The 72,089-nt window shown below is 41.8% G+C and overlaps 1 pseudogene; it reads left to right on the forward strand.

The window, feature by feature from the left end:
* Nucleotides 1-33,652: 33,652 nt before the first annotated feature.
* Nucleotides 33,653-36,736, forward strand: LOC140267556 (uncharacterized; annotated as a pseudogene).
* The last annotated feature ends 35,353 nt before the right edge of the window (nucleotides 36,737-72,089 follow it).

The raw sequence follows: 72,089 nt of genomic DNA on the forward strand, positions 1-72,089 counted from the left end.
AACAAAGCCCTGGGAGGTAACAGAATTCCTGCAGACAGCGTAGAACAAAGCCCCAGCTCTAGACAGTATAGGACAAAGCCCTGAAAGGTAACAGAACAGACATGGCTTCGATATGCTTGTTATTGCCATGATGCATTTTGTGACTGACAGTGGTGTAGGAGAATGAGCTACGTATTTCTATTTGTTCTTCTGTTATCATTATCTTCAACAACTACCCCGTCTGTATTTATTCATTATCAGGTCATCTTTATTCGTTCTTTAGTAATTACTAACATATTTCTTGTTCAAGTGTGACTCTCTCATGAGCTCTCACCTTATCGTGGTGGGGGAGTTTGCGTGCCCCAATGAGTCTGGGAGCTATGTTGCCCGGGGCTTTTAGCCCCTGGTAGGGTCACCCAAGGCAAACAGATCCTAGATGAGGGACCAGACAAAGAACAGCTCAAAAGACTCCTTATGATGAAAAATACATTTGGACCTCGTCATCCCTTGCCTGGATGTGGGACACCGGGGCCGCCCTCCGGAGCCAGGGTGGGGCCCGGCAGCGAGCACCTGGTAGCTGGGCCTGTGCCCATGGGGCTCGGTCGGGCACAGCCCGAAAACATGACGTGGGTCCACCTTCCAATGGACTCACCACCCGTGGGAGGGGCCAAGGGGGTCGGGTGCCTTGTGAGATGGGTAGCAGCCGAAGGCAGGGGCCTTGGAGGTCTGATCCTCGGCTACTGAAGCTAGCTCTTGGGACGTGGAATGTCACCTTTCTGTTGGGGAAGGAGCCGGAGCTGGTGTGCGAGGCTGAGCGATTCCGGCTAGATATAGTCGGACTCACCTTGACGCACGGCTTGGGCTCTGGAACCAGTCCTTTTGAGAGGGGTTGGACTCTCTTCCACTCTGGAGTTGCCTGTGGTGAGTTGCGCAGAGCAGGTGTGGGCATACTTATTGTCCCCCGGCTGTGTGCCAGTACATTGGGGTTTACCCCGGTGAACGAGAGGGTAGCCTCCCTCCGCCTTCGGGTGGGGGGACGGGTCCGGACTGTTGTTTGTGCCTATGCGCCGAACAACAGTTCAGAGTACCCACCCTTTTTGGAGTCCCTGGGGGAGGCACTGGAGAATGCTCCTACCGGAGACTCCCTCGTTCTGCTGGGGGACTTCAATGCTCACATGGGCAATGACAGTGAGACCTGGAGGGGTGTGATTGGGAGGAACGGCCCCCCCGATCTGAATCAGAGTGGTGTTATGTTGTTGGACTTCTGTGCCAGTCATGGACCGTCCATAACGAACACTATGTTCAGGCATAAGGGTGTCCATATGTGCACTTGGCACCAGGACACCCTTGGCCGCAGTTCGATGATAGACTTTGTGGTTGTATCATTGGACTTGCGGCCGTATGTCCTGGACACTCAGGTGAAGAGAGGGGCGGAGCTGTCAACTGATCACCACCTGGTGGTGAGTTGGCTCCGCTGGTGGGGGAGGATGCCGATCAGACCTGGCAGGCCCAAACGTATTGTGAGGGTCTGCTGGGAGCGTTTGTTGGAGTCCCCCGTCAGGAGGAGCTTTAACTCTCACCTCCAGCAGAGCTTCAACCATATCCCGGGGGAGGTGGGGGACATTGAGTCCGAATGGGCCATGTTCCGTGACTCCATTGTCGAGGCGGCTGATCAAAGCTGCGGCCGTAAGGTGGTCGGTGCCTGTCGTGGCGGCAACCCCCGAACCCGCCAAGCTGAAGAAGGAGTCCTATCGGGCCTTTTTGGCCAGTGGGACCCTGGAATCAGCTGATAGGTACCGGCAGGCCAAGCGGGCTGCGGCTTCGGCGGTTGCTGAGGCAAAAACTCGGGCCTGGGAGGAGTTCGGTGAGACCATGGAGAACGACTTCCGGACGGCCTCGAAGAGATTCTGGTCCACCATCCAGCGTCTCAGTGGGGGGAAGCGGCTCACAGTCAACACTGTGTATGGTGGGGACGGGGCTTTGCTGACCTCAACTAGGGACGTTGTGAGTCGGTGGGGGGAATACTTCGAGGAACTCCTCAATCCTACCTACACGTGCTTGGAGGAGGCAGAGTCGGTGAGCTCGGAGACGGGGCCTCCCATTTCTGGGGCTGAGGTTGCCGAGGTGGTCAAGAAGCTCTTCGGTGGCAAGGCCCCGGGGATGGATGAGGTCCGTCCTGAGTTTCTCAGGGCTCTGGATGTTGTAGGGCTGTCGTGGCTGACACGCCTCTGCAGCATCGCGTGGACATCGGGGACAGTGCCTCTGGACTGGCAGATCGGGGTGGTGGTCCCCCTCTTTAAAAAGGGGGACCGGAGGGTGTGTTCCAACTATAGGGGTATCACACTCCTCAGCCTCCCTGGTAAGGTCTATTCGGGGGTACTGGAGAGGAGGATCCGTTGGATAGTCGAGCCTCGGATTCAGGAGGTGCAGTGTGGCTTTCGTCCTGGCCGTGGAACAGTGGACCAGCTCTATACCCTCGGCAGGATCCTGGAGGGTGCATGGGACTTCGCCAAACCAGTCTGCATGTGTTTTGTGGACTTGGAGAGAGCGTTCGACTGTGTCCCTCGTGGAGTCCTGTGGGGGGTGCTCCGGGAATATGGAGTGATAGGGGCCGTTCGGTCTCTGTATGACCGGTGCCAGAGTTTGGTCCGCATTGCCGGCAGTAAGTCGGATACGTTTCCGGTGAGAGTTGGACTCCGTCAGGGCTGCCCTTTGTCACGATTCTGTTCCTAACTTTTATGGACAGAATTTCTAGGCTAAGCCAGGGCGTTGAGGGTGTCCCATTTGGCGACCTCAGAATTCTGTCTCTGCTTTTTGCGGATGATGTGGTTCTGTTAGCGTCGTCAGGCCGTGACCTTCAGCTCTCACTGGAGCGAATTGCAGCCGAGTGTGAAGCGGCTGGGATGGGAATCAGCGCCTCCAAATCTATGGAACTATGGTTCTCAGCCGGAAGAGGGTGGAATGCTCTCTCCGGGTCGGGAATGAGATCCTTCCCCAAGTGGAGGAGTTCAAGTATCTCGGGGTCTTGTTCACGAGTGAGGGACGAATGGAGCGTGAGATTGACGGGCGGATCGGTGCAGCGTCTGCAGTGTTGCGGGCTCTGCACCGACCCGTCGTTGTGAAGAAGGAGCTGAGCCAGAAGGCGAAGCTCTCTATTTATTGGTCAATCTACGTTCCCATCCTCACCTATGGTCACGAGTTGTGGGTAGTGACCGAAAGAACGAGATCGCGAATACAAGCGGCCGAAATGGGTTTCCTCCGCAGGGTGTCTGGGCTCTCGCTTAGAGATAGGGTGAGAAGCTCAGTCATCCGGGAGGGGCTCGGAGTAGAACCGCTGCTCCTCCGCATTGAGAGGAGTCAGATGAGGTGGCATCTGGTTAGGATGACCCCTGGATGCCTCCCTGGTGAGGTGTTCCGGGCATGTCCCACTGGGAGGAGACCCCGGGGAAGACCCAGGACACGTTGGAGAGACTATGTCTCTCGGCTGGCCTGGGAACGCCTCGGGGTCCCCCCAGAAGAGCTGGAGGAAGTGGCCGGGGACAGGGACGTCTGGGTTTCTCTGTTAAAGCTGCTGCCCCCGCGACCCGACCCCCGGATAAGCGGTAGATGATGGATGGATGGATGGTGTTCCCTTCAAATCTGCTTACCTTACTTCAGACAAGTATGTTGATATTTTCACACCCGACGGCTTAAGTGAGCATATTTCCCAGCTAATAGCTGATAACAGAGTTGTGTATAAGCCAATATTGATTTGTGTCAAACACTTTTGGGGCTTTTTACGCAGCAATGTGGGAATGTAGTCATTCACTGTAACAGCACAGAGAAGTTGTCTGTAACACTGGTGGGTTCTGCTGTTAGATTTCAGAGTGCATATATTCAAACATCTCTGTAGCTATTTCTGTGATAGTGTAGTTGTTCTGAGAAAGAGATCTTTCCAACTTAAAAGTTCCTTCTACATTACAAACAGCAGCAACTAGAAACAGCAGCAGAGGTATAAAAAAGATTAATTATAGTCCAAGCACATGCGCAGTGTAATCATGTTGGTGAATTTTAGTGAGGAAAATTTGTATGCCATGAAAAAGTTGAGAGGTGAGGTCATTAAATGAAGTCTGAGACACTGGTTGGGACTGAGGCTATTTATTTAGTTTTGTATTTATCATGTTTCTGCGTCGTAAAGGCCTCGCTAAATTCTTTGGGGTTTCCAGGCAGTGCAGTCAGCATGAAGCAGAAACAAAGAAATTATCCCTTTTATAGCTAAGTGTTTTTGGCTGTTGAATGTGTCCCTTGCCACGAAACACACAGACACACACACATTCATGTTTCCTTCACTTCAGAGGACATTCCACTGACTTACACAGTGTAGCACTGAGGGAAGCTGTTACCTTTAGCACAAATTAGATTATGTTTTCATAGCTGTTTGTTTCTCTAATTATTAATCATGTGTCTTATGTTCTCGGGGAGCAGATCGTTTGTTGCTATGTTGCTTACAGAAGCCTAAAAAAGCAAAGGCTCAGAGGAAAGATTTCCACGTTTTCTTGCTTTCCTGGAGGCCACTTTAGGTTTAATTTGCTTGGAAGGGGAGGTTTGAGAGAGTCAGCTGCAATCAGCAACCTCAGTGCTAGATACAACTAAACCCTTCACAGTGGTTCTTTAGGAAGTGCTGTTTTACCACATTTGAAACCAAACCTTTGAAAAGTTCCATAGATTCTAACAGATGAAGTGGAAAAAAAACTGCTGTCATATTGTAGAAAGGTGGGAGATGGAGGAGATGTGAGTCTTTAAAACAGTGAAAGTTGTTCCCTTTTATTTGTATAGGTATTCATTCTAATAATTTACAATATTCTTTTGTCAAATCTACATTCAAGATGGTAAGACGGAATCTGATTACTTTTAATCAATCTTATAATTTGCTTAGAGTTTAATGTTACTCTGATGACTGACTAACGTCCTCCAGTCTCACTGAAAAAACTTGATGTATGTCGTTTTTAATTTAATTCTGAAAATTTGTATTTATTTTTTAAACTGAAAAGATAACTCCACACAAAGTGTTACTATATTTAGTTCAATGCTCACTATTGCATTACATTTAAAAGGCCCACAGCTTTTAAACAGAAGAGTGTAACTCCCATCCCTATCACTGTTGTTTTGAATTCACTTTTCTCTAAAATGTTATCATAGATTTATGCATAAAAAACTTCCTGTTAAGGTAAGAAAAATGTTGTGGCTTTTGTTTCAACAGACACTGAAATAACATATTGCAATGAAACGTCCCTTTTCCTATTTTATGTCCATTTAAACTAATTTTTGCCTGAGTTTATATGTGGTTTGCACACACAGATTATAAGCATAGTATGAATTGGGATAACATTTTTTATCATAAGATAACTGACTGATCCAGACCAGATACTCTTAAAACTGACGTTGTACCAAGATTGTTTCTGCGGCTGAAAAGCTTTATAGCTCCTAGAACAAAATGGGATCAGCTCCTTCCCTCTCCTGTATGGTGAAAGTGTTGTGAAGCTGACACAGGAGAGAAGACAGCTCACTCCAAACCTCACCCCAGGATTAAATTTTTTGATGATTATAGTTTTCCCTGGAGTTACAGCTAGGATTCAACTTGGCCAGGTCACCCCACTGTGGCTGTACGGACATTGTTTAAAGTCAAGAATTATCCTCAGACTATCTTTCGTTACCTTAGACTGAGGAGAGTCAAAAGCATGTGTGTAGACACATTAACACCAAAAAGAAATATAACTTGTCTTTGTTTTTGGTAGAAGTCCTTCAACTTTCGCGTCTCTAAAACTTGGCTGAATTTGGAGCTGCCTCAATATTTCCTGGCTTACAGTACTTTATTAAAAGGGCACTTTTGAAAAAGGACAGAAAAAAAAGATACTTCATTCTTGTTTTGCCCTTTTTATTCCAGTGAAAAAAAAACATCAGACCACATCAGACAAGAGAACAATGCCCACAGCTTCTAATTATGTTTGAAATGTGGTAACAAGAATATTGAGATTTCCAATTATTTTCAAAGAAGACAAGAAAGAAAAGCCTTCAGGAAATATAAGTCTTTGCTTCACATGGTTCCACTTTACAGGCTTAAAGAGAAACAAACAAATTGCACCTAATTTCGTTGGGCTGAGTATTTTTAACTGCTTTTGGCTGGCAAAGCCGCAGCACAATCAATTGCATGTTCGAGAACAGCACTGACTCGGCAGAAAACGCTATGCCATATGTACAACAGACATGCCTGCCACACACCCACACACCCACACACGCACACACACACACACATCCACCCACACACGCACACACACACATCTTCAGCAGTATCCAGTGGTTTTACATGAGAAAGCTGAAGCTCTTTCTGTTCATGGCCTTGTTTGACTTTCTCTAACAAGACTGAGTCAGTGAGTTGTTGTAGCAGTAAACCGATTGGCTGGATGAGTGCTGTTTACTGCTGGTTTATTTTATATGTAAGCGGATGAGAGGGCTGTTTGTATAAATGCATGGAGTGAGGTCCACAAAAGCTTTTTGTCCTCTGCAGTAAACCCTGAGACCTCCACCATTTTGGTACTAAGAGCAGCTAAAACATCTACTCTGTGCCTTGAAACATCTGAAATCTCTCCACCTTTTGATTCCTCTTCTGAGAGTGTGTAGGCTCCCAGGGAGGAGCTCTCTCTGTCTTTGAAGGTACAGAATAGACAGTCGTTTGTTCTTGCTTGTCCTTTTCTGCTCCAGTCTACTCTTCTGTGTATGATGCCTGTGTGCATGTGGTATTTCTGAGCAACCACGTGTTACTCTTGTTTAACAGGATAGCTGATGTCATTAAAGCTCCCTTGGACACAACATTTTTGAAGCAAAGTTTGATAGTATTATTAACATATGTCACTAAACACTCACTTTTAATTACAAGTTTGAATATTAAAAGTACTAAATAACATTTTGTATTTGGTACTACATGATAAGTCACTACTTAATATTCACGATTCATTTTATATACTTGTTTAATTCATAGTCGCGGGTGGCTGGAGCCTATTCCAGCTGTCATTGGGTAAGAGGAGGGGCACTACTTGGATGGGTTGCCATCCAAGTAGTCCATCACTGGGCCACACAGAGACAAACAACCATGCACTCTCTGCTAGGGTTAATGAAGAATCACAAGTAAACCTAACATACATGTTTTTGGACAGGAGGACTCAGGCATGCATGAAAATACTAAAAACTGGAGCAACTATGTAGTGTAGACGTGACACAGGGACAAGCTGATCAGAAGTCAGCCACAGCAACCTGTTCTACCTCCCAACTCATGACATGATCAGGAGGAAAAAGGAAGTGAAAAACAGCAGTCTCTAGGTTGGAATTGAAAACAAGTGTTATACTCGGGACTCAGATGTCTGTCCCTTTTAAAGTCCACATGTGGCCCGTCTCTTTTAATTGTTGATAAGCCATTTACTATTGGTGCAGCCAGCGCACCATTTACTGTTGTAAAAGTAAAACATGCAATTTGCATCGATAAAGCTGTTCCCTCAGAAACTTCTTTACATGTAGCCTCACTTCTCAGAAAGTGAGGCTACATGTAAACCCTTTGTTTATGGCTGCTATGGTCTGCTATTAATGATCCTGAAGCTGTGGGCTCACTACTGGCAAAGGAAGTTTAAAAAAAGATTTATGATTAGCCACCTTTTAACAATTATACTTCCCAAATATCAGATCAAGTCTGTTAGCAAACAGGAACTATTAAGAAGAGGGACACACACCATTGCCTATCAGGAATCAAGAATCTTTATTTGTCACATGCAACTGTATACGTACACCGGCAGTAAAATGTAAAATAAGAATAAGAATAAAACAGAGTAAAATAAATTTAGGACCAATGAAAATATACAAGTAAAGAACTAAGGTGCAGGAGGAGGGTGGGGCTATACACAGAATTATCAACAGATAGATCTCTGATCAACTGAGTTCAAAGTCCTGATGGCCAGAGGGAAAAAGCTCTTACTCAGTCTCTCAGTTCTGGCATTGCAGCAACGGAGGCGCTTGCCAGAAGGCAACCACTGGAAAACTTTATCATTCGGGTGATGAATGTCGTTCAGGATCTTCCTGACCATGTCACAGAAGATTAGTCCTTTGTTGTAGGCCATGGTTCATGCCTTCAGAGCGTTGAGGAAATTTCCATCGACCCATGGTTTCTGATTAGGGAAGACCTTCACAGTCACCATGGAAACAATATCAACTATAAGCTTAGCAATGAAGTCCGTCACCACTTCCATAAACAAACTGACATCATCATTCGAGCCCTCCTGAAACATGTTCTAGTCCATATCACTGAGTGTGTCCTGCAACATGGCCTCTGACTAAGCAAACCAGCGTCTGACCTCCCTCTTTGCCGGGGCTACTTAGCCTTAGCCTTTGTTTGTATTCCACCATGAGGAAGATGGCGGCGTGGTCTGCTTTGCTGAAAGCCGGTAGTGAGAGCAAAGTGAGGAAAGGTGTGACAGATGAGGCCCCCCAGCAGTCTAAGCCTATAGCAGCTTAACTATGGGATGCTTCAGGATCACCTGAGCCATCCCTAACTATAAGCTTTATCAGAAAGGAAAGTTTCAGCCTGATCTTAAAGGTAGAGAGGGTGTCTGCTTCCTGAACCCAAACTGGCAGCTGGTTCCACAGAGAGGGGCCTGATAACTGAAGGCTCTGCCTCCCATTCTACTTTTAGAAACTCTGGGAACAACAAGGAAACCTGCAGTTTGGGAGCAAAGTGCTCTGTTAGGAAAATATCTTACAATGAGATCTTTAAGATATGATGGAGCTCGGTCATTAAGAGCTTTATATGTGAGAAGAAGAATCTTAAATTCTATTCTGAATTTAACAGGGAGCCAATGAAGAGAAGCTAAAACTGGAGAAACATGATCTCTCCTGTTAGTTCTCATCAGAACTCTGGCTGCAGCATTTTGGTTCAGCTGGAGGCTTTTCAGAGAATATGTGGGACTGGTTCCCAGACAACAAACTGCTTCCTCCTGGCACACCCATGCTGGATAATCACCCTGGATTCCTCTCCTCTCCTCTGGACGGGATTCAGTCATCTGCACAGTTAGGATCATTCCTATCCCCATCAGTTCTTTTCCTTCCAGCCATCATTCACATTCCTCTCTCTCTACAGTGAAGCCTCCGTTCCCCAGTACCTGGTTTCCTTCTACAGATTCACATCTATTTTTTATTGTTTGATCAATAAACCTTTGGATTGTCAGTTCCTCTCAGAGCTTCTGTGTATGTGGGTCAAACATTTGGATAAAACCATGACAGAACACTCAAATTCAATTCAATTCAATTTTATTTATATAGCGCCAGATTACAACAATTGTCATCTCAAGGCACTTAAGTAATATAGTCCATCCATCCATTTTCTATACCGTCAATCCGTTAATCGGGTAGTGGGTGGGCTGGAGCCTATCCCAGCAGTCTAATATAGTCCAATTCAAGCCAATTGGAATTCAATTCATTGTAATCATAATCCAATTAATTCATATAGAGCCAATTCAAAAAATATCCTAGCTAAGGAAACAAACAGATTGCACCGAAACTTGTCTTCAGTCCAATCTCCCGTTCTGAGCCTGAGGGACTGTGGAAAGGAACGACTCCCTTTAACAGGAAGAAACCTCTGGCAGAACCAGAACCAGGAAGAAACCTCTGGCAGAACCAGACTCAGGAAGGGTGGCCATCCGCCTCGACTAGCTGGGGTTCGAGAAGACAGAAAAGAGGAGGGAAAAACACCATAACACCATTCAAAGGATACTTGTTGGAACAGGGAAACACAAGTTAATAACCACAATAATGTCACATGTACATAATATCATTTGAGAAATTAAACAGGGGGAAAAAGAGAGCAAAGTGAGGAAAGGTGTGACAGATGAGGTCCCCCAGCAGTCTAAGCCTATAGCAGCAGAACTGTTTCAGGATTACCTGAGCCATCCCTAACTATAAGCTTTATCAAAAAGGAAAGTTTTAAGCCTAATCTTAAAAGTGGAAAGGGTGTCTGCTTCCTGGACATTTACTGGCAGCTTATTCCACAAGAGAGGGGCCTGATAACTGAAGGCTCTACCTCCCATTCTACTTTTAGAAACTCTGGGAACAACAAGTAAACCTGCAGTTTGGGAGCGAAGTGCTCTGTTGGGGAAATATCTTACAATGAGATCTTGAAGATATGATGGAGCTCGGTCATTAAGAGCTTTATATGTGAGGAGAAGAATCTTAAATTCTATTCTGAATTTAACAGGGAGCCAATGAAGAGAAGCTAAAACTGGAGAAACATGATCTCTCCTGTTAGTTCTCATCAGAACTCTGGCTGCAGCATTTTGGATCAGCTGGAGGCTTTTCAGAGAATATGTGGGACAGCCCAATAATAAAGAATTACAGTAGTCCAATCTTGAAGTAACAAATGCATGAACTAGTTTCTCTGCATCACCCTGAGACAGGATGTTCCTGATTTTAGCAATATTACGAAGGTGAAAGAAGGCAGTCCTAGAAACCAGTTTTATATGTGCGTCAAATGATAAATTCTGGTCAAAAATAACTCCAAGGTTCCTCACTGTAGGACTAGAAGCCAAGGAAATACCATCTAGAGTAACTATATAACTAGACAATTTCTCCCTGAAGCGCTCAGGTCCAAAGAGAACAACTTCAGTTTTGTCTGAATTTAAAAGCAGACAGTTCTGAGTCATCCAGGTCTTTATGTCTTTAAGACAGGCTTGTAGTCTGATCAACCTGTTGGTTTCATCTGGTTTCATAGATAAGCACAGCTGAGTATCATCAGCATAGCAATGGAAATTTATGCCATGCTGTCTGATAATGTTACCTAATGGAAGCATGTATAAAGTAAAAAGAATCGGTCCAAGCACAGAACCCTGAGGAACTCCATGACTTACTCCAACGTGTGAGGAAGATTCTTCATTTACAAGAACAAACTGGAATCTATCAGATAAATATGACTTAAACCAGACTAATGCAGTTCCTTTAATCCCAATAACATGTTCAAGTCTCTGTAACAGAATGCTGTGATCGATCGTATCAAATGCAGCACTGAGATCCAACAGGACAAGCACAGAAACAAGTCCGCTATCAGAAGCTAACAGGAGATCATTGGTAACTTTCACCAGTGCTGTTTCTGTGCTATGATGCACTCTGAATCCTGACTGAAACTCTTCAAACAGATTATTTCTGTGTAAATGATCACAAAGTTGAACTGCAACAATTTTTTTCAAGAACTTTAGACAAAAAAGGGAGATTGGATATAGGTCGATAATTAGCCAACACTTCTGAATCAAGAGTAGGTTTTTTAAGTAAAGGTTTAATTACAGCAACCTTAAAAGTCTGAGGTACAGACTTGTCAACAAAGACCGATTGATCAAATCCAATATGGAAGTGTCAATTAAGAGGAAAACCTCCTTGAACAGTCTGGTTGGGATTGGGTCTAAAATACAAGTTGATGGTTTAGAAGAGACTATTGCTGTTGTTAGCTCAGAGAGATCAACTGGGCAGAAGCTGTCTGAATACAAATCAGGTTCGAAAGATACTTCTAAAGCTGCTCTATTTGATGACACATCAGTGATAATAGTGGGAAGGATCAAACCACCCTGACCCAGCCGATACTCTTAGGAGAACTCTCAGAACAGACCTCTGTAATTCAATCTGATCAATCCGCTCTCCAGACCATCAGTGAACACCAGAGGGCCACTAATCAACACCTGGATCAAATTTCTCAGTTTCTACAGAATCTCCAGAGTCCTCCTGCAGCCTTTTCACCACCAGGGGCCTCCGCTGAGTCCGTTACTCCTACCTTAACTCCCTCCACCTTCCGTGATGTCACTTCCCCTTCTCCTAAAAAGTTTTTGGATTAGTTGGGCAGAGTTGGAGGGTTTCTACTGCAATGTTCCTTTGTTTTTAACCGAGCCCCACATTATTTTCCCTCTGATGATGCCAAAATATCACATGTTCTGGGATTGTTGACTGGAAAGGCCCTCAAATGGGCGGAAAACCGTTTTCAGAGGTACCCCGAGTTTGGCTGCTCCTTTCAGGAGTTTGTTAAGGACCTCAAGGTCACTTTTGATCTTGACTCTGACAAATCTGCTTTAACCTGTGGCTTATGGAAACTCAAACAGGGACAATGCACTGTAGCTGAATTTGCTATTGACTTTCGCACCTTGGCTGCAGTTTCTTCTAGGAACTTGAGTACATTAAAAAGTGATTTTTTTTCACGCCTTAAACAATGGTATCAAAGATGCATTAAGTGTATTGGATGAAGACTTTAGAAGAGCTTATCCGTCTTGCCGTTAAGCTGGATAACAGAATGAAATAAAGAAGTAAGGAGAGGACTAGAGGGGCTCCAAACTTACTTCCATCGTCATCCATATTTCCCCAAGTTGTTTTAGTCAGGCAGATTGATTCAGGAGCAGAGCCCATGCAGTTAGGCAGAACTCGTCTTAGGCAGAACTCGACAAATATTCTTCTGAGTTTCCTCACCGATTTTCTTTACCTGCCACACTAACAACAGGAACACATCTAACATGATTCTCTTACTCTTAGGTTGATTCAGGATGCGAACAAAACCTCACTGATTTGTCCATCGTTCAGCAAAACAACATTGAGACTGAGCCATTAATCACTTCCCTCAAGGTCTTGGTTCTGGATGGTCAATCTCTTCCTCAGACCACCCACAGAACAAAACCACTTCAACTCATCTTGTCCGGTAACCATCATGAAATTATTTCATTTTTTGTGTTTCCCACCTCATCTTCTCCCTTGGTTCTACAGTTTGAGTGGCTGGCTAGACATAACCTACACATTAGCTGGTCTGATCGTCACATTGAGTCTTGGTCCACTTCGTGCCTCTCAGCTTCCCTTCAATCAGCTCTTCCTCCAGACTCTGTTTCCCAACAGTCAGAAAAGGCTGATTCTCCTGACCTGTCAAATGTGCCTGAAGAATATTGGGATCTCAGGCGGGTCTTCAGTAAAAGTAAGGCTCTCTTGTTACCTTCTCACAGACCCTATGATTGTGCTATTGACATTCTAACTGGAGCTCCTCTGCCATCTAGTCAACTCTTTAACATCTCTCGCCCAGAAAGAGCAACTATGGAACAATACATCAAAGACTCGCCAGCTGCTGGCATCATACGCCACTCATCTTTCCCCCATGGAGCAGGTTTCTTTTTGGGTGGATGGAAAAAAAGGATGGATCCCCTCTGCCCTTTTTTGATTACAGAGGCCTCAATAAAATCACCATCAAAAATAAGTACCCTCTCCCATTAATTGCATCAGCATTTGAAATTGTTCAGGGTACTATCACTTTCACAAAAGTTGACCTCCGCAATGCATACCATCTGGTCAGAGTACGGCAAGGTGACGAATGGAAAACCTCCTTCCAAACCCCAATTGGCCATTTTGAATACTTAGTAATGCCCTTCGGTCTCTGCAATGCCCCTGCCGTCTTTCAAGCTCTAGTGAATGACTTCCTCCGAGACTTCCTGAACCTCTTCGTGTTTGTTTACCTAGATGACATCCTCATATTCTCCAAAGACCTCCAGGAACATAAGAGACATGTCCGCCAGGTCCTCCAACGTCTACTCGAGAAGAAGCCGAGAAATGTGAGTTTCACCAGTCTTCTGTCACATTTCAATTCAATTCAATTCAATTCAATTTTATTTATATAGCGCCAGATTACAACAATTGTCATCTCAAGGCACTTAAGTAATATAGTCCAATTCAAGCCAATTGGAATTCAATTAATTGTAATCATAATCCAATTAATTCATATAGAGCCAATTCAAAAAATATCCTAGCTAAGGAAACTAACAGATTGCACCGAAACTTGTCTTCAGTCCAATCTCCCGTCCTGAGCGTGCCTGTGGCAACTGTGGAAAGGAACGACTCCCTTTTAACAGGAAGAAACCTCTGGCAGAACCAGAACCAGGAAGAAACCTCTGGCAGAACCAGACTCAGGAAGGGTGGCCATCCGCCTCGACCAGCTGGGGCTTTTAGGTTACATCGTCGAGGGTGGGCAGGTTCGCACAGATCTGGAGAAGACACGAGCTGTTCAAGACTGGCCCACTCCTCAGACCCATAAGGGCAGAAGTTCCTTGGATTGCTCTTTTACTGTTGATTCACCCGTAACTATAGTCAAACAGCTGCACCCCTCACTGCCCTCACATCCGTTAAGTTTCCCTTTTCTTGGACTCCAGAGGCTGACCAGGTGTTCCATGAGTTTAAGAACAGGTTTAAGAACAGTTTAAGAATTCTGGTGCAACCTGACCCATATAAACAATTCATTTTGGAAGTGGACGCCTCTGACACTGGCGGTCCTATCCCAGACTGGGATTCTAAACTCCATCCTTTGTGCATTCTTTTCTCGTCACCTGTCTCCTACAGAGTGTAATTATGATGTGGGGGACCGTGAACTCCTGGCCCACATGCGCATTCATCCCACTTTCCATGTATCCCAAATCAAGCCTGTTCTTACCAGCTCCTTGTGCCCTCCTTCCGAGCCCCCTTCACCCGCCCGGGATTTTGGGGGACACCAAGCTTGTTCTGTCTGACGTATTGTGGACGCACGTCGACAAGATCGTGGAAGACAACATCTCGTCGATTGGGAAGGTTATGGTCCAGAGGACCGGTCCTGGGTGCCCCGCTAATTCATTCTTGACCCCTCTCTGATCATCGACTACCGGGCTTCTTTGCCGTCTTGCTCCTCTAGGGTGCCATGGGACCAGTACCTGGAAGGTGGAGCTACACACCTGGGAGGCATCAGTGATCACCAGGATCACTATATCAGGAGTTGGCTGTCAGTCCTTCAGCGCTTGAGTGTTGAACCTTGTGGTAAAACCTAAGTCCCCTGAGTTTATTGTGATCAAGAAATTTCTGTGTAACAACTCTAATCCTTTTGTGTTCTCTCCAGGAACATCTTCCCGAGATATTAAGGAATAACCTGCCACGTGCAGCCTCTTCTGGGTATTCTCCTGAGAGAATTAAACATTTGGATTTTCATATCCACGGCTGGCAGCCTTCGTCCACCCTCCAACACTTCCCATCTGTACTGGTTCCCAGACAACAAACGGCTTCCTCCTGGCACACCCATGCTGGATAATCACCCTGGATTCCTATCCCCGTCAGTTCTTTTCATTCCAGCCATCATTCACATTACTCTCTCTACAGTGAAGCCTCGGTTCCCCTTCTGCAGATTCACATCCATTTTTGGACAATCCAAAGGTTTATTGTTCTGATCAATAAACCTTTGGATTGTCAGTTCCTCTCAGATTCCCTGTGTCTGTGGGTCAAACATTTGGATAAAACCATGACAAGAAGAAAAGCAAGAAATTCCACAGTTTGGAGTGCTCTGCAGACCACATGGGAAGGACATTAAATTCATCACCCATTTAACAATGGACTCAACTTCCAGTAGGTCATCAGCCTCCCAACCAGGAATGTAAATACTTGAAAATACTGCTTAATGACTTGAAAATACTGCTCAATGAAAAAAAGAGGGCCTGGAAACAAGGATGACTTAAACTTGGCTTGAACAGGAGTATGGGCTTAGGAAGTGTAAAGACTCATATCTGCAAGCTTGAGGGCAAACTTCAGTTCACTTGAATTAATTTATATGGTGCCAAATTAGAAAAAAATGTCATCTCAAGGCACTTCAATCCAATCCAATCTAGTTTAAGCCAATTGGAATCCAATTAATTGTAATACAGTCATAATCCAAACTTCAGCAAAACAACTTGATAGTGCAAACAGAATATGTTGTCAGTAATTTAATAGTGTAAACAGACTAACTGATTAAGCTACATTACTGGATAGTGTAGTGGTATTATTGCCACCTTTCATGTGGGAGATCTGGGTTCAAATCCCCTGCATGAAAGGTACTACCTCCAGTAGGTGTCCTTATGCACGACCCCCTTACCCTATCTGTAAGTCGCTTTGGATAAAAGCGTCTGCTAAATGAATAAACATGGACATTAGAATCAGTGAGCTCTAGCCTTTTATCCTTTGTCAGTTGATTATGCTTGGCTGAAAAGCACCTGATCCAGTTGGATACTGTTGGAAGAGGCCCACTGAGGTTTGTTGTTAATAGCTCAACAAAACAACACAAGTGATGTGTAAGCGGTGGTGAAGTAGATCACAGGTTCTAAGACTAATGCCCATTGGCAGCAGGTGGTAGCTTGGAGAGTGCCAACAAGCTTAATCTGTTCTTTTACTGGTTCACCAGTGAACCTCCTGTCTGGCCCAGTCTAAACGCGTCCTGAGTGTGCACCTGTGACAACAGGCTAAGTGAGGAGACAGATAGCGGGATTGTGTGTCCCCAGGGTCCAGAAGTCCTGTGCAACCCATCCGTATGGCCTCCTAAAATGCATCTTCATCTTGAGTCTGTTCCAGGAAAAAGAAACAATGCTCTGGAAAACATATTTGGTTCTAGAAATGAAAAAGGCCTTTGATTTCAGAACAGGTGCCCTAACCTCAAATGTCATGAAGGTTATGGAGAAACTGACTCTGGCCCACCTTGGGCCACAGGTGACACCTGCTCTTAACTATCTTCAGTTTACTTTTCAGCCTCATGCAGGTGTAAGTGATGATGTCATCTACCTGCTGCAATGTACTGTTACAGTTTGATAGTGATTGTGGCACTATAAGGATTATGATTTAGATTTTTCCAGTGCCATCAATACCATCCAGCCTCAAATCCTACTTCTGTGTTGTAAGTGACCCCACTTATCCGTTACATAACCCCTTTTCTGTCCCTTTATCTGGAGGAGATGCCAGAGCCTCCAAGTTCAGCTTGACCAGTTTGTTTAACAGTATTATCCAGGCTCTCAGGATGCTGAAATTTTCACCCTCTGCATCCAAGTAGTCTATACTGTAACTCACCCTTTCCACTGTCTATTTGTTCAACAGCATGAATCAGAGAGCAATGTGCATTTTACGCTTGCATAGAAACACACACATCTACACTTAAGTGTTGATTGGTGGGATGAGTTGGAGGATGTAATTGCACAGCCTTGACTGTTGTGGAGTTGTGGAATGAGTTTATAATCAGTACAGGCATTTTGTCAAATACTGTCAGCAGAGTGTTAGAGAATATCAAAGCCATGTGACACTAACATGTAGCCATGAACTATTCCTATTACTGGACTTAGCAGGCCACAGGGAACTGATGTGTTATTAGTAGGAAATAGCTAGACACAGTGTTTCCTCATCTGCAAGTGGTCTATGTCGTTTGATTTTCTTGTCAGTAACTGAATAAGCCCTCTTACTGAACTGTACTGTAAATAATTAATTATTTTCAAGACAAAAACACACAAAACGGTATGCTCTAGTATTTTTCATAAAGAATAATTTCAGTCTTAAAGTCACAATTGAAGGTCCACAGTTCCCTGAAGGGACAATGAGCAGTTTGGGGATATTATCTATATTTAGGAAATAAAAAAAAAAAAAGGGCTTAGGTAAGGATTTCTGACGCCTGCTGTATCTAAATCTGCCTTCCAAATGACCAGTTTGCATTATGTGATGCTTTTCCTGTTGTCTATAATGTTTTTGTATGTACTTTGTTGGTCACTCTATAACATTATATGGATATGCAATACCAATTTGTTGTGGTACTTCAGAGTGACATGAAAGTGGCCAATTCTTTTTACAGCAGCTTTTTCTCATCATAAAATTTTTATGTCAGGACTAATTGCTTGTTTATTCCTCCCAGCGAATGTAAATAAAAAAACCTGCTTCTGTGTGTATTTTTGTTGGCGTGAGGTGTAAGGGTGTGATTTCTTCAGTCTAAATATTGAGTTCCTGTTCTTAGCTCCAGCCATTCACACAGTCTATGTAGCCCATAAACTTTTCTAAACTTTATAGACTTTTCATTGCCTTCACCACACACCCACCAGTACATGCACACACATACACATGCACATACACAAACATTTACATTTTGTAGCTCGTATGCTCCCAGAAGACTGGTTGACATAGTCAGTGCGTTCACATGAGTGCCATCGGATCGGATTAATGACTAAATTACAATAAAATTGAGTTATTCAGTTCATGTAGATACCTTAATCTGACAAAAAACGGATCAGATCGGGTTACTCACCCAAGATAACTCGATCCAAATGCACACTGAACGTGCATGTAGACGACAGTGGATCGGATTGAGTGTTCTGCGCACGCTCAAGATTTTTCCCACCGCGATCATCACCTGGAAGTCGAAGGAGACGATATTACTGTTGTTGTTGTCGCCGCCGTCGGAAAAAGAAATAAACAAAGCGATGGAGAAGCTCCTTCCCCAAGTGGAGGAGTTCAAGTATCTCGGGGTCTTGTTCACGAGTGAGGGACGAATGGAGCGGGAGATTGACGGGCGGATCGGTGCAGCATCTGCAGTGTTGCTCTGCTCCGACCCGTCGTTGTGAAGAAGGAGCTGAGCCAGAAGGCGAAGCTCTCTACTTACTGGTCAATCTACGTTCCCATCCTCACCTATTATCACGAGTTGTGGGTAGTGACCGAAAGAACAAGATCGCGAATACAAGCGGCCGAAATGGGTTTCCTCTGCAGGGTGTCTGGGCCTCCCTTAGAGATAGGGTGAGAAGCTCAGTCATCCGGGAGGGGCTCGGAGTAGAACCGCTGCTCCTCCGCAGGAGTCAGATGAGGTGGCTCGGGCATCTGGTTAGGATGCCCCCTGGGCGCCTCCCTGGGGAGGTGTTCCGGGCACGTCCCACTGGGAGGAGACCCCGGGGAAGACCCAGGACACGCTGGAGAGACTATGTCTCTCGGCTGGCCTGGGAACGCCTCGGGGTCCCCCCGGAAGAGCTGGAGGAAGTGGCCGGGGACAGAGACGTCTGGGTTTCTCTACTCAAGCTGCTGCCCCCGCGACCCGACCCCCGGAGAAGCAGCAGATGATGGATGGATGGATGAAGAAGCTGTAACCAGCTCATCACAAATGTATAGGGACGTAGCTTCTTCTTCTTCATTCACCATCTTTCTGAATGCCTGAGTTTGTTGTTGTTGGTGGTGAAGACGTCAACAGGAAGTGGCTCTATTAGCGATAGTTTAAATGGGGACAGCGCCACCTATCGTACCGGGGTATGACATGCTTTGTGCCAGTGATTCAATTCATTCACCGCCATATAACAAAGGATAATTACCCTCAGATAAGGAGCAGAACCTGTTACAACTGTAGCTGTAAGTTAATCTCAAGTTAATCTCATCATATAGACCCACTGAGTGTTTACGTTTATTGTCATGTCAGAAAATATATTTCTTGCAGAGCTTTGAGACTGCATTCATCTTCTCATTCAGTATCAGTAAGCACATTTATATCACAATAAAAGAAAAAAAGAGTTGTGGATCACCACAGTGGGAGATCCAATCACTCCCACATGTACAAACTCAACTAGACACATCTGGATGTGTCTCTATACATGCTTTGAAGTTTCATTTTTTGGCAACTTTTAGTATGTGTAAATTAATACAACTGAATTCCCCATAAAGCTGCTCTGATTTATATATTTTTCTGTTTCTTTTGTCAGAAGACTAAAGGCATCATAAAATGTGACTGAAAATCAGCCTATTGTGACAACTCGCGGCCACTTAAAGCATTTCCAGACTGTCACTCTGCTCTTATAGAATCTTGATTTTATAACCTGGTGGCTGTAGCTCAGGAGGAAGAGCAATTCTCTGCCAATCTGAGGATCAGCAGTACGATGCCTGGCATCCCAGGACCATATGTCTGACACTGAATCTCAAGTTGCTTATCAATGCGTCCATTAATGTGTGACAGAGAAAAAAAAGCACTGTGTAGCCTATGAAATTGTGTAGATTAAGATGCGTTCTAGGAGTGTGTACCGTGAATGGGAGAATGTGGCTGAATGGTCAACTAGAAAAGTTTTGGTTTTGGTGCGATCTGCTGGTATCCTTAGCTAGGCCACTTTCTTTGAATTGCTCTGTATGTATGGACTAGTCTAATTTGTAACACAACTCTTTTTTTCTTTTATTGTGATATAAATGTGCTTACTGATACTGATAAGCCCACTGAATGAATTTGATTTGATTGGATTATGATTGTATTACAATGAATTTAACTCTAATTGGCTTGAATTGGAATGTATCTTTGTAGTGCCTTGAGATGATATTTGTTGTGATTTGGTGCTATATAAATAAAATTGAATTGAATTTATATGAAAAGCTCTATATACACTATATTGCCAAAAGCATCCAAATAATTAAATTCAGGTGTTCCAGTCACTTCCATGGCCACATGTGTATAAATTCAAGCACCTAGTTATGCAGATTGCTTTCCTCAAACATTTGTGAAAGAATGGGTCGCTCTCAGGAGCTCAGTGGATTCCAGTGATACTGTGAGTCAATCGCTACAGACCTCAAAACTTCACGTGGCCTTCAGATTAGCTCAAGAACAATGCATAGAGAGCTTCATGGTATGGGTTTCCATGGTAACTGCATCCAAGTCATACATCACCAAGTGCAATGCAAAGCGCTGGATGCAGTGGTGTAAAGGACGCCGCCACTGGACTCTAGAGTAGTGGGGACGCGTTCTCTGGAGTGACCAATCACGCTTCTCCATCTGGCAATCTGATGGAGGAGTCTGGGTTTGCCGGTTGCCAGGGGAACAGTACTTGTCCGAATAAATAGTGCCAAGTGTAAAGTTTGGTGGAGGGGGGATTATGGTGTGGGGTTGTTTTTCAGGAGCTGGGCTTGGCTTTGTGGAAACAGTTTGGGGATGGCCCCTTCCTGTTCCAACATGACTGCGCACCAGCGCACAAAGCAAGGTCCATAAAGACATGGATGACCCAGTTTGGTGAGGAAGAACCTGACTGGCCTGCACAGAGTCCTGACCTCAACCCGACAGAACACCTTTGGGATGATTTAGAGCCAGGCTGACAAATTTTGCAAGGCATCAACCTATCTGGAAGACCAAAAAGAAAAGAAAATTACAATAATCTAAACGGTAGGTGACCAAACTGGGAACAAGAACAGAGAAGGACTGACACGATTGATATTACGAAGATGAAAATAAGCAGACCCAGTGATGTTATTGACGTGGGAGGCAAAGGAGTGGGTGCTGTCAAGGATGACACTCAGAGTCTTGACAGAGCCCTGGGGGACACCTGAGATGACGGGGACTGGATAGGAAGTGAATGATTTTAACTGAATGAACTGAGTGCAGCCTGAAAGGTATGAATGAAAGCAGTTAAGGGGTGTATTTGTGATGCCAAGAAAGGAAAGTCTGTCCAGAAGGATGGTGTATGAGATTGTGTCAAAGGCTGCAGTCAGATCAAGCAGAAGGAGAATGGATAGCGAACTGGAATCAGTAGCAAGGAGGAAGTCATTAGTGACTTTAAGGTGTGCTGTTTCAGTGCTATGGAGGTGACGGAAGCCAGATTGGAACTGTTCATATAAATTATTGCAAGATAGATGGGTATGGAGTTGAGCAGCAACTTTTATTTCAAGAATTTGGGAAATTAATGGAAGATTTGAGATTGGTCGGAAATTATTAAGGTTATTGGGGTCTGAACCAAGTTTCTTGAGTATTGGGGTTACAGCAGCTGTTTTGAGGGCAGAAGGAACAACACCAGTGGTAAGGGAAAAGTGTATAAAGTCTGTGATGAGAGGGGGCAGAAAGGGGAGGGTGGCTTTCACAAGGACAATGGGAAGAGGGTCTAATTGACAGGCTGAAGATTTGGATTTTTTAATTAATTTGGAGACTACTGAAGGTAGGGTGAATACTGACAGTGAATGGATAGGGGCAAATGGAATTGGGGGTTAAGGTGTTGGTGGATATGTTCTATTTTCGAAGAAAAAAATTATACCAAAGTGTTACAGAAATTAGAGGAGTACAGGCGGGGAGAAAGTGAACCGATCGGTTTGGTGATATTTGCAAGTAGGGAGAAAAGGGCCTTAAAGTTACAACTAATTAAACCAGAATAATATATGAATTTGGCTGCAGAAATGCGGTCTTTGTAGTGAAAAATGATTTGAATACATGTCTTTGTGCAAAGTGAGACCAGTTTTCCTGTAGTCTTTCAAGTTGACGTCCTTTTGCTTTTAGAGTGGGAGCAAACCAAGGTGCAGTATGAGTTAATGAAACAGATCTTTTTGGATAAAAGCGTCTGCCAAATGCATAAACATAACATAAACATAACATACCTGGACGACATCCTGATCTTCTCCCGGATTAAGTAGGAGCACATTCACCATGTCCAGGCCGTCCTCCAGCGACTTCTCGAGAACTCTCTGTATGTCAAATTGTGAATTCCATGTCACCTCTGTGTGGGATACATCTTTCAAAAGGGGAATATACAGATGGACCCAGTCAAAGTTTTGGCTGTCACATCCTGGTCTGTTCCTGATTCCCTGTAAGCAGCTGCAGATGTTCCTCAGCTTTTGAAAAATTTACTGAAGGTTAATTTGTAGTTGCAGCTTTGTGGTGGTGCCACTCACAGCTCTCATGTCCTGAGAGCTGACAAGACTTTCCAGGACCTCAAGGCCCGTTTCACTTCTGCCCCCATCCTACACATCCCTGATCCTGACAGACAGTTTGTGGTCGAAGTTGACGCTTCTGATGTAGGGGTTGGTGCTATCTTGTCACAGCGGGCGGCAGATGACCAGAAACGTCACTCCATCTGAAAGAAATTATGACATTGGGAACTGGGACCTACTGGCAGTTAAGTTGGCCACCAGAGTAAGTCATGGAGTTCCTCAGGGTTCTGTGCTTGGACCAATTCTTTTTACTTTGTACATGCTTCCATTAGGTAACATTATTAGACAGCATGGCATAAATGTCCATTGTTGTGCTGATGATACTCAGCTGTATGAAACCAGATGAAACCAATAGGTCGGTCAGAATAAAAGCCTGTCTTAAAGACAAGACCTGGATGACTCAGAACTTTCTGCTTCTAAATTCAGAGAAAACTGAAGTTGTTCTTTTTGGACCTGAGCGCTTCAGGGAGAAATTGTCTAGTTATATAGTTACTCTAGATGGTATTTCCTTGGCTTCTAGTTCTACAGTGAGGAACCTTGGAGTTATTTTTGACCAGAATTTATCATTTGACTCACTTCGAAATCTGGGAATTTGGGTTACACATAAGTACAAAGACCTATTTAAGGCTAATTTTCTACCCCTATTAGATGGTCTGAAACAGGACATTAAACGTTGGGATCTGTTGCCCCTTTCCTAGAGTGGAAGGATCAACACTATCAAAATGAATGTACTACCTAAGTTCCTTTATCTGTTTCAGAACCTTCCTATATTTCTGACCAAATTCTTCTTCAGCTCCATAGACGAGCTCATATCGACCTTCATCTGGAACAAAAAAAGCCCACATATACGGAAATGCATATTGCACAGACCATGTCTTCAGGGTGGCATGGCACTTCCTAATTTTTTGTTTTATTATTGGGCAGCCAACATTAGAGCACTGATGTTTTGGATGTCAGATATAGACAGCTCAAACACCCCTAAATGGTTAACCTTGGAACGTACTTACTGTGGACCCTCCTCCTTACCAGCTTTATTGTGCACTGAACTCCCATTAGCAAAGCCCATCTCTTATTATACCCTTAATCCTGTTGTGGCACAATCAGTAAAAATTTGGAACCAGTTTAGGAGATCATTTACTCTTAACAGCTTCTCCCTTTTTGCTCTGATAACAAAAAAAACATGTTTCCTCCCTCGGATGGAGCCTTTGGTGTGTGGTCCAGGAGTGGGATAGATTTATTACAGAATCTATATGTAGACAATAACTTTGCTTCTTTTGAACAAGTAGTAGATAGGTTTAATATCCCTCTATCCCACTTCTTGAAATGTTTACAATTGCAATACTTTATTGCCTCACATTCCAACTGCTTCCCCTTATATCCCCAGGTATCTTTGTTAGACTCCATCTTCAAGCTGGGGAAAAACTTAAAGCACATTATAGGTAAGACATATGGCCTTCTCAATCTATATAACTCATCAACTTTAGGTTATCTCAAACACAAATGGGAAGAGGATTTAAGTTAACAGATCCCAGATGCAGTGTGGCAGAAATTTATTAGGAGGAGTCACACATCTATTTGTCAAAGGCATACAGTTGTACAATTCAAGATAGTGCACTGGCTTCATTGGTGGAAGGTTAGGCTGCCCAAAATTAGACCGGAGTTAAACCCTACCTGCCATAAATGCAAGCAAGCTCATGCAACTCTATTACACACCTTTTGGACATGTCCAAAACTACATCACTTCTGGCAGTTAATTTTCAATACTCTCTAAATATTAATGGAGCTGATAGATCCGTTCCCTCTTACTGCTTTATTTGGTGTCACTCCTCAGGCTGTGAATTTAAGTAATTGTAAGTCCAATATGGTGGCCTTTTATACACTACTGGCCAGATGTCTGATCCTGTTCAGATGGAAAGACCCTCTTCCCCCTTCATATTCCCTCAGGATCAGAGAGACTATGTGACATCTGAAGCTAGAAAAAATAAGATTCTCTCTCTAAGGGTCTGTTTTACGCAACTTGGCAGCCTTTCTTGGCTTTTGTGGATCAAATGGAAGCAGAAAATATAACCCTGTAATACATGTGAACCCCTTACTTTTATCACATGTGAACCCCTTATTTTTTCTGTCTCTGCTATATTTGTTTCCGTGACTCACCTTATCAACAAGTACATAAAATGACTGTCTTTGATTTAGCGATACAGGTCTGGTGGGTGAGGGTGAGGGAGTGGTGACCAGGGATTAGTTACTGTTTGTATTTTGCACATAGTGAAAATCTCAAATAAAAAAATCTTGTTAAAAAAAGACTGGACTACTGTAATTCTTTATTATTGGACTGTCTCACAAATTCTCTGAAAAGCCTCCAGCTGATCCAAAATGCTGCAGTCAGAGTTCTGATGAGATCTAACAGGAGATATACACTATATTGCTAAAAGTATTCACTCACCAACTCCTATCCACCCCAGTGTCTGAGAAAGTGTAATTAACATATGAGGGGGACCAAATGTTGCAGTGTCCTCCCACCGTTGGTACACAGTGGATCTCCTCCGCATGCCCCCCTGTCCCCAGGCCCTCATTGTCTAAAAGTGAGCAATAAAATTAAAGGGCAGGCAACTGTGCATACCAAATTTATGCCGATGATATCCAGATGTACTTCTCTTTTGAGGACTCAGTTCTTAGCAAATCACAAAACCTAATCAATGACTTGTCAGATATCAAGCAATAAACTGATTATCACCTCCAATTAAACTGAATAAGACAGATATAGCCCCATATATAGACAGGTGATATGAAAAAGCATGGAACATAGTGCATTTTTTAACATCTGTCTAGTTGAACGTGAGTGTGTTGTGTGTATTGAGGAATATTTGAAAATTAAGAAGGCTGGTCAAATATTTAAGTCATGTCAAAGCCTGAAATGAAAGTTTTAATAATGCTTTTATTTATTCTTGTATAAATCACTTGAATGCACTTTTTACTTATCTTATGTAAAACCTTTGTATGTAAAAAATGCTACAGCAAGAATGTCAACTGGAATTATTAGAAGAACACATATTGTCACGAGGGTTGTGTGGCGTGGTGGTGAAGGAGGACTCGGATGCAGATATTCCAAAGAAAACACTTGATTTATCTTAAAATCCAAACCAAAAGCGCAGCTGTGACAGAATTCCCAAAAACCTAACTATGAAAAAACTTGACTATGCCTGTGAAAACCTGACACGAACAAACCTGGTAAAGCACAAGTAACTTGGCTTGACATCAGTGATGGTGAAGATCTGACCAAGGAACATGAACAAACTGGGAGACTAAACACTGAGGAGGGTGATTATTGAGTGAAGGCAGCTGATGGGAAAAACACAGGTGACGTGAGTGAAGCTGGTGGCAGGGCAAGAGAGAGACTGAGGAAAAACAGTGGCAGAAACTAAAGACTAAACAGGAACATAAAACATGATAAAACTAACAGACATGACACATATGACTTTTTTTAATTCAATTCAATTTTGTTTATAGAGAGCCAAATCACAACAAATGTCATCATTTGATCATACTATCTATGAACTGATAAAAGTTTGTTTGCCTTGGAATAAATTTTGTTGGGGCAGTGGAAAAAGAAGGAAACTTTAAGGAAATCAATTCCTGGTCATATTACTGCAAATATGATTATCCGAACATGTAGTGGCAACCAAAAGTTCAGCATTTGTTATGTTAGCATTTCTAGATCAGCTTCAGGCCTGCTGGGAAAAAACAGAACCTCGGCTTAGTTTTAGTACACCCAGCTTTTAAATACAGCATGAAGCCTGCAGAAGATGATAGTAATCATCTCAAAGATTTAAGTGGCACCTGACACTGAAGAATAGGAGATTTAGCCTCGGCGTAAGCGAGTGGGGATATCAAATGAGGAATACTATTATTTGCTGTGTGATCTCAGCAGCCAGACAGGCACTAAAAGAGGGTTTGATGTTTGTGATGAGATTGACGAACCAAGATAATTATTGGTCTCTGCTGGAAGATGATACACTACAGAACTGATTACACAGTCTGAGTGCTGACTGAAGGGTAAAGACAGACATCTGGCCTGGATACACATCAAAATACATAGATATGAATGGTAATGTGCATGTGAACATGGTGGTTGCCTGACCCTATGGCTTGCATATAGGAACATTAATTTGCTTGTCTGTAACAACAAAAATGCACTCTGTTTTTCTGTTTCATTTTTTGCATTTATTACTTTTTGTAACTATCACATATTTAAGTAGAAAATAAAAGATAAAAAGAAAAAAACTCTTGCAACCAGTCTATCGGAGGGCCCCATCGTTGCCTGATCTATTTTTGCCCAATCTTTGCCTTGATGGACCTTTATCCCTATATTAAAGTCTGTTAAAATGTTATACTTTATGGGTATTTTTTTTCTTTTTTGATGTCAAAAGAGATAAAAATGTCCCTAATATGAGTAAACAGGTCGTAAACAGGTAAACAGGTCGACACAGAATGAGTTTTGTCTGACTGACACTGCCCTGCTCCCAAACATAACTGCGTGAGCTGCTTGTTCATGCAGACCAAAACAATCATTTAATTATGCTGCAATCTCTTGTGGTTTGGAGAAAAACTACATGTGCACTTTAAAGATGGTGTCCATGAAGGTCATAGTCACATTGTAAAAATAATGCATTTTAGTCTTGACTCTGATCATTATGCAACTCCAACCAAGTAGTTTTGAGTTCTACCTCTAACCAAGTAAGGCTAAAGCTCAAACCCAGCCAGCAGTAGCTGAAGTGTTTATTGTATTAACTTAAAGTAACTGAGAAGTGAGAAAAGAATGGTCTGCACAAATGTTTCATGTGATCACTCGCACACAGACACAGACACACACAGACTTCCTTCCTCTGTTAGAGACTTTTTGAAATGATGTTTCTAACCTCCCCCTCTGCTGTTTGTAGGATGGGGTGGAGATGTGGAGGGGTACTTTAGAGGGTACTGTTATGGGTCGCTTTTAAGGATTTGAACAAATTACCGTTATGGTTGTTTTCATTGGAAGACTTTTTACCTTGACCACACACACAGACCTTCATACACACTCACACACACACACGCACACACACCCATACACACATAGATTAATAAACTGTGTCCTTCCTACTTTGTCAGAGTACCAATGAGTCAGTGGGAACAAATAACAGTGTAGACAGGCTTCATTAACAGAGAACAGAGAGCAGAGGAAACCACACTGAGGACGGATGTTTCCAACACTCACTGCTTGTAGTTTAGAGGTTAAACTGTGGGGCAGCTTATTGTCTGAGAGGCCAATCCACTGAGGAAATCCATAAAATCCCTCGGTCAACAATAGCCATTTTCATAAAATTAAATTGACAATCTCAGGGTTTATGACTGACTCACCAAACCTCCTCAGTGGTTTTCAGTAACGCTTCTCTGCTTTTTTTGTTTTTGACAATGTTATTTTGTGAGATTTTGTTTTTCAAGGATATAATCCGTGGCACATCTAACCACATGTGATTCTTGACAGGACAGGTGAAATGCTTTCGTATTGCAGAGTAAAAGCCTGTCAATACAGAAAGTCGTTTTACATTTGTCTGTCTCACATGTGTCCGATCAAAGAAATGTGCTCCTAGTTTAATCAGATCAGTCATCTACACGGTCATGATGGCGCCTGGTAAATGCATGTTAATGTAAGAAGAAGCATATTTTACTCTGTAAGCCTACTTGAGTGCTGCTGACGCAGTTCTCGTACTGTGCCTTGTGTGTATTCACCGTGTAAAAACAAGTCTTTTTTCAGATCTATATGTCTGTAAAGTTGAACCTATTTGTGTGGAAATATATCACTTAAAGCTGCTGGCTCAACTGGAGTATGCTCAAGTGTCTTATACGATCAGTGTCCTAAACAGTAATTAATTGTTCAATAAAATCGTGTTAAAACATAAAAAAGGGGGAACCATACTGAGCTGATCAAAATGAATCAGTCTGATATAATATACTAAACTATCTATCTTGAACTATTCAGATTTGAAGGCTGGTGGCAACATGACGTAGACCAGCATGTAAAGTTAAAATAATTGATTCACTGGAATAAAAGCCTCCACCCCCAATACAATCAAACTAATTGTATAGAAGATCAAAGAAAAAAATGCTAAGCTAAGCTCCTGTATGACATATTTAAGTGATGTTTAAAAGAAGTTTGATGTGAATTTAGTTTATGCATTAGAAAAGCTACTTAGCTAAGGTTAGGAAAACAATACTTCTGTAAGTCAAAACAATAATGTTTAGACACCAAAATATCCTTTTCTAGGATTATCAGGTGACAAAATCCACCTCCTTGCCAATACAGACAGAACACAACATGGAGCAGACTTGGTAAAACACATCACTTGAACTTATTCCATTCTTTAAAAATAAAAATAAAAATCCTTATTTGAAAAAACAAAGAAAAAAAAGAACAATGTTTTGCCCCAAAACTGAGTCGCCCACAATCCTGTTGACATGGTCTGTGGTTAACCGGTTCTCCAGTGCACCCCAGATCACTTCACTTCTAGGGTTTTACATATCAGGACATCTAAATCAGGACAACACCACATGACATATTACACTATGTTATTATATACTGAACAAAAACTAAGCCTTGTACAAAAATGCAAAGTGTGAAAAACTAAGTGAACCCCCTGACTCAACAGCTTGTAGAACCACCTTTAACAGCAGTAAGTTGAAGAAATGGTTTTCTGTATTACATTGTCTGTCTTTTATGTCATTGTGGAGAAATTTTGGCAGACTTTTCTTCACAATGTTTCTTCCATGGTTCAATTTGCCTCTTTTAGTAAGCTTCCTGCCAATTACCTGCACTGGGTTTATGTACCCCTGCAACTCCCTGCCGCTAACCCTCATGCTTCTCCAGCCTCCCATTGCCATAGCCAGTGCCTCCCCCAAAGATTCCACCTTCATTTAACTAAGTAAGGAAAAACAATATAATCAAGACATTCTGTATTATAATTCTACAAAGACTAACAACTATATCCGTCTTTCAGTGACTCTACCCCCTTTTGGATTCCATGTCTTTTGAGTCCGTTTAACTTTGGCTCTTTGAGCCATGACAGGTTCTGTGTGGAATTTGCATGTTCTCCCCATGTATGTATGGGTTTTCTCCATGGATGCCGGCTTCCTCCACTGTCCAAAAGCATGCATGTCAGGTTACGTGGTGACTCTAGATTGATCCTCGGAGTGAGTATGAGCGTGGATGGTTGGTTTCTGTGGGGTTGTTCTCCAAAACAGAAAATAACTTCCTCTTCATCCGCTGCTCCACCACAGCACTGAGAGGGTCTAACCTTCTGCCTACCACAGAACCAGCCTTTTTCACCAGTTTGTCCAGGCGCCTACAGTTTTTGTCTGTAGTGCAACTCCCCCAGCAGACAGCAGCATAGAACAGTGCACTCTCAGTGATCGTGTGATAAAACATGCACATCATGTCACTGCAGACACTGAAGGACCTGTGCTGTCTCAGGAAGAAGAGACGGCTCTGGTCCCTCCTGTACACCGCTTCTACGTTGGCAGACCACTCCAATTTATTATCCAGCACCACCCCCAGGTATTTGCAGGTCTGAACATTCTCTATCTCCCCTCCATAAATGCAGACTGACTGGTATGGAGTTTTACATCTATTGAAGTCCACCAAAGCTCTTTGGTCTTGGTAGTGTTCCAGAGCAAAAAGTTATTTTTGGTCCAGCCATAGAAGGACTCCACTTGTCCACCCTGTACTCCTTCTCCTGTCCACCGTGCACACATGCCACAACAGCCAAATAATCAGAATACTTCTGTATGTGGCAGGACTCTGAGTTGTACCTGAAGTTTGATGTGTACAGGGGGAAAAGAAAAGGAGCCAAAACAGTACCCCGAGGAGCCCCAGTACTGCATTCTAGTGTTCCAGAACCACATCTCCCTATCCTGACATACATATTTAGATTCAGATTCAAATTTCTTTATCGTGAAATCAACGAGTACAACGAAAAGTTGCAGGCCTTTCAGTGTAGACATATAAAAATTGTGTAAACAGTATGACTATATAAAAAACAACATAAAAACAATATTCAATTAAAATCAATTTTATTTATATAGCGCCAAATAACAACAATTGTCATCTCAAAGACTGAAACTCTTCAAACAGATTATTTCTATGTAAATGATCACAAAGTTGAACTGCAACTATTTTTTCAAGAACTTTAGACAAAAAAGGGAGATTGGATATAGGTCGATAATTAGCCAACACTTCTGAATCAAGAGTAGGTTTTTTAAGTAAAGGTTTAATTACAGCAACCTTAAAAGTCTGAGGAACATATCCTATCAACAAAGACTGATTGATCAAATCCAATATGGAAGTATTGATTAAGGGGAAAACCTCTTTGAACAGTCTGGTTGGGATTGGGTCTAACATACAAGTTGATGGTTTAGAAGAGACTATTGCTGTTGTTAGCTCAGAGAGATCAACTGGGCAGAAGCTGTCTAAATACAATTCAGGTTCTAAAGATACTTCTAAAGCTGCTCTACTTGATGATACATCAGTGATAATAATGGGAAGGATTCCATCAATCTTCTCTCTAATAGAAACAATTTTATTGATGAAGAATCTCATGAAATCATCACTGCTGAGAGTTAAAGGAATACATGGCTCAACAGAGCTCGGACTCTTTGTCAGCCTGGCTACAGCGCTGAAAAGAAACCTGGGATTATTCTTATTCTCTTCTATCAATGATGAATAATAAGCAGTTCTACCTTTACGAAGTGCATTCTTATACGTTATTAAACTATCTTTCCAGATTAATTGAGACTCTTCTAAATTAGAGGAACGCCACTGTCTCTCCAGCTTTCTTGCAGTCTGCTTTAAAGCAGCTGTGAATTATACCAAGGAGCCAACCTCCTCTGACTGATTACCTTCCTTTTCAGAGGGGCAACATTGTCCAGTGTTGTACGCATTGAAGCTATAGTGCTGTCAACAAGAGAGTCAAGTTCTACTGGAGTAAAATTTAGGTAGCCGTCCTCTGTCATATCTGCACATGGCAGTGAAGAAAAGGATGATGAAATCAACTCTTTAAATCTGGTTACAGCATTCTCTGACAGACACCTTCTATATGTAGAATTCTTCTCAGAAGCCATGTAGTCAAGTAATGTAAATTTAAAAGTTATCAAAAAATGGTCAGACAAGAACAGTTATGAGGGAACACTGTTAACTGTTCACTCTCAATGCCATAAGTCAGCACAAGGTCAAGGGTATGATTAAGGCAGTGAGTAGGTCTGTGAACACTTTGAGAAAATCCAATAGAGTCTAATATAGAATTAAAGTTAATATTTAGGCTGTCATTTTCAACATCTACATGAATATTAAAGTCACCCACTACAATGACTTTATCTGTACTCAGCACTAACTGGGATAAAAACTCTGAGAATTCAGACAGAAACTCAGAATAAAAACAGAGAATCAGAGATTCAAAAGAGCTAAAACTAATCTTGGGTCTAGGACTGATTAGTAACCCTGATCTGAAGATAGTTGCCACTCCTCCTCCTCTGCCTGTGGTTCGAGGAACGTGAACATTTAAATAGTCAGAGGGAGTTGATTCATTAATGCTAACTTGCAACATAATATGACTATGTATTTACAAAAACAATATATCACTGTGAGGAGGCATTTATGGCTCTGACAGCAGTTGGGAAGAAACAGTTTTTTCAGTCTATTTTTCCTGGATTTAATGGCCCTGTACCATCTGCCTGACGGCAGTGGCTCAAATAGGAAATGTCCCAGGTGGAATGAGTCCTTCAGGATGGTGTTGGCTCTCCTGAGGCAGTAAGAGTCGAGAAGGTCCTCTAGTGTGGGTAGAGGACATCCAATGACCTTCTCAGCCATTTTGGTGACCCTCTGGAGTTCTTTCCTGTTTGCCACTGTGCAGTTGGCAAACCACGTACAGAGGCAGTATATAAGGATGCTCTCCATGGTAGAGCGGTAAAAAGACACAAGCAGTCTCTGGCTGATATTGTTCTTCCTGAGGATTCTCAGGAAGAGGAGTCTTTGCTGTGTCTTCTTGACCACCTGTGTCGTGTTCTTGTTCCAGGTCAGTTTCTCCTCTATGTAGACTCACAGGAAGCGGAAGCCACTAATCCTTTCCACACAGGTCCCACCAATGAGAATAGGATGAAAGTCAATTTTATTTCTTCTGAAGTTGATGATTAGCTCATTTGTCTTGGATGTGTTCAGGAGCAGGTTATTGTCTCTACACCACACAGTCAGCCGTTGGACCTCATCCTGGTAAGCGGACTCATCACCTCCAGTGATGCCGTCCTCATACTTTATGAAGGCATTGCACGGAACTGCATGGAATGAACTGTGTGTCTGCTAGTGTAAGTTTTTTCTAAGCTTCTTGCCTAATTCAATATCTGTTGTTGTTGTGAGAGTGTTGTGAGACCCATCCGTGGGTGAAACCTGTTGCCTAGTCGTTTGGGCCATCGCAAAGCAATCAGAGTATTCAGGAGCTGTGAACCGGCGGTCACTCATCTCTCTGAAAACACTTGTTGGTTAACTCTCGGTGGGCGGTCTCAGCCTAGTGCAATTAACCAACACATGAACGGCTGTGCACAACATAAAGTAAGGGGTGGCGCCTGAAGCGTCAGCCATTCTCGTGTGACATTCTTGGGTAAAGACTGGCGTGTCTACCTGTGCATGTCCACCGAGCAAGGCCACTGAACAAGGCAAACCTGTCCTACTTGCCTCATCCATGTCGCTCTGGCCTCACCACCTGCTTTAAAATGTGCCTCAAACCCATTCCTGTTGTCTCCGGCTCGCACAGAAGGTTTCACACAACCAAACGCCACCGCAACCTTAACAACCTCTGCTCTCTAAAGCCCACTTCACTCTGTGATACACCCTTGTCTGTGGGGTTGTGGAATTGCCAATCAGCAGTAAACAAAGCAGATGTCATTATGGCTTATGCTAACCACCTGTCTCTTGACATCCTGGCTCTCACTGAAACCTGGATTAAGCCTGAAAACACAGCTACCCCGCCCCTACCGCCCCTACCTATCTGTCACAACTCTGCATTTCTCTGACCACTATTTCATTCAGTTCAGAGTGAGTCTCCCGAGAAGACCATCTGCTTCTACCCCTATGGTTTCCTTCCACCGCAATTTCCACAACCTGTCGCCCACCCGCTTCTCCTCCGTTGTTGCCTCCGCTCTTCCAACCTCCAGCACATTCTCCTCCCTTCAGGTTAATGATGCCACGGAGTCCCTTTGCTCTACTCTGAGCTTATCTCTGGATAGTCTGTGTCCTCTATCCACCGCGTCGTGCACCAATCTCAGAGCTGCCGAAAGGAAATGGCAAAAGTCAAAAGATCCGGCAGATCTTGCTAAATTCCAGGTGCTACTGTCATCATTCACATCCAGTGTTACTGATGCAAAAAAGTCTTTCTACATCAACAAGATTCATAGTACTACTGACACCCGGAAACTTTTTTCCACCTTCAAAACTCTACTTAATCCTCCGCCACCTGCTACCAATCTAACAGCAGACACCTTTGCCTCATTTTTTACTGACAAAGTGGCAGCTATAAGCAAACAGTTTACAGAACCTGGTACCACAAAATCTGCATGCAGAAGTCCTACTGCATCGTTTTCCTCATTTACCCCTCTGACTCAGAGCAGTGTGTCTAAACTTCTCACATGTAGCCGTCCTACTACATGCCCGCTGGAACCCGTACCTACAAATCTTCTCCAATCCATTGCTCCTACTGTAACTGCAGCAGTCACGCATGTGATTAATTCTTCACTGACATCGGGCACATTTCCTACCACATTCAAGCAAGCTCAGGTTACACTGCTGCTCAAGAAACCTTCCCTCCCTCCAACTCATGTGGAGAATTATCGGCCGGTCTCTCTCCTCCAGTTTCTGTCTGAAATCATTGAAAGGGCGGTCTTTAAGCAGGTCATTGATTACCTCTCTCATAACAACCTCCTTGACCTAAACCAATCTGGGTTTAAAAGTGGACACTCCAATGAAACGGCTCTGTTGGCTGTGACAGAAGCCTTAAAAGAAGCCAGAGCGACGGCTAAGTCCTCTTTACTTATCCTGCTCGACTTATCGGCTGCATTTGACACTGTCAACCACAGTATCCTTTTGTCCATACTCTCCAGCATCACAGGGAGAGCACACTCCTGGTTTGAATCATACCTCACTGGTCGGTCATTCAAAGTATCCTGGCTTGGTCACACTTCTGCAGCGCACCACCTTGCCACAGGGGTCCCCCAAGGCTCAGTACTGGGACCTCTTCTCTTTGCCATATACACCAACTCACTGGGACAGATCATCCGATCACATGGCTTCTCATACCAATGTTATGCTGATGATACCCAGCTCTATCTGTCATTCCCACCTGACGACCACATGGTCTCAGCACGAATCTCAGACCGTCTCTTTGACATATCAACATGGATGAAAGCCCATCACCTCCAACTTAACCTCCCAAAAACTGAACTGCTGGTCTTTCCAGCCAAACCAACCATACACCACAGCATCTGCATCCAAACCGAATCCCTCTCTTGCTCCATCAAAGGTTGCTAGAAACTTGGGTGTCATGATTGATGACCAACTAACCTTCAAAGAACACGTTACCTCGGTTGCTCGTTCATGCCGCTTTGCATTACTAAGCATAAAAAAGATCAGACCATACCTAACCCAACATGCCACCCAACTCCTGGTGCAGGCCATGGTCATCTCCTGCCTTGACTACTGCAATGCTCTCCTAACTGGTCTCCAGCCTGTGCTGTGAAACCTCTGCAGATGGTCCAGAACGCAGCGGCGCATCTGGTCTTCAATCAGCCTAAAAGAACACGTCACCCCTCTGGTCACTGAACTCCACTGGCTGCCCTTAGCCGCCCGCATCAGATTCAAGTCACTGATGTTAGCTACAAAGTGCTTAATGGAACGGCTCCATCTACTTGAATGCTCTTGCAAAGGCTTATGTCACAACTCGGTCCCTCCGTTGGTCCCAGGATTGTCGTCTAGCAGCTCCTACACCACGCCTAAGACAATCCAAACTCTTTTCATGTGTCGTCCCACGATGGTGGAATGACCTACCGAGCGCTACCAGAACAGGGGCGTCCCTGTCTATCTTCAAGAAGCTCCTGAAAACCCAGCTCTTCAGAGAGCATCTCCTATCCCAGCACTTACCTTGTACTTCCCTACCCCCTCTATCTCTGCACTTTATCTTTCTGCACTTCCTTCTATGCCTGCACCCTATCTCTACTCTGTCCCCTCTGACAGAGTCGGACTCCTGGGTTCCTTCTATGTAGTTTATTGTTAGCTTTTATATAGCTTGTTATATCTTCATTTGTAAGTCGCTTTGGATAAAAGCGTCTGCTAAATACAGAAACATAAACATAAACTTCTTGGCTTGCTCCTGATTCACGTAAGAATTTCTGGTGCAGTTGTGGCTCAGGAGGATCAGCAGCTGTCTGCCCATAGAAAGGTTGGGGGTTTGATCCTGGACCACATGTCAGCCTCTGATGCATTCATTGTAGCGTGAAAATGTGTCAGAGAAAAAGTATTGCATAACCTGTAACACTGTACTATGAAGTTTTGTACGAGTGTATCCATGAATATGGCTTGTAGTGTAAAAGCACTTTGACTGGTCAACAAAAACATAAAAGCAAAATGTGAATGCAATCTCCTTACCATTAATAGAAGCAAAAATATAAATGTAGTGTATTTTTCATTAAAAAAAAACAAATACAGAAAATAAGCACTACTGCTATGTTCAATTTGGTAGAGATTGAATTGAATAGAAATGAAGACTTTATCAATCTCAAATAGAACATTTATTGTACAGCATGAAGAGACAAAAATAGTTATTAGTAATTTTTCTGTTGTCATTAAAAACAAGTTACTCTGTATAATCATTGTAGAAATGACATTCTTTGTTGCAGCAGAGCCGAAAAACCTCTCTGCCTGAGCAGACTTTGTAGTTTAATCACTATGTTTTGTCGAGGGTGTGCAGCATTGTACATTATGTTGATATTTTGCAACATTTATCTTTGTACAATCAGCTCTATGAGCTCAAGAGCAGAGAGAAAGTCCCCAGCGCAGAGCCATCCTTCTTTATCCATTTATTAAGTTTCTTTGAGTCTCTGCTCTGATGCTGCTGCCCCAACAGATGCTGCAAAGCAGCTTGAACTCTCCACCACAGACTTGTAGATGATATGCAACATCTTGGTGCAGATATTGAAGGACCTGAGCTTCCTCAAGAAGTGCAGTCTGTTCTGTTCCTATGGAAAGCCTTAGTTGAAATACACACATTTCTATGTTGAGTTCATGAGTAAAAGGCTAAACAAGTCTAGCCTGTTCTGTTGCTTGTCTTCTGGGGACATCAGAGCCAATGGTCTCTGCCGACTTCCTTCCACACAGTAACACGAGGCTGTTGCTCTGACCTCCAGTGTAACATTCCTGAAGGACATCCTGAGGACGAACAATGGCAGAGAACAAAGCCACTCAGTGGTTCCCATGCTCCCCTCCATCCCTGAGCTTAACTATGACAATAATACAAGATGGACATGACACTACATAATACTACACTAACACTACACTGTTTGAGAGTTAACCCCTCCTTCAATATTGTGTTTCAAACACGTGTCACATCTACAAATAACCCTGAAAATCACATCCTCATTTCAACTCATTTCAACTGAGGATTCACAGTAATAAATTAAATTCACAACTTAATTAAGCAGTGGATACACCATCAAATGCATACCTACAGTTTGATTAAACATTATCATGGAAAAATGATCTTTTATTTAAAATTAAAATGTATTAATGCCCTTGAGAATGAGATGATATGGGAGTTAGTTCTGATATTTGACATTTGAAATGATGGGATAAAGAGTGACCTAATACCGTAGACTCTATGGTATTAGGTCACTCTTTATCTCTTTACTACACCATACTAATAAATGATTGTGGTCTAAAACCAGGTGTTTCAGTTTCATTGTCCAACTCTTGTATATATATACAGTATGCAATATATATATATATATATATATATATATGTATTTTTTTACAAGTTTGTTGCTGAATTAACCAAAATACAACAGCTTTAACAATATCTACAAATAAAATCATCGTCTAGAACATACAATCAAACCCACCTGATGGTAGGATACTTGTGATGAAAGGTTATTAAGACCTAGAAGCGGCTTGACCTTTACCATCATGATGCATGAACAATCACATGTTCAGACAGGTTAAACTAACAGGTTAAAGCAATGTATTCTGCAGAGAAAGTTTCAGTATGGTAAATATCAAAATTGTCCAAGGAGGTCATGGACAGTATGGCTGGCAAACAACATTTAGTGTCATTCCAGACTGGCTTCCTGTGGATAAATATGTAATTACTAATTCATGTGCCCTTTTATAATTTGACCTTAAGAAAACACCCTAATTTTGTTTCTACACCTGTCAGCAGTTTGTTTGTTGAATAGCTATAGTATTATTACAAAAGGCAGTTTATATAAAACAATCCTTAAGTTCAAGTACAAAGTACAAGTGTCGTTCAGAGAAAGTTCAGAGAATGTTAACACCATTCAAACGTCACAAAAACATTTTTGTTGCTTTCTCACTCACAGAGAAAATCTGGATTTAATGGACTCGCCCTTCTATTTATTTGACTTAACACATCTGCTCAAACAGCCAACCACAAAGATCATAGACTGTTTATTGACAGACAGAGCCATCTGGGCTGCCCAAGAGCTTTGTTATCTCCCTCCATTCAGCTTGTAGTGGGGCCTCTGATATGACAATAATAACAGTAAGGTGAATCCTTTCACTCTGAAACTGAATAACAGTGAAGTCACCACTGAGAATTGGCTCCATGCTGCTCCATCCCACTGAACCAGCTGGTGTTGAGATACCGAGAAGAGTAACAGCAGACTTTTGTTCACTTAACTTAAGTAGAGGATATATGCTGTTCTATAAGATTTAAAACTGAAACATCAGGTAATATTAAAGATATTCGGTCATCCAGACATAGCAACATGCTAATGTAAAGAATTATAAGGAACTCGGAAGTGTAAACAACAAATGACAAAGACAGATATGTCTCTTTTGTGATATGGCCACTGCAGACATTGCACAATTTTGGCTACAAAAGTTGACAAAAAAAGTAATCAGGAATTTGGAAACACCTACTCATTCAAAGTGAATGGATAGCTCTACAGTGGACATAAAAAGCATACACAACCCTGTTAAAATGCCAGGTTTTTCTGATGTTAAATAATGACCACAATAAATCATTTCAAAACTTTTCCCACCTTTAATGTGATCTATAAGCTCTACAATTCAATCTTGACTTCTTGCAAAAGCTCTCCAAATCTGTCAGATTTCAAATGAAAATCCAAATGAGTTCAATTCATACAAACAGCGCCAATTTTAAAGAAAACAGATTGCACTGAAACTTCTCTTTGATCCAATCCCCCTGTCCTGAGAGTGCAAGAGGTGACTGTGGAGAGAAAAGACTCCCTTTTTAAAATTTATATTATTTTTATTGCCAAGTGCATATTGGATAGAATACATGTTACTTACAAAGCAATTACAGTTTTACATTTTTTATGATATACAAAAATTAAGTTAAAAGTAACAACAAACATGGCAGCATCATCAAACTTAATTGGATTGGAAATAATAATTTAACAGACTTCCACACTGTAGCAAAGCAAATAAACAACAACAAAAAAAAATGTACAAGCCTGATCTGGAGATTTATAGGACATCAGCAGCAGCAAAAACTAAACAGAAGCCCTGCATCCGACATCAGATGAGCTGAATAGCATATGACAGGAAAAAGGATCTGATTACCATCAGTATCATCACAGAGTTGTTCATATTGGTGTATGAATGTGTGTATGAATGATTAGAAAGCACGTAGTTATGTGTAGACTTAAGACGTGCTGTATGAGTGTGTGTGAATGGGTGAATGTGGCATGTGGTGTAAGAAGTGCTTTTGAGTGGTCATTTAGACTAGAAATGCAAGTACAGTCCATTTACCATTTAACATTGACCTCTCTCGTCCTTCAGGTAATTCTAGACTGGGCTCCCATACTTTAGCAAAAATTGCCAGGCTGCCTGAATTTTTACATCCAAGTTTCTCCATACATAAGGTCTCACTAAACTCCCTCATCCACATTTCAATTGAAGGTACATTATCCGACTTCACACATCTTAAAATAAGTCTTTTAGCCAAAATGGCACCAAAACATAAAGACTGTTGTTCTGACTTTATGCTGTTAGAATACTGAGTCAAGTCACCTGCCAATCCCAGAATGACCACCAAGGAGCAGGGTTAGGGTTACACAACCGATTAAATGCCTTTGAGTAAAAAAATCAAAAATTGAAGACCAGAATGGGAGAAGTCTGGAAAAGATCCAAAGTTGATGAGTGAGTGTTCCAACCTGATTCCTGCATTTGTTACACAAGGCTGATACATTAGGATACATATGATACAATGTATATGATACATATAGACTTTGCTTTACGGTTAAACCCATTGCATCACTTCCTGTTAACTTTTGTGTCGAATTTCTTGCTCCTCTTGGACTACTAATAATCACCTTATTTCTCCCTATAATTTACACATCTTGCATAGTTAACTCTATCCCATACTTGTTATATTCTAACGCTCACTCTTACAGATCTTTAGTTTTTATTTTTCACTTTTTAGCGGTGTGTCTGGTTCTCTAGCTTAGCATGGCTACCAGTTCTCTTCCTCTATCTCCTGCTTTCACCTGCTCCGTGTGTCAGATGTTTAGTTACTCCTCTGCCTCCTTTAGTGGTAATGGTACATGTAACAAATGTAGTCTTTTTGTAGTTTTGGAGGCAAGGTTATCTGAATTGGAAGCTCGGCTCTGCACTGTTGAAAACTACTCGCGAGTGAGCTAGGCCCCTTTAGCCAGTGCGGAGCCACCTAGCGTAGCTAGCTCTGTTAGTCGTCCCCGAGCAGATCCCGAGCAGCCAGGACTAAAGAGTGGCTGGGTGACTGTCAGGAAGAGGAGTCATAGTCATAGTCCTAAAGTCAAGTCACCATCCACCTGTCCAATTCAATTAAATTCAATTTTATTTATATAGCGCCAGATTACAACAATTGTCATCTCAAGGCACTTAAGTAATATAGTCCAATTCAAGCCAATTGGAATTCAATTCATTGTAATCATAATCCAATTAATTCATATGGAGCCAATTCAAAATTGATATCCTAGCTAAGGAAACCAACAGATTGCACCGAAACTTGTCTTCAGTCCAATCTCCCGTCGAATGCAGCTTAACTATGGGATGTTTCAGGATTACCTGAGCCATCCCTAACTATAAGTTTTATCAAAAAGGAAAGTTTTAAGCCTAATCTTAAAAGTGGAAAGGGTGTCTGCTTCCCGGACATTTACTGGCAGCTTATTCCACAAGAGAGGGGCCTGATAACTGAAGGCTCTACCTCCCATTCTACTTTTAGAAACTCTGGGAACAACAAGTAAACCTGCAGTTTGGGAGCAAAGTGCTCTGTTAGGAAAATATCTTACAATTAAATCTTTAAGATATGATGGAGCTGAAGAGAAGCTAAAACTGGAGAAACATGATCTCTGCTGTTAGTTCTCATCAGAACTCTGGCTGCAGCATTTTGGATCAGCTGGAGGCTTTTCAGAGAATATGTGGGACAGCCCAATAATAAGGAATTACAGTAGTCCAATCCTGAAGTAACAAATGCATGAACTAGTTTCTCTGCATCACCCTGAGACAAGATGTTCCTGATTTTAGCAATATTACGAAGTTGAAAGAAGGCAGTCCTAGAAACCAGTTTTATATGTGCGTCAAATGATAAATTCTGGTCAAAAATAACTCCAAGGTTCCTCACTGTAGAACTAGAAGCCAAGGAAATACCATCTAGAGTAACTATATAACTAGACAATTTCTCCCTGAAGCGCTCAGGTCCAAAGAGAACAACTTCAGTTTTATCTGAATTTAACTTGTCAGAATTGTCAGATTTTCCCCACTCAGCGACACACCCGCTGAGGACAAAACCCTGGTAGTTAGCAGCTCTATAGTCAGAAATGTGGCATTAGCGACACCAGCGACCACAGTCAAATGTATTCCAGGGGCCAGAATGGGCGACATAGAATCCTATTTAAAACTGCTGGCTAAGGATAAGTGTAAATACGGTAAAATAGTTATTCACGTCGGCGGTAATGACACCCGGTTACGCCAATCGGAGGTCACTAAAATTAATGTTGCATCGGTGTGTAATTTTGCCAAAACAATTTGGGACACCGTAGTTTTCTCTGGACCCCTGCCAAATCTGACCAGTGATGACATGTTTAGCCGCAAAAAAAAAAAAATCAAAACAAAAACTTTAACTGAAAAAAGACATCAAACTATTAAATGTGGTTTGCTGAATATTAGATCTCTCCTTTGGAAGTCTCTGTTAGTGAATGATTTGATCTGTGATCATCATATTGATATATTTTGTCTTACAGAAACCTGGCTGCAGCAGGAGGATCATGTTAGCATTAATGAATCAACTCCCTCTGACTATTTAAATGTTCATGTTCCTAGAACCACAGGCAGAGGAGGAGGAGTGGCAGCTATCTTCAGATCAGGGTTACTAATCAGTCCTAGACCCAAGATTAGTTTTAGCTCTTTTGAATCTCTGATTCTCAGTTTTTCCCAAAGTGGAAATCACAAAAACCTCTTGTGTTTGTTGTTGTGTATCGTCCACCTGGCCCTTATTCTGAGTTTCTGTCTGAATTCTCAGAGTTTTTATCCCAGTTAGTGCTGAGTACAGATAAAGTCATTGTAGTGGGTGACTTTAATATTCATGTAGATGTTGAAAATGACAGCCTAAATATTAACTTTAATTCTATATTAGACTCTATTGGATTTTCTCAAAGTGTTCACAGACCTACTCACTGCCTTAATCATACCCTTGACCTTGTGCTGACTTATGGCATTGAGAGTGAACAGTTAACAGTGTTCCCTCATAACCCTGTCTTGTCTGACCATTTTTTAATAACATTTGAATTTACATTACTTGACTGTACAGCTTCTGTGAAGAATTCTACATATAGAAGGTGTCTATCAGAGAATGCTGTAACCAGATTTAAAGAATAGATTTCATCATCCTTTTCTTCACTGCCATGTGCTGATATGACAGAGGACGGCTACCTAAATTTTACTCCAGTAGAACTTGACTCTCTTGTTGACAGCACTATAGCTTCAATGCGTACAACACTGGACAATGTTGCCCCTCTGAAAAGGAAGGTAATCAGTCAGAAGAGGGTGGCTCCTTGGTATAATCCACAGCTGCTTTAAAGCAGACTGCAAGAAAGCTGGAGAGACAGTGGCGTTCCTCTAATTTAGAAGAGTCTCAATTAGTCTGGAAAGATAGTTTAATAACGTATAAGAAAGCACTTCGTAAAGCTAGAACTGCTTATTATTCATTATTGATAGAAGAGAATAACAATAATCCCAGGTTTCTTTTCAGCACTGTTGCCAGGCTGACAAAGAGTTCAAGCTCTGTTGAGCCATGTATTCCTTTAACTCTCAGCAGTGATGATTTCATGAGATTCTTTATCAATAAAATTTTTTCTATCTGTCACGATCTACGTTCTGTTTCATGTCTTGTCTTGTCATTTCCTGTCTTATTTTGAAAACTCATTTATCTTTCCCTGTCGTTTCAGGTATCTTGCTCTTCCTCCCGTGTCAAGTGTCTGATTGTCTGCCCTGATTCCCAAAGTGTTTCCACCTGTTCCCTTTGGTTCCTCATGTGTTCAAATAGTCTGCGTCTCCCGTATCGTAATTTAGCCATAAATCCAAATTCTTTACAGTGCTATATAACCCGACTGACTCATTCTTTATTTTCTTATTGTGCAGAGAGAGGAATCTGTTGGGTAGTCCAACATGTGCACTCAATTCCACATTGATTGGGGTGTACAAAGGAAATGTGCTTGGATTAATGTGTGCGCACAGATCCATACATCTGGATATTTTTGTGCGTACGACGTTTTCTGGATTTGAGCATGCACCATGTTTCAGTGGGAAATCCACACAAGTCTTTGTACATGCGGCCCCTGGACTTCTCCGTCCTAGTTTCAGTGCCATTCTGAAGAGCGAAAACCTTTGTTTCTACTCCGGCCGTTCTCCCGGGTTGGTGATCTCAAACTCCTTTGGTGGGTTAAACTGTCTCCTAATGTCAAGCAAAATGAAGAATGACATGGAGCTCTGTAACAGCACTTTATTCATATTACAGGGTACATACATCACACTCACCATTTTAAAGACCCAATTTTTTTCAGGAACTTCATCCACCAGAGAGATTTTGCAAAGTTTTCTACCTGAAAGAATTGATAGCTGTTACCAGGAAGGCTATGAGTCACATCAAGGTAGGCCCAAAGATAAGCTGCTAATGCTTTCTGATTGACTTGAAGAGCAGAGGTAGATTTTGAGGTATTAATGAAGTGAAGAAATTTCTTAAGCAGTACAAAAGTTAATAATAGGTGCACTCTAAATGGCCCTCTGAATGTGCTGAGTTTAGAGTTACAGAGGAAAATAACAGGCATTATAATCACTGTGGAAGCTGTAAAGCACAAACTAGGGGCATTTGAAACCAAGTGCCAGTACTTGTGCTACTTTAAAGCAGTATTTTCAGTCTTTTCAGATTACGAGAAGGAATACGTTTCTGTAAAAGATGCTGAAGACACTGTTGTAATGATCTCTTTCATATATCTCTCCTGCTAGACAACAGAATATTTAATTTTACTGAAATGTGGACAAAGAGTGAGGTTTGGGATAAAACACTTTGTAAAGCTGTCTGTGGAAGTTCACAGTCACTGGTTGTTATTTCTAATTCTTAAATAGAGGGCAGCACTTATTTTCTATTCAAGCACCCAGCATTTTAAGATGTCGGAAAGTTTTAGGTTTAATCATGGCATGTCATATTAGCAGTCTATTGACGCTGAATCATGACTTTGCATCTATTCTAAACTCAAACTTTGACAGTGGAGTAAACTGGGAGCTATTTACCATGGAGACTGATTTAATGTACTTACCATGAAGACTCTGCAGATTAGTGAGACACTGAGGTTTTTTTTACCTGTAATCATTATTTTAAAGATATGGACAGGGGCCATTAGAGTGGAAAAGGTTCATGTTTAAATTTAGTTGTAAATTAATCAGTAAAACTTACTTAGACAAATAATAATATTCATATGGATACACAGCTCATTGGTTCATTCTAATTTACTGGATTTATATATGTCATGTAAATGCTCCACTTTCATAAAGCACAAGCTACAATCTCAGACCAATGAGCATATTGAGGGCAGTGTGGGTTTTGGTGCTGTGCCCATTGACACTTCAACACACGGACACAATGGGGATCAAATTTCCTACCTCTCTCTACCATCTGAGTCATGGCTTCCCCATGTTTCATGGATTTTCCTAATAAATAGATCTGCCTCACTGCAAGTGAGATTATTTTAAATGATTCAAGCGAGATTTAAATTTGACCCGAGAAGCAGATGTTACCTTCTATCCGTAATAAATACTGATGAGTCTTCCCACTGAATAACACAGCAAACAAATAGTTTGAAAAAGGAAAGTAAGGGAGATGATGACATTGTGGAAAACAGAGATGAGTCTGGCCAGTCTGTTTGGAGTTATGTGTTAGCTTTTCCACTGGCTGACCTTCTGGTCATTGTATGTAAGCAAACTGAGTACTGGAACCCTGCCAGCTGAGGTTACAGTATATTAAAGTAAAACATCAGCTCCCACATAGTATGGCTGTAACATTAGCTGAGTAAATACTGGTGGGAACTCCTCTCTTACCTGAGGAGTAATTTCATAAGAGAAACATAACATTTCAGTGGCTGTAATTAAAGGGCCTCTGTTGTGTGTTTGTGTGTGTGTTGCACCAGAGGGATGACCCCAAAGGAAAGTTGCCTGTGGTGGTGCCCGTTTCTTTGTCTCTGTGTCTCTCTCCTTGCCTTCCCACCAGGTCATTGTAAGCAAATGACCAGAAAGGAAGAACATTAACTCTCTTATCCTTCCTGCCTCTGTTCAGCTGCTTCCTACTGTACCACAGAGCAGATGAGTAACACGTACACACTTGGCTGATTCGGATGTATCCAGTCTGCTATGGAGAAATCTCTGTGTGGCCATATAACAATTTAATTGTTATCCAACAACGCCACCTAGATTTATCTAAACCTTGGAATTGAATTCTAAAATCCAGGTTCAAAACAAAGGCAATCCATAAATAAGGCCAAAATTGAGACTGAAACAGAAAGTTTAAGCTATCTTTTAAAATCCCAGAATGATTGTAACCATGAAAAAGATTATAACAGTTGACTGCCTTAAATGGTGACCCCAATGACATGTTAGCCAGCACTGCTCACTGGTCTATATGAGGATTATAGGGAATTATTCACTGAGTCTTGTCCATTTTTTTTTTCAGCACAAATTTCTTGTTTACCTTGAATCGGCTGAAACAAATAGAAGCTAGAACCAGATAGATTAAAAAAATTTGTTTTTCATTTTGAGAACAAAAATTTAAATGTCTAAATGAAACACATTAAAAAGAAAAGGATAACTGTCCAAGTTTTAAATGTCTAAACTACAACATCGAGAAAAATCAGAAAGGTACAAAGTAGCACATATTTATATCCTGGTGGGAGTTCCATGAGAAATGGACATGTACATCACAGCAGAAAACTGAACAAAACCACAACACAAAACTAGTTCAAATCAAATAGATTAAAACACAATTTATAATAAGAAAAAAAGCTAAATATTGAAACACAAATCAAACAGCTAGTAAATGTAAAAAATACAGATATCAGCTGAAATGTTACAATCTGATATATACATACACTACATTTCCAAAAGTATTGGCTCACCTGCCTTTACACACATCTGAACTTCAGTAACATCCCATTCTTAATCCATAGATTTTAACATGGCGTCGGCCCACCCTTTGCAGCTATAACAGCTTCAACTCTCCTGGGAAAGCTTTCCACAAGGTTTAGGAGTGTGTTTATGGGAGTTTTTCACCATTCTTCCAGAAGCTCATTTGTGAGGTCAGACACTGATGTTGGACAGAAGGCTCACAGTCTCTGCTCTAATTCATCCCAAAGATGTTCTGTCGGGTTGAGGTCAGGACTCTGTGCAGGCCAGTCAGGTTCTTCCACACCAAACTGGCTCATCCATGTCTTTATGGACCTTGCTTTGTGCACAGTCATGTTGGAACAAGAAAGGGCCAAGTACTTTACACCATTGCATCCAACGCTTTGCATTGGACTTGGTGATGTATGGCTTGGATGCAGTTACCATGGAAACCCATTCCATGAAGTTCTCTACACACTGATCTTGAGCTGATCTGAAGGCCACAGGAAGTTTGGAGGTCTGTAGTGATTGACTCTGCAGAAAGTTGGCGACCTCTGCCCACTATGCGCCTCAGCATCCGCTGATCCTGCTCTGTAAAAATAGTTTTATATTTTATTTTGCATGTTATATAGATGAGCTGTCCAGGGTGTACCCTGCCTCTCGCCCAGTGACATCTGGGATAGGCTCCAGCCCCCTGCAACCCTGAGTTGGATTAAGTGTGTATAGAAAATGGATGTTATTAGGATTGTATGTTTTCATAACAAAAAATAACCAAAACTATTATAATGAGCCTTTTTTAATCCGTTTCTGTCTTTGTAGCAATTTAGCAAGAATAATCTACTGAAATTACAGCGTTGCATTATTTTTAGGGGGAGATTTTTTAACATGAAAAATAGAAATAATACCAAATTAAACAATATGTAGACATGTTATATGTTGCAGGAAAATAGGGATTATGTGGAAAACAACATCTTTAAACAATGATTCTGGCTGCAAATGTAAACTTAGCCATGACTCTGCTTGGGATGTCTGGAAGACAGATGGAATATAAATGAGCGAAGACAATGTTTCTGAAAAACTTGTTATCAAATGTAATGTCATCATAATGTATGTTTAATGTTCTTATCAATGTCTGTAAGCCCATCCTTTGACATTTTTTTTCTATTTTTTCTTTTTAAACCAAACTCAGTGATTTGTTCTATGATCAAAAAGCCTTGCCCTGGGGCTGCTTTCCCAGCAGCCTGTTTCACACCTTTGTGGTACAGGAGGCGTGTTTTGACTTACTTCAGAAGAATGTGCTGATGGCCCATGGCTCCAAAGCCCCACCATAGTAACAACCACATTCCTTGGATCTACTGACCAGCGGGCATAGAATGCAATTAGCACCTATTAGAGAGAGCTTCGAAGAGGCCTGTCAGGGCTGCAGGCATACCTGAGCCGCCAGCTCAGCCAGCCTGGGACACAAACACATCCAGCCTGGCAGTTACTGTTACTACTCCTCACATAAGAATTCAAATGCATATTACACTTCTAAAAGCAGTTTTCTAAATATTCTTTTTCACATCAGCACCAGAAAAATATCCTCTTACATTAGTTTCTATAAGCAGATTTGTTCAGAATCAGATCAGAAATACTTTATTAATCCCGAGGAGAAGTTACTTAGTTTTATAGTTCATAGATCATTCATCATTTCACTTACTTCACATTATATTACTTCTCCTAATGACTCCAAACCTGTCTGAAACATGTCTAGGGTACTCATTCAGCTTAACTTTCCAAGGTGTAGATAATTTCCCTGCTGGTGTTTATCACATCTCTGTCACAGAATCTGTCACCATGGTAGACTTGAAAATAAAGAGGAAGCTTTCTGCAACAAATTGGTGTATTTTAAGGAATAACCATGCTGTTTAAATGTCACGTTTTATGCTTTGATTCATGTCTTGTTTTGTCATTTCCTGTTTTATTTTGAAAAATCACTAACTTTCACCTCTCGTTTCAGTTATCTTGACCTTCCTCCTCTGTCAAGTGTCTGATTGTCTTCCCTGATTCCAAAGTGTTTCCACCTGTTCCCCATGGCTCCTCATGTGCTCAGATAGTCTGCGTCTCCCTTGTCTTGTGCCAGTGTGTTGTAACTCGCCACGTTCTTCACTCTATCCTTTGAACCACAGAATCCAAGCTTCGAATCCTTGAGCCTGTAGTAGAGCGATCCTCCTACAGAGTTATCCTTGTTTTGCAACCCTTTTCATAGATTTAGTTAGACCGTGTAAATTTCCATAGCCTGTTTTGTTCCTCCATTTAGGAGTGATTTTTGGTTTTGCTAATGTTTCATAGAACCTCCGTTAGAGGAGAGTTTCGTTTAAGTATTCGTTAAAGTTTCATAGTTCCTTCGCTAGTGGAGAGATTTTGTGTTTCGTTAAAGGAGAGCCTAGAATTAAGAGATACATTTAATAGTGCCTCCCTTCGTGGAGTGATTTCTGTTCTATAGTGATTTATCAGGAGAATGTCCTTTGTTTAATTCCGCCTCATCAGGAGAGTGTGTAAGTTTATTTGTAATCTTCTATAGCCCTTTCTGTTTTCCTCCTGAGTGGAGAGAGTTTTTGGTTTTGATCATTTTCATAGCTGCACCCTCCTCATATATAGTTAAATAGTTATTGAGGAGAGCGCTTCAGGTTTTTCACAGCCTCTTGTTTTCTCTCTGTTCTGGAGAATCTCCAGTGGTTGTGTAAAAAAATAAACCACCTTGTTCTGAAAGTCCCTGCATCTGTGTTCTACCGGTCTGTGACATTAACAAAACCTAACCAGTTTTGTTTCCTAGACTTGGGGGGAAAAAAAGAGAAAACATGTAACAACAATAGATATTTGAAATGTCACTGCGGGACTCATTTTCAAATCGTTTGCTTAGTAGTCTAGCGCCCAACTCCCGAAAATTGTCATCACAAGTCCCTATAGATAGTTAGATTCTAGAATGGTGCAGCACAAGTGACAGCCTACAGCAGTAGCATCTCCTTGACATTTTCTAATCTCTTTTTCTGTGAAAACACATATTTTTGCTGGAATCATTCCTACTAATAACTCTGGCAATCTGTTATGATGCATAACTGTGATAACAGATTATTTTAATGTTGGTGCACTTGATTGAGCTTTCCAAAGCCCAAGTTATGCCTGGAGTAAGACACCAAAACCAGACTAGCTGGAGATTTTGTGAATGTAGAGCAGGAGAAAAATGGAGAGAAATGAGGATGACGTTAAAATGCTTTGTTCCCTTGAACATCGTGAGAGGTGTAAGCTCACTAGTGGATAAAATGGATGATGAGTTTGGAGTGCTGACATGGATGCTGTGAGAATATTTGGAGAGCAATGTTTGCTTTGCTGAGACATGGTGGTGGGAACGACTCTGAAACCTCTCTGCTCGGCTTTAAGACTGTTGGCAAGCAGGGACTGCAAACAGGGAGGGAGGGGGGTAGAAGGAGGGGCTGCAGTACTTGTAGGCACCAGATGGTGTAATCCTGGACATTTCACTGCAAAGGAAGCGTAGACAGACAGACATACAGATAACATACATTAGAATTAATTTAACCATACTGTATGTTGAAATTGACCTGAGAAAGATGTAAATTTAAATGTGTACAGAGAAATTAAGTTCAACATTTGCAGCAAAATTAAACTTTAGCAAACAAATTAAACATTTGCATAGACTTTAAATATGTACAGAGGAATGAAACATTTGCAGAATAGAATAAATATAGAACTGTGTTAAGTTAACCCGTGCTAACCATCGATACAAAAACTATTAAAAACTAGGAAGTAACTGTAGAAATAAAAATGTATATAAACTATTTAAAAATATAAAGCGACCGGTTGGCTGTAAGTTCCTGTCCATGTTGTCTACTTAGAGTTCACCTGTGTTACCTGCCTGCAAAAACCACCTAGTCTCGTGACCTGCTTGCAAGGCAATGTAAATGAATAGGCCAAATAAAACGTAGTATTGTCTCAATTTTGGGGGCTAAATTGTGACAATACTATGTTTTCTCTTGTGGACCAACATAGCTATTACACAATTTGCTGTGAAACTGGGTTGAAAACAACATCCCAAATGCATTCATGGTGATTTCTGAAGATTTCTAGCTCACATGTCTTCTGCTACACTTCAAAAGTGTTTGTCAGCTAACCTTTTTTTTTTGTTGATAAAAATAGTATATCTTTAGCAATAATCTTTACCGCAGCATGATGGTTTTCCTTGATTTTCCTTCACAGCCAAATAATCCACCCATGTGTGGACAAAAAGGCAGAAACAGAGAAAAAAACTACTTAGCACAGCCGGACTTTCTTTATGTTTGCTTCTTCACAATATGCATTATCATTTGATCTTCGTTAACTCAGGTTTTCACAGATCACCTTACACTTCATTCAAGAAGAAATCGTATTGTTTAAATGAAGAGATCTGAAGAGTATGAAAATAATAAGAACAAATTAGTCAAGAGAGGAACACTCTAGAAAACACAATGGTGTAATTGATAATGAATTACTGTAATATGAAGTTATCATACGAGTATATATAGCATTCTGAAGAAGTGCATTTAGCTCTAACTCTAATGAGGGATTAAATAAGTTCATTTTACTACTGACAGCTGTTCTGAGAACAAGCTGGGACCCAGTAGGATTCCTGTATTAGTAAAAGAAGGAATCGAACAGTCAACTTCCTGGGCGAATGTCAGGATTCAGAGGGGAACCCACAAATAGATCAGAACAAGGGTCTTTGAGAGTAACAGTTTATTAGAGTGAATCGTGAACAAAAACAAAGGAAGCAGGCAGGCGAGAGTGGGAGTCCAGAGGTGGGTGTATCCAGAGAGTGTGGTAGGCTAGCAGGTCCAGAGGAGGCAGAGAGACACGGTAAGAGGTGGACAAAAACAGACGGCAAGAAACAGGCTAGTCAGGCAGAAACAAGCAGCTATAAGGTAATATTTCTGGCTGGAAGGCTGTAGCATACATGATACTTAACAACGATCCGGCGGAGACTGGATGTGTGGCAGCTCCTTAAATACTGCAGACAGTTTGATGAGGAGCAGGTGAGGTGATGACCTCATCCAAGAGTGAGTCAGCAGGTATAGACATGCCCCCTCAAGCACTGCCAGGAGAGTGACATGAAACAACACAAATACCCACACACAAACAAAGACAAACAGTCAATATATCTAATCTGTTAACGGTACCACGTACAACTCAGAATAGAAGAACAGAACGGAGACCAGTGTAAACTCCACAAAGCTAGCTTTACTTAACATTAGATCTCTGTCCAATAAGTCACTGTTAGTTAATGACTTCATACTTTCACACAATTTAGATTTTCTTTTCCTGACAGAAACATGGTTAACAGAGAGCACAAGTGCTTCTGTTCTTAATGAAACAGCACCCCCAAATCTTAGCTTTATGGATAAATGCCCAGAACTTTAACATCAATTATCACAGTTATGCAGACGATACACAGCTTTATGTCTCTGTCAGCAGACGACTGCAGCCCAGCAGATGTACTGTGTCAGTGTCTGGAGGAAATAAACTCCTGGATGAGAGAGAATTATATACAATTAAATGAAGACAAAACTGAGATCATTCTGTTTGGTAGCAAAGAGAAGAGGGTCAGCATTGATAAATATCTTGAGACTTGGGCCCTTACAATCACTGACCAAGTTGGTAACCTTGGAGTGTTGATAGACTCAGATCTGACTTTCAGCAACAGCATCAAAGCTGTCACCAAGGCAGCTTTTTACCAACTCAGAAACATCAACAGAATGAAAAGTTTTCTCTCCCAAAAAGACCAGGAGAGAAAAGTGCTCTGGTTGGTCTTTTAACTGGACTTCCCAAAAAGAGCATTAAACAGCTGCAGCTCATCCAGAACGCTGCTGCTGGAGTTTTAACCAGGACTAAGAGATCTAAACATATCACACCAGTTTTAAAATCTTTACACTGGCTTACAGTCAGTCCCGGAATATATTTTAAAAGCCTGCTGATGGTTTACAAATCCCAGGACAGTTTAGGCCCAAAATACATCTGTGATATGTTCAGAGAATATAAACCCAGCGGAGCTCTTAGATCCAAGGACTCGGGTCAGCTGGTCCAGTCCAGAGTCCAGACTAAACCTGGAGAAGCAGCATTTAGCTGTTATGCTGCAAACAAGTGGAACAAACTGCCAGAGGAGATTAAACTGTCACAAAATGGAGACATTTTTAAATCCAGATTAAAAAGATTTATTTTCTCATGCATGAAATCTGCACGGTATATTTTTAATTTATCTCGACTGGTACTTATTTTTAATAATTTTGATAATTTTATTTCTTTCTTTTCATATTATTTTATTTATTTTTAAGGCTTCTTCCACTCCCTGCTGTAGTGCTTTTATTTTATGTAAAGCACTTTGAATAGTTTTGTACATGAAATGTGCTACAAATAAATTTGACTTGACCCTTTGCCTTAATCATACCCTTGACCTTGTGCTGACTTATGGCATTGAGAGTGAACAGTTAACAGTGTTCCCTCATAACTCTGTCTTGTCTGACCATTTTTTGATAACTTTTGAATTTACATTACTTGACTACACGGTTTCTGAGAAGAATTCTACATATAGAAGGTGTCTGTCAGAGAATGCTGTAACCAGATTTAAAGAGTTGATTTCATCATCCTTTTCTTCACTGCCATGTGCAGATATGACAGAGGACGGCTACCTAAATTTTACTCCAGTAGAACTTGACTCTCGTTGACAGCACTATAGCTTCAATGCGTACAACACTGGACAATGTTGCCCCTCTGAAAAGGAAGGCAATCAGTCAGAAGAGATTGGCTCCTTGGTATAATTCACAGCTGCTTTAAAGCAGACTGCAGGAGAGCTGGAGAGACAGTGGCGTTCCTCTAATTTAGAAGAGTCTCAATTAGTCTGGAAAGATAGTTTAATAACGTATAAGAAAGCACTTCGTAAAGCTAGAACTGCTTATTATTCATTATTGATAGAAGATAATAAGAATAATCCCAGTTTTCTTTTCAACACTGTAGCCAGGCTGACAAAGAGTTTAGAATTTAATTAATTGGGTTATGATTATATTACAATTAATTGGATTCTAATTGACCTGAATTGGACTGTATCCAATTCTTGTGTCTTGAGATGACATTTGTTGTAATTTGGAAGCACATAAATTGACAAGTTAATGCGCCCCGTGAGAATGCAGTTTTATGTGTTACTTTGAGACATGGATGCATGAACATATGCCAAACCGCAACACCCTTCTACCTGGTTTTAAGACAGTACAGGAGGTCAGAGACATCAGAAGCAGTGGCAAAGGAAAAGGCGGAGTTAATAACAGATGGTATCATTCTGGACATGTCATTGTCATGTCACGACTAGCTGTGAGTTTACCTCTACATTATCAGAGTTCACCTGTGTTTTTCTGGTAACAGTGTATATCACACACGTCAATGGCCACACACGTTTTCACACTTTTAAAGATTCTGGCTTCTGCAACCTACAGTTCTGTTCCAATTTGAATATTGAGGATAATACCAACCTGTTATATTCTAGTATCAGTGTATATGTTACCTGTTGCTGCTGCTGAAAAAGTTGTCTCTAGAAGCTGAAGAAGATCTACAAGGATGATTTGAGGCCACAGACTGTGAGCCACAAAGAGATATCAATGCCATGACTGTGCATGTGACAGATTATGTTAACTTCTGTGTGGAGAGTATCTAAGGACAGAGATGAGCTTCCTTAGTAACAAACAATGAATCTCCAGTCACCTGAAAAGCTGCTAAACATGAAAAAGAAAGTATTCATGGAGGGAGACAGGAGTGATCAAAAACAGGGATGTTCAAAAACAGATTAAAAGGAGGCTAACAGAGAGCAGGGAGGTGTACAGAAAAGCTAGAAAGTAAGCTTGAGCTTGCTGGGATTAAAAAACGATGACAGGCTTTGAGGTGAAAGTGTCACAGTACAATGTTCAAGGACCCAAAAACAGACTGAAAGATACAATAAAAGGTTAGCTGGTTTATTTGGGTCAGGGTTTTTATAACTCAGGATGCAGCAGACTGATGAGCTCCTCTAAACAGTGAACAGGTATGTAGGCAGACACTGGAGAGCAGGGAATCCATGTTGCTGGTGGACAGATAGGCTTCACCCAGCAGGTGTAGTAAGGCGAGTGAGCAGGAAGGTCAGATCATGTGACATTTGGAGCTCATCAGAACAGGTGGTGACTCAGGCTGTCCCAGGTGGCAATAAGTGGACGTGGTGGATGGGTAAGCAGAAATGTGTGCTGTGATGGCTGCTTCTACAGCCACACAAATGTGGTAACCTGCAGTAAATACAACTATTCACATAATGTTTATATTTGTTTCTTCATAAATAGGATGTCATTTGTAGAGTAATTTATAACTGGTTTTATTTGGCATTAGTTTATTTACACTGACAAACCATGTATTCTGAAATCAGTGCACACATTTTAGTTTGCATTGTTTTGTTGTGTCTTGGTATTTCAATTTGTCTTTGTTTGAGTTGCTGCAGCTGTTCCAGTCCCTTGGCTGAGGAACCCGCAGGTGGCCAAAGTTTGGAGCTGATAATTGTACAGTACCACACTCGAGCATCTTTTTTTTTTTTTAAGATTTAACCCTTTGTCTTGTTTGTGGGCTGATCAGACACAATTTAAGCTTCCCAGTTTGTTTGAGTAAGTTTTTGTTACCAGTTGAGTTACTTTGACCTCTTTTGTGGGCCAAATTCTTTGTTGTTTTTTGTATTGACTGGATTTGGTTTATTTTTGGGTTAAATAAAAAAAAAAACTTTTAACTTTAACCTGATTATCCTTTACTGCTTGGACCATAACATGTGTACAACGTACTGGCGGTGAATGGAAATTCTGCTTATATCCTTAAACCCCTCCTCCTCCTGCTCCCCTTACATATCACACACCCATACACATAGGAATTTGGGGTCCTCCACACTCTGTGGCTGCCTGCTCCCCAGTTTTAATTGCAACTTAGATATTTCTACACAATACACACTGACACATCACACACACTTAGGGATTTGGGGAGGTGGGCGTGCCAGGTAGTACCCAATAGCTCCACCCCCCAGTGCTTCTCATTTTTAACAGCATACCGTTAGACATTGAGGCCTGAGGAGGGGGATGCTGTGGGGTGGGGGGCGGTTAGCTCTGCTGCATTCATATTCATATTTAGTCATATTCCATGGCATTTACACACCCTCACACTCACCCACCATCAGGGAGTAACAGTGACAAGGGAGAGTCTTCCCACATGGCTGTTTCCTGGGCTTAGCCCTGGGCAGAGGGACCAGGAGGAGGGACTGGTTACCTCAGGGTCTGGGCCCACTGCATCGCCAGGGGGTGTCTGCTCCACCTCGGGGGTTCCCTGGGGGAACTTGCGGTTCCATCTTGGTTGGATTTATATGGGTTGGATTAGGTTTTCTGCCAATCAGAAGGTTGGTGGTTCAACTTCTAGCTTCCCAGTGTCCTTGGGCAAGACACCAAACCCCATGTTGCCTCAGAATGGTGTGTGAATGTGTGTGGTAGAGGATACAAAGCACTGTGTTAGCCTTTAACATTGTTTAGACTAAGATGTGCTATATGTGTGAATGTGGCTTGTGGTGGAAAAGCGTTTTGAGTGGTCAGATAGACCAGAAAACAGCTTCCTCCAACAGCTTGTGGAACCACATATATCAGTACTAACTTGAAGTAATTGTTTTCTGTATGAAGTTATCAGTGTCTTACATCCTTGTGAAGGATTCTCGGTCTATAACATTATAACCAGTGAATAGTAAATATTGGCGAGGAGGTATCATCTTTCATGCCCTCCCAATATCAGCACAGTTAGCAAAAAGATTGATTAAGTTTTTGCCCCCCCTAAAATTGTCTTTGTGAATCAAGAAGGCACATTACTGAGTGAAGTCATGCAGTGGGGTTGGGTTTATGTAAATGATCTTTTCACAAATGTCCAAATTACACATTTGTACAAATGTATCCATGTTTCAGGCTGATCTTTAGACCACAGTCTGGAGGCTTCACTTTGGCTGAGAGGATAATGCAGTTTATGCTTGCTGTTTTCAATCTTTTCAACGGTGGTGCATGGCAAAATTGACGTCACAATAACTGCTTCTTTTGTGTTGTTTTGGCCTGTCGTGCACCTCCTGATTTTTGTAACCTGTCATGCCCAGCACAAGTGGCGCTTAAAGACAAAAATAGTGTACTAGCAGATATGTCTCTTCAGGCATCTGTACAACCCACCAAAATTAAGGGAGTACTGAAAATGTTCTTACAAAAACTGTTTAAAAATAAATCAGAAAAGTTGAATCTGTATAGTTGTGTTTGTGTATAAATAATGTACTTTATGTATGACTTTGGAATCTGCTCCTGCATTATAGTGGCGTCAATTTCTCAGTCGCGACACCTACTGAGTACAGCAACAAGTCCAGTAGCCTCAAGGACTGGAATAAATGTTTGTGATGTTGTGTTGATATTGCAGTTCCCTCTTGCAGTGACCAATGGGGCTGGGCTATTTATGATGTATGACTTCATCTAATTGTTTTGTGAAAATGCTGTAATGTTGTAATTGTCTCTGTTTGATCTAATGTGGACCCCAGGAAGAACAGTCTGAATTTCAATGAAGACTAATGGGGATCCAAAACATACAATAAACAACAATGGGGCAAGCATTATCATGATATGTTAACTAGTTACTAGATACTGGGACTACTGTGAGTTTGTGAATGTTTTGAACTTTACTACTGAAATACCCTGTTGCTCTCAGCAGCTTGATCTCAAAGTAATAAAAAAATACACCCTAGGCTAAACAAGCATGCAGTGTTAAAAGCATATTGCCTTTTCAAAAACCAGAGCACTGTGATTGAGAGGAGACCTTGGAGGGGTTTCTGGCTGCTTTGCTGTTCAGAGGAAGAGGCTAAATGAGCTTTTCATTCAAGCTTTGGCACAGTGTTCATCAAAGTGGGTCTTAAAAGAGGTAGTATGGAGACTAGGCTTCTCAGTGTGCTTTTCACGTTTTCCCAGGCACATCCAAAATTGAAGTCCAACAGTGCTTTTGTTGCTGATGGTTGCACAACTTTAGCAGGATGACCTGTTTTTTTTTCATTGATCTGCAGAGCAGAGAGTCTTGGGTCGCCTCTTAGATGCCATCCATATACTGGAGAATTGTGCCTCCACAAATTGACTTTTTCCATGCTGTGGGAAAAAGATAAAACACAAGTACACCTGCATGCTGACTTTCTCAACAGTTTCTCACATGATTTTCAGTGAGACACATTTGCAACATTGTGATGAACTTTGCTGCAGCTTAGTTCTCCCATTGACCCACGATGTTTCTTTCTTTAATACACTGGTTGATAGCATATCAAAGCCAACATACACAGTTCCAAAAAAATCGTGGAGGGCTGGAGCTCGCTGATGAGTTTTGTAGTCGTTATTTGTGCAAATAGATTAACATTTCAAAGCTATTATGTCTTCATGAAAGTCAAAGTGGACACAGAGGTTTACATTAATAGCTAACCTAAAATAAACTGCATCAGCCTTTGGATAAGTAGGTGAAGTGAATTTCAAAGCTTTTGCTGAGTCATTGCAAAAGTAGGGTATACCACCATAAGTGGGTCTGCTTCTTATCCTTTTGCCACCTCATAGGCTGCCTAGAAGTGATGACAATTGGCACATTTTTTGGAATGTAGATGGAAGTGTTTCCTGGTGGTACCAGCAATCACCTTAAAAAGGTAAGTATTTGCAGAAAAAGAAAAAAAGATTAAGATTTATTTTGTCACTAATCCATTGCTCAATAAATGTGCCACAAAAAGAAATATGTATACATATATATATAAATATAAAAGCAATCACTTGATTGTTAATGCACAGCCTGGAATATAAGATATTCAGCAGATCTGATTACTTTTATTTGTTAAATTTGAACCATTATTATGTTTTTATTAACCATAACAACAAGATATTGTTCATTTGTGCATAATGTCAGACCAGAACTATCGTTTTTAAGTTCAGTTTTTCACATAATTAACATTTCTGTATTGGATGTGATCACTCCATCTTTGATAGGTTATGTAGAACCTGCTCTGAAGAACTGAGAGCTTCAGGAGGTCCTTTGGTCCCACAGCCATGAGGCTTTTTAACAGTGACTGCTGACATGTTCTTCTCAAATTTATTTATTATTGTTGTTGTTGTTCTAAGAAAATAATTGTAAATGTATATATTTTTTTAATTTTGAACTACTTGATTTTAATTTTGAATTTACACCACTGGGGGATTAATAAAGTATTTTTCTGTTTTATTCTATTCTACAACAGGCTTTTACAGTTATTAGTCATTCATCGTTGTAAAAGAGTTATTGTGCAGAGTCACTGCTGGAGACAGGAATTACCTCCTGTCTTGTATGCCAAAAACCCAATTCAGTTTTCCCACATAGATAATTACAGATTTAATACTAATTTGAACCAACAACAAAGTAAAGTGTCTAAGTGGAGTTTATACATGCTGCATTATAATGAGGACTGTTACTGGGAAAAGCTCAGATGCTCCTTCAAGTATATTTGTGCAGGATTTGCATGTTTCCTACATATTGGAGAGGATATGAGGCATGTTTATATACAAACACAAAGGGAGTGTGGGTTAGTGTGGGTTTGGGGGGGGGGGGGGGGGGGGGGTGTTGGATTCAGCTCTCTGAATCGTGGTGGAATCCACAGTTCCCATGGTGAGAAATTCCAGTCATCTCACAGTGTGGCACACACACACTTGCACACACAGATTAGATAAGAGGTAACAGAGTACAGTGTAATACCATGTGGGAGTTGTTACGTCAGCAGTAGTTCAACCATGGTTGTAAAGGGGCCGCTAACCTTTCATGTTTCTAGATTTCCTTTGCAGCTGGAAGTTTGTCTATATGTTGGAACTCACTGTCATAAGCAGGGAAGCAGAAACCTCAAGTGGCATTCTTCTATGCTTCTGACAGAACAAACACCCTCTGCTGATTGAAAATAAAACTACCTGAAAGCTGAATCTATTAAGAAGTCAACCAACTGTATGACCTAAGCTGCCCAGGTTTCTATATGATTGTTTTATTATGTTTAAACAAAAATCTTCCCATAGGAATACATCAGTGGATCATTTCAACAGTCTACGACACAAAAGCCCTAAGTGGGATCACTTACTTTGGAAAACATCCATAAACATGCTTATCAACACCAACCACCATTCTAGTCTTCTGTAGCCATAATTTAGAGATACAGCATTAATTGCTGTGCTCACAATGTTATTATATGAAGCGATACCATGTAATTATTGTAGAGTCCCACCGAGTTTATTCAAATTCAGTTCAGGTTTCTTTATAATGTGCCAAATCACAACAATGGAATAAAATGTATTTAAATCCACTTTAGTCCAATTCATATCATTCAAATTGAATATAAAGTTGCTTAGCTAAGAAACCAGCTGACTGAAACATTGATTCATGTATTGTTTCAGACAAAATGATATGAACATCTGCAGACAAACATTTGGAAAGTGGATTTATTATGGATTTATAAAAAACTGCAACAAACATCGCAGACCACCAAAAAGAATAAACCAGAACCACATAGAACCAAAAGATTAAATGACTAGATCACGAAAAACGCAAGAAACAGAACACAGAAAACACAACTGATCAGCTCTCTGGTTTTGTCCCGTTTGCTTTGCTGGGCTCTGTTGGTGAAGTTGTCGACATGAAGGTTTAAATTCATGAATAGAATACAATCCCTCTGCTCTGTGGAGGCTGTAAATCAGAGGAGATTGAAGCTGTGATTGATTGCTCTAATAAAGCTAGTTATTTCACACATAGACCACATTTAAATTATTAAAAATGTTAGTCAGAAAGAGCAAACTATTTCAGATAAACCAGAACATTCTATAATTTTTGTCTGATTTCGTATTTTTTTGTGTTTGTTCACACATATCTTCACTATCAGTGTTATTCTTGTTAGGTCCTGTAACATTACGCCACATTGCCACTTGTGTCAGGTTGTATGTTTATTCTTGGTTTTCTCTTTGGTTTGTCTGTGCATGTGTGTTCCTGGAGAAGCCACTCTGCACTGCCACTGCTACTACCACCACCTTTACCTTCACCAGGCAGGACATTTACAGGAAAGTAAAGGCCTTGTGCTGCCAATTGTGTAGTTCATAGCTCTGTTCTTTTCCTAACTTAGAGCAGTTCTGCCTTCAGTATGTTCTGTGTTACTTAAGTACATCAGCCAAGTCATTTCTTATGTAACTTTTCCAATAAATGAGTGTAACTCAGAAATAAAACTTCTCACAGAACATTTAATTCATCCCATTCACATCCTCCCTCATTCTGCACCTCACACTCACTCTTCTTTCCATCTATGAGAACATGTTTGGATCAGTGTATTTAGTAGGTGTTGCGCTTAGTGGGTGGGTTTGAAAACTTATATGAATTCCTTCCCCCTGGCACAGTGTGTACATACTGTGCACATCTAAAATCAAAAATAATCAGCAAACTCCTGAGTATGGGTCCTTCAAAGGATTCTTCTCAACTATGGTGCTGGCACGAGAATGTCAACATTAACGCTTTAATGTAAGAAACAACTCTGGAACAATTCATAGATCATGTGTCAAAGGTTCCATTAATTCTCTCAGACATGCCTTGACTTTGTACTAAATGAACATCTGCTTACCTCTGTACGAATGCTAACAAACACAGAGTCCTCAGCCAGAGAAACTCTGAAAAACACTAAATAAGCAGAATGATAATACATTTTATCTGTACAGCGCTTTTAAAGCTCTCAAAGACGCTTTACATTAAAAACCATAAAATACTAGATAAAAATTAAATAAATACACAAAAGAAAAACAATGTACATTGTAAGAATGTTTACAAATTTCGAAGATGTGTAGGACATGGGATTGGAACTGGAGAAGATAAATTAATGGTGTGAATGGAAAGCGGACTTGAAAAGGTGAGTTTTGAGCAGTGATTTGAAGGTGGATGGATCTGGGCAGTGACGATGTGTGTGGGGAGGGAATTCCAAAAAGAGGGGGCAGCGATGGAGAAACTCTGTCACCCCAGGTAAGGTGCTTGGTCCTGAGCGGGGGTGAGAAAAAGTTGGCATCAAAAGAACGGAGGTGTAAGGTAAGAAGGGGCGTGGTTATGGAGGGCTTTGTGGGTGAGGAGGAGGAGCTTGAAGTTGATTTGGTGCTGGACAGGGAGCCAATATATTCACCGGAGCGGGTGTGGGTGAGAAGGCGGGCAGCAGAGTTTTGGATGTATTGAAGTTTATTGAGGACTTTTCTGATGAGCTCTAGAGGATGCTGTTGCAGTAGTCCAGTCTTGAAGTGATGAAAGCGTGTATGAGGGTCTCAGCAGCAGAGAAGGAGAGCAAAGGACGGAGGCTGGCAATGTTTTTAAGATGGAAGAAGGCAGTTTGGGTGAGGTGACTGGTGTGCTGTTCCAATGAGAGGTTATTGTCCAGGATAATACCAAGGCTACGGATGGATGGGGAGGGTGACAGGGTAGTGTTATCTATGGTGAGTATTATTTCAGATTTGTCACAGTTCAGTTTGAGGATGTTTGTTTGCAGCCATGTTTATGGTTCTGACGGGCAGTTGTTGTGGGTAGAGAGGGTGGTAGGGGTGATGGATTTAGTCGAGATGTAGAGTTGAATGTTGTCGGCGTAGCAGTGAAAACTGAGATCATGACGACAAATGATGGAACCAAGGGGGAGTAAGCAGAGGATAAAGAGAAGAGGGCCAAGCACAGAACCCTGGGGGACACCTTGAAGCAGGGGGACAGTGGAGGATGTGCAGTTGTTGACTTGGATGAACTGATGTCTGTCAATGAGGTAGGATTTGAGCCAGTAAAGAGCAGAGCCAGTGATGTTGAGGGATGTTTGAAGGTGGCATAGAACGATGGAGTGATTGATGGTATTGAAGGCAGCAGTGAAGTCAAGGAGAACATTAATGTTCCAGAAAAATATGAGGTAAATTTCAAAAGAACAAACTGTAAATCTTTAACCTCTGGAGGCACCTTGGTCAGGAGAGTCTGAGGGTTTGACATCCCCTCAAACTGTACCTACAACATTAAATACACTCAAAGCAAGCACTCATCTATACTTGGATTTCTCTATTTTACACCTGTCGGAGTGTCACACTCATTACGTGTTTTAACCAATAACTCTGCTTACATTAATCAAATTAATTAATCCAAGTCAGTTCAATTCAGTTTTATTTATGTAGCTCCAAATCACGGCTGCATGGTGGTGTGGTGGTTAGCCCTGTTGCCTCACAGCAAGAGGGTTCCAGGTTGGGTCCCCACCTGGGGCCTTTCTGTGTGGAGTCTGCATGTTCTCCCCGTGTATGCATGGGTTCTCTCCAGGTACTCCGGCTTCCTCCCACGATCCAAAAACATGCATGTTAGGTTAATTGGTGACTCTAAAATAGTCCTTAGGAGTGACTGTGAGCGTGCATGGTTGTGTGTCTCTATGTGTGGCCCTGTGATGGACTGGCAACCTGTCCAAGGTGTACCCCGCCTCTCGCCCAATGACCGCTGGGATAGGCTCCAGCCCCCCCATGACCTGACCGATGGATTAAGCGGGTATAGAAAATGGATGGATGGATAGCTCCAAATCACAATAAATGTCATCTCAAGACACTTAATCCCTCAACAATTTAACTGGCTCCCTCTTTGTCTTCTGTGTTCTGGCTAATTTGGAATCCTTTTCAACTCCTTTATTTTGGACCATGAATTATTTGGTACATGTGTGTTAGCTTCTCCTTCAACACTTCCCTTTTTACATGATTTATGGTGGCCTCTTTGATTTGCTATAACAGCCACTTACTGTGGTTTTGCTACCATTGATGCACCACACAGGATTCTGATCATTGTTGCATCTTGTAATTTAAAAGCACTGATAAACAATTGAACTTCTGAAGCAGTTTGTATAAATGATGCCCTTCAACAGGAAACCTTTTGTTTCTGTTTGCTTGAATATTGGAAGCTCTGTTTTAATAGTTTATCAAAATATGCACCCTGGGGAGAGCATCTCTCCCTGATAAACTCTTAGCTGTCTAATTGGAATCAGTATTTGTATTTTAATTTCCATTCTAAAGTCTGGCCCTGCCCAGGTATCCACCGAGCCCCTCGCTCCACGTTGCAGACGCTGACCTTGGTCACACTGAGCATCATCACAGTTTCCTCGTGGTCTTTGGCAGTTGTTCGTATAATGTCCGAGCTCACCCCAGGTCCAGCATGCTCCTGTGGGTCTTTGCACACCTGGTATGGTTCTCTCTGGCCCCTCAAGGCAGATGTCAGCCCCCTGAAGTCACTTATTTTCACTTCCTTCATTCTTTGTGTGTTTATGGCCGGATTCACATTTCCTCTGAGGCCTTTGTTCTCTTTGCAGTGATCCCAGATTGCAGCTCAAAAAGCATTAAATTCAGTTCCAAATGTTCTGTGGTTCAACATCCAATAACTGCTGGACAAATGTTCAAAATGTCTCTTGTGGTGTGAACCTCCAAAACTGTACACACTGCTTGAGTGTCACACAGAATCAACTATTTGCCCACTGTAACTATAACCAGCTTGTTCTGCTGCCTTATTGATACTGATCAGCTCTGTAAGGTCGAGCGTCTGCCACGGCACATAAAATCCTGGGTTGAAATTAAAATATTGGCCTGAGAGTGTGTATCTCTTAATATAAAAATCAGCATTTTACTTTCCTACTTATTGGAGTTGAAGCAATCTCGTAAAATTTGATTTACCAAGTTTGTTATGAAGTGTGGTGTAGATGTGGAGATGACCCAAATGCAGATTTATTGTAAAAAAAAAAAAAAAAAAGTATAACTAACCATAACAAAAAGCCAGAATTAAAAAAAAAACTAAACTGACAGAACAAAACCTAAAGAATAGACAAAAACCTGACTAAGAACATAGGTGCCAGTAACAAACCTGACTTTGACAACTTGACTTAACATGAGTGACAGTGAGGATCTGACAATGAGCATGAACAAACCGGGACACTAAATACTGTGGAGGGTGATTGGTGAGTGAGTGCAGCTGATGAAAATGGACACAGGTGAAGGGAATGAAGCTGATCGCAGGGCAGGTGAATGACTGAGGAAAAAAGTGGCATAACATGGCTAGACTAAAGAAACATAAAATGCAGAACATGATAAAGTTAAGTTCAACCTGTTACAGATGGATTAGTCTACCTTTTCCAATCAGAGCAGCTCAGACCTCTGATTATTCTAAACTTAATAAAACTCAATTCTTCTCACAGTTTGTTAATCTGGTTGAGTGGCATCTGTTAACTGTTATCATGGAAACACTGTTTTTATTTCTATTTCACTCTTTTTATTCAATGTTTAACTGTTTCATTTAATTCATATTTATCTGCAGGCTCAGAAGTTGTTAATGATATTCATATTTTGTTTTGCACCATAAAAATAAACCTAGACTCGACTTGTTATGAGTGAGACTATACATTTCCTGAGTTTTCCTCTATAAGAAAGCCATTGGTGATATCTGACTCACATTTAACTCATTTTATTACTGTGTTTTTGTTTACATATCTATAATATCCTAATAATCAAACTCACTTTAAACCTTCCTGTAAAGCACTTTGCTGCTCTGTTAAGAGAACAGATAAACTGCTTCATAGACCTGCTGCAGTTAAATAGTTGGTTTAAAAATCAAATATAAATACTGATGATAAATATCAACTCAGAATTGGAGTAAACATATCTGTCCCTTTACAGGTTGTCAACAGATGGAATTAATTCTTTATTTAAGCTGTTAAAGCTCTGACAATTAAATTTCCCTATGATACAACTAATATAAATGCTATAATCTCAGATGAATGTGATATAAATTCATTTAAGATTAGTGAAGTTAATCAATCAGATGTAAGCAATAACAAGAAGTTAAATTCTGAATTTTCTGCTCATGTTTCTGGTAAAACTTGTGATGATATTGCAGGAGGGGTAACCTCAAATTTAGTAGTATCAGCTTAGCTTGGCTTAAAAACCATCTGCACCTGAATGTTAGAATGAAAGATGATCTCACACATGATCTCATCAGCTAAATTTTTAGCTGTAATTTTTTAAACGATCTCTAAAACAATAAAGGCTAAGGTGAGAAGAAACAGTTTGACATCTCACTGTCTGACCTTGCTGTTTTTAAATCCTGATATTTTCACAAGTCATATGGTTTGACTGTCGAGTCTCAGACCTGCTTCACGTGGAAATGATAAAGTCTCAGTTTGTAAAACATCTTTTCTTCAGACAGTTTTCTGTGAAAGGAGCATCGTCTTAATTCACATAAACCATCACACCATCTAACATAGCAGCATGGCTGGCTTCTTTCACAGCCACCTGTTTCAATATAGAATTAAATAGATATAATGAATAAATAAATATAACTTAGAACAAAAAATTATTTGGAATTGATAGACATATTTACATAATTTATGCTTAGCATACACACTCTTTATGAGTTTAGGGACCTGATGGCCCAGGGAAAGAAACTCCTTCTGCCAGAGGGCATGCTGTCCCAGGTGTGAGGGGTCAGCAGTGATTGTCCTAGCTATCCTGAGACACTGCATGCTGGCGTTGTCTTCTAGCAAGGATAGGGGACTGCCAGTAATACGTTGTGCAGTGTTGATGACCCTCTGCAGGTTCCTCCTTTCTTCCACAGTGCAGTTGGCATACTAAGCAATAATGTAGTATGTCAGGACACTCTCAATGGTGCTTCGGTAAAATGCCAACAACAGTTTTCCTGCCAGACTTCTAAGTGTCCTTAGGAAGTGGAGTCTTTGTTGAGTTTTTTTAACCACCGCTGGCATGTGCTGGCAGTCCAGGAGAGGTCCTCGGCTATAAGTGCCCCAAGGAATTTGAAGGAGGACACCCACTGAACACACTCCCTGTTGATGCTCAGTGGGGCTGGATCCTCCTTGTGTTTCCTGAAGTCAATCACCATCTCCTTAGTTTTGCTGGTGTTGAGCAGCAGGTTGTGTTCAGAACACCAACCTGCCAAATTGTTGACCTCATCCCCTCCGCTGATGGGGCTGATGACCGTGGTACCATCTGCAAATTTAATGACGGTATTGGACACTGCTCTCTCAGGGGTGAGGACAGGAGAGGACACAAAGTTGCAGCCATGTGCCACAGGCTCGGATGATTCCTCTGGCATACCTGGCGTCACAGGCTGCTGCTGCCATCCGCCCGACTGGTCATGTCCTCACCCATGCTGTGCTTGAGTGTGGGAATGGAGGTCATTGTACCTCCGAGAGAGGGGTCTTAAATGGGTAGCCACAATCACCTGAGGTCAATCGAAAGCAGACAAAGTTAACTGGATTGAAAGTTTTCATTTGTTAATTTTATACATACTTACATGGATCCCATACTATTGTTGCAAATTAGTGCAGAAGTGCGCCAGGGAAAGGTTGAGACTGATTAGGACATTTCACACTTTACGCATGGGGTTATTAATATGAGTACTTTGCTCACAGAGACGATCAGGGGCTTGTTAGTAGTCCGTTCTCAACAATGTTGTTACTCAAATGTATGACTTGTGCATTGAACCAGGGCACCTAGCCACAATGTTGGTTTATTGCATTTGAGCATCACATATGATCTGTGCATTGATCGAATGAAAATGTTTCCTGTTTCCTACTGCATTGTGGGAATTTGATATGCCTGGCTGAGATACGGATAATTCCGTCCCACACGGCTGGCATGGCTCGGCTCAGGCTCGGCTCAGGGTCGACTGGCACAGTTCTGATTGGTTGGCCAGCTTCCTCTGGAATGCCCCAGTTTCTAGGAACCCCAGTGTGGTCATCACCTATAAGGGCACATGTGACGGGATCTGTTTTTATTGTGCATGTTTTTACTGATTTTAATTGGTTTTATGATTGGATGTAGTGGTTTTTACATACTGACCTCAAACGGAACCCAAACTGCAAGCAACAGACTTGATTATGATGAGAACGGCAGGACGCTGGAATGGCTAGATAGTCCAAAGACTATGGATCTGGTGCTGCCGGTGGGCGGACACCCTGGAGTGGGACACCGCCATTGGAGGGGAGTCCCCGTGCCTGGCACAGTGGTCATGTCTAGGGCGACTCCGGCCGGGAAACACTGATCACATCGGACCGAGGGGAAGCACCGTGGGCTCCTAGAGGTTGTTGTCACAAAGCACCCCAAAGTTGTTTCCCCTGAAATTGGTTTTAACTGGTCTCAAACCCCGAGGATTTTCCTTGTTGTAATCGTAAAATTGACGCTGGGTGTCTCTGTTTCTGTTTTTATGCTCAGGAGATTGGAGGTCTGTCACTTGCCAATCGAAGAGCGAGGCTACTCGAGGCTATGGGACTGTCGGAGACTCTGGACTGTACCTATTTTTATATTTCTTTTAATGGTATGCATTCCACCACTTTGCACATGCTTTTATATCCACTCGTGTAAGTGCAGACACATGGGTGTGTTAATTGTTCATCAGTGTTAATTGCACATCACTCAGTCTGAGGACTAATCGTTTTCATATTAATGTATTATAACAGTTTCCAAACATCACCTCTAAGTGTCGCCAAAGAATCAGCTGTAGAAGCGTGTGTACGCCAGCCATGAAGTTGGCGTGACGTACCGCACATTTCCACGGGCGTTTCACTCTTGATGCATCTGAACTTTGTCGTGAAAAAGAGTGTACACCATCTTTTTGTGCGTATGCACCTTTTGCACATGAGGCCCATCGGGTTCCTGGAGCATGAGTGTGCTGTGACTGGAGGTCTGTGGTGGCTGTGCAGCTGTGTGTGGAGACTCTGCCTCGTGGTGGGAAAATAAATTATTTAATTCATCAGCCAGCGATGTCTTTGCAATGGTAGTGATGGGTGCAGATCCTTTGTAGTTAGTGATGCTCTGTCGCCCCTGCCACACCAGCTGTGGGTTGTTATTGATGAGATGGTCCTCCGCTTTCCTCTTATGAGGCACCTTAGCAGCTTTGATGCTTCTCCACAGCTCTGGCCTCGCCACGCTGTACTGTTCTCTGTCACCTGACTTGAAGGCATAATTCCGGGTTCTAAGGAGTGTCCAGACATCTGTGGTCATCCATGGTTTTTGATTTGGGTAGATCCAGATGTGCTTCTCCACTGTAACACTGTTAGTGCAGTTCTTTATGTAGAACAGAACAGTCTCTGTGTGCCCCTGTAGGTCAAGATGTTCAAATACGCTCCACTCAGTGTGCTAAAAGCAGTCTTGAAGCTGGGAGAGTGCTCCTTCAGGCCAGATTTGAATTTTCTTTGTGACAGGTTTGGATTTCTTTCTGAGGGGGGTGCATACAGGGACCAGTAGCAGTGATAGATGGTCTGACATCCCCAGGTGAGGGAGGGGTACTGCTCTGTAGACTTGCTTCAGGTTGGAATAAATATGGTCTAACGTGTTCTTCCCTCTGATGGAGCGCTGTACATACTGTACAAAGTTAGGGAGCACTGTCTTAAGTCATACTTGGTTAAAGTCCCCGGCAAAAATGAAAGCTCCCTCTGGATGAGCCTGCATTTGTTTGTTAATGGTGGTGTACAGCTGAGAGAGCGCTATGCTAACATTAGCATCTGGTAGTATATACACCGCAGCAATGATCACCATTGTGATCTCTCTGGGCATGTAAAAGGGTCTACACTGAACAGTCATTACTTCCAGATCGAGAGAGCAGTGTGCGTGTATGACCCTACTGCTTGTGCACCAGATGTTTCGGTTGTTTGCAATCAGTAACTCCAGTTCATCAGTTTTGTGGACGATAGACCTGGCATTTGTGAGGAAGGTGCTTGGTAGCAGGGGTTTGTTTCCTAAAACGTGCTAGTAGTGAACCCCTGCAGCCCCTTCATTCTCTGCGTTACCTCCAGCATCTCTTAGGCCCAGAGAACGACCCAGGGCGTGCCTGGCGATGTTGCTATGTCCAGCGAAATGTTTTGAAGCTGCTGGTAATCCGTCGTAATGTCAACACAACACGAGAATCCCACCTTTCAGCATAGCTGGGGTGTAGATGTGTTTTATCTCACTAAAAAGACACTCGTACACACAAAAACAACAATGCCATTACAAAAACTATACACGAAACTGAGAGCTCAGAGCTGCTGCGTCCTTGTACTCCGCCATCTCGCATCTGCCTAATTATTGTCCATATTCAAACACTCAGCACCTCTATGCTCAACAATTTTCCTGAAAATGTCAGCAGGCCCCCTGCCTGCAACGGCAATAAGGGGCTACGAGGGCAAGCTCACCACCTTCTCCTGTGTTCTTAATTTGAAGCAACCCCAGAATCTGTCACGCTGTACCATACAACAAACATTTGCTGCTTTAAATGGTTAGAAGAAGACATACGAGCTGGTCGGCTTTCACAACTGATCTCAGCTGCAGGGGCATAGAGGACTCACTCAGTGGGGTTCCAGATGTCGAAATTCACAATTTCGGGGTCACCAGTATATTGTGGAGAAAAGACCAGAGTATTCTGACTTGTCTGGGCAGCCTCACAGGGGAATTTATTATCAGACATACATGTCACAGGGTAGCATACAGGGAATTCCCAAAGACAGTATACTGTGTCCTACACAGCTCACCCTGTTGAGGAATCCTGCTGTTTCCTGCATTGTGAAGCATTTCAACATCTCCACTAAACTTATTTGGTTTTCTGAGGGATTTCAATATTGCTGCCATCATCTCACTTTACTTCTAGAAAATAATACATATGCTTTTACCTCTTCTTTTACATGCTGAGTGGTTCTATGTTGGCTGCCAATTGCTCTGCCTTTCTTCCCCTAACATCTGCTTGTTCTTTTAAGCAACTACACATGTCTAATCAACACTAACTCTCTGTTTTAATTCTTTAATAAAGCATTTTCAGACTGTGCCTGTCTGCCTGGTTCTATCTAGTCTTGTGTACCTATCCCCTGCCCTCCTGGCACAAACGATGATGAAAATTAAAGTGGTTCTTATGTCAGCCTCATCCATACTCATCTGAGTATGTTTTGGCATTGTCCAGGTTAACCCTAACCCTAACCCACTGGGAGTCACAGATTGTGGCAGCATGCAGACCTACAATTCATATTGTCAGAATCCTATTTAAAAGTAAAGTACATTGCTATAAACCAATAATCAGCTTGTTGACAGCAATTAGCCTTTCTGCCTATAAGATAACATTAACTGGAGAATTTCAGCTTATAAGTAAGAGAGAGGTCATTCACATTAACGCGGGTTATTAATGTTACATGTGTGTCACTGAACTACCCGACCATTGTGAAGTCCAGTTGTCCTTATTCAAGCTCTTAGTTTTACCATAACACACACACACATACACACATCCTGGATGACTGAGAATCAACACCAATATGTTTTTTGTTTGTTAGTTTTACACAGTAATAATTTAATGTGAAAGGTTAAAGTTATTCAAATACAATTCTACAAAATAATTTGTGCTCTTTCAAAGATAGTTTGATGACAGGCTGAAATACTTTAAAACTGTTCTATTCATTTTTCCAATCCATATTTAGAAAGTCTGCAAAGTCTGTTGTCTCGTTGTTGAGGGAGTTGGGTGTAAGTGGACAGAGTGTGAGGAAAATAGTGAAGGAAGTGTCAGATGAGGCAGTAAGGTCCAGTCAGTGGATTTGGATTAGAAGAAGCAATAGTAGCTGGGGGCTGGGGTTTAGGGCAAACAGACTCTTGGAAGAAGCAAGGAAGAAATCCAGGATGTATTTAAGTGGAGGGTGAGAGCCTTTTGAAACCAGGCCGTCATTTTAGGTAAGTTGGCCTGTATGGCCTTGTTTTTGCTGACATTTTTAGTGATTGTAGGACTGTTTAGTTGAGTTTGTCTGCTGAATCTCCTAGTGTGTCTTGTCCTGCCTCCACCTCTGGCACCCTCTATACTTTCATTACCCCCTACCCAAACCAGGGTTTGTATTCCCACCCCGCTGTGACTGGTCTGCAGTTGGTGAGAGGCTGGGGCAGCTTGTGGTTGGGGAAAAAAAAAGGTGGTTGTTGTGGTGTGAGGAGCAGTGATGGCTGGCATTAGGGGAGTGACTCTGGGATGCCAGTGATCACTGTCTCGCTTCCTGGAGGTGTTGTGGGCCCAACTAGATGAAACATTGATGAAAGGAGGTTCCCACCTGATGACCCCAATGAAATGTTGGTCAGCTCTGCTCACTGGTCTATATAGGGATTATAGGGATTATTCACAGAGCCTGGTCCATTTTCTTTTGTAGCACAAGTTTCTTGTGTTTACTTTGAATACTGTTGGGCTGTACACTACTGTGGTGGTTATCACTGTTGCTTCAAAGCAAGAGGTTTCCTGATTTGGGCCTTTCTGTGTGGAGTTTGCATGTCCTCGCTGTGCAAGTGCATAAGTTATTTCTGGGTCCTCTGGTCCCTTTCCAAAGTCCTAAAGTTAATTGGCGAATCAGACTCATCCAGGGACTTAGTGTGAGAGTGCATAGTTGTTTAGCTCGCTCGTCTTTGTGCGACCCTGTGATGGACTGGCTACCTGTCCAGGCTGTACCCCATCATTCACCCCCAAATGAACACTGAATTGGATTAAGCAGGTGTAG

Source organism: Leuresthes tenuis, unplaced genomic scaffold, assembly GCF_036924035.1.
Source record: "Leuresthes tenuis unplaced genomic scaffold, fLeuTen1.0.hap1 SCAF_13, whole genome shotgun sequence".
NCBI lineage: Eukaryota > Metazoa > Chordata > Actinopteri > Atheriniformes > Atherinopsidae > Leuresthes > Leuresthes tenuis.